This window comes from Tursiops truncatus, chromosome 15 (genome assembly GCF_011762595.2).
Source record: "Tursiops truncatus isolate mTurTru1 chromosome 15, mTurTru1.mat.Y, whole genome shotgun sequence".
NCBI lineage: Eukaryota > Metazoa > Chordata > Mammalia > Artiodactyla > Delphinidae > Tursiops > Tursiops truncatus.
Window position 1 is genome coordinate 21187859 of NC_047048.1, and position 57317 is coordinate 21245175.

Below are 57317 nucleotides of genomic sequence, written 5' to 3' on the forward strand. Positions count from 1 at the left end.
GGTTCAAAGGCATTTAAAACCCATATTCTGTGTTGACTCCTGAACAGGATATAAGAAAACAGCATTTGGGCATTCTACCTGTTCTTAATTATTTTCCAGAATTTAAGAAATGCAGGTCTGTAATAAGACATTCCAGTTTCACATGCTCATTTATTTGGGGGTGGAGAAAGGGGATCTTTACTTTTCATTTTACACTTACTGAAAGTAATTTTTAAATGGCTTTGCATCAAAAATACACTAGTATTTAATTCATGTGAATACAGCATATTGACTCTAAAATCCAGAGGGAAATCTTAAGTTCCAGTTATGTAATAATATTCTCCTAATTTTCCAAAAGTATGAAATTTCATAACTAAAAAGAAGTACTTTGGTATCAGTGGACACTGATTCCAATTCATTGATATCAATATAGATAGCAAGCTATAAAGTGCAAGTTACTAGTAAATGAAACCCAATGCTGTACAAATTGTACTGTAAAAACAAATCATCAAGGAAACGCAAAACCACCTCATATCCACTGAATGGCTACTATCAAGACAAATACAAAATTACAAGTGTTAGGGAGGATATGGAGAAATTGGAACCCTTGTGCACCGTTGGTGGGAATGTAAAATGGTGCAGCCACTGTGGAAAACAATATGGCAATTCCTCAAAAAATTAAACATAGAATTACCATCTGATCCAGCAATTCCACTTCTGGGTATATACCCGAAAGAAGTGAAAACAGTGACTCAAACAGATTATTTGTACACCCATGTTCATAGCAGCATTTTGTTATTATTCTCAATAACAAAAAGGTGGAAGTAACCCGGGTGTCCATTGACAGATGAATGGATAAGCAAAATACATACAATGGAATATTACTCAACTTTAAAAAGGGAAGAGGGACTTCCCTGGTGGTCCAGCAGTTAAGACTCCCTGCTTCCACTGCAGGCGCTGTGGGTTCGATCCCTGGTTGGGGAACTAAGATCCCACATGCCGCGCAGCACAGCCAAAAAAAAAAAAGGGAAGAAATGCTGACACATGCTACAATATGGATGAACCTTGAGATCATTGTGCTAAGTGAAATAAGCCAGTCACAAAAGGACAAATATTGTATGATTCTACTTATATGAGTTACCGAGAAGCGCCAAATTCATAGGAAGTAGGACAGTGATTGCCAGGGGCTGGGGGCGAAGAGGGAATGGGGAGTTAGTGTTTAACAGGTACAGAGTTTCAGTTTTGCAAAATGAAAAGAGTAAAAATGGATAGTGGCGATGGTTGCACAATATGAATGTACGGAATACCACTGAACTGAACACCTAAAAATGGTTAAGATGGTAAATTTCATGTGCTTTTTACAATAAAAAAATTGAAAGGAAAAGATAAATAATGGTACTGTGTCAGTAAACACTAACAATTTAAAAAGTAAGCAACTAAATGGGATGTGGTATGCTGAATTGGCTCCTAGAACAGAAAAAAGGTCATTAATGGAAACATGGGCAAAATTGCAATGGTCAGTAGCTTACTTAATAGTAGTGTACTGATGTTAATTTCTTAGTTTAGACAAACATACCGTGGCTTCTATGCAAGATAACGTTAGGGGGTTAAGGGTATACAGGAACTCTCTGTACTATCTTTGCAAGGTTTCTTGAAACCTAACATTATTCCAAAATAAAAGTTCATTTTAAAATAAAATTTTAAAAAGCAAGTGACAACTAAAAAGAAGTTAGAATCAACTCCTACATAGAAGACAGACAATACAAATGTATTAGAATTGATAAAGGTAAGCAGCAAAACATATGAACACCTACATAGCTACGGTAGATATGAAATTGTTTTTCTTGTGCTGTTCACTGTTGCCCAGCTATTGTCTCATCATCCACTACTTGCAAAAAGGCAGGCTGTTGAATTTTATATTGCGGTAGTATTTCCTTAATGATCCTGGGTGCATTTTTTCACTTAGATCTTAGATTAGCATGGACACAGTGTGAACTTCCTTCTGCCAATTCATGATTTTCTATCTTTGATAAGTTGTGGCTTAGTGAGCATCCTGGTTGTTTCAAGTCAATTGCGAGCCCAGGGTTGTGCTCAGTGGACTCCTAGGCAGCACAACTCAGCCTGGACAACCCTAGCTCAGTCCACCAGCTTCCAGCTGCAACATGGGTGCATTGGAAAAAAGTTTATTTGGGGGGTACTTAGGCATCTGCACAAACATAGTAGGTCACTTTAGCCACTAGAAGCCCCTGTTGAAGGTGCTGTAGCTTTTAGAGAAAAAAGATCATGAAATACTTTTATCAGTAACCAAGCAGCGGGAAGCAATTGATGAAAGCACCTTGCTTCATTATAAGTCTATTTAAATACTATACTCGGAACTAAGTGAAAACAAAGCTTTACTCAGAAAGATGACTTGAAACAGCTAAGTTTTACTTTATTTCCCAGCCCAGCTTCTTTTCTGTTAAAGGTCAACTGTGTAAAAACTGATGCGACATTGAGAAGGGTAGAAAATACACTGTCTCTCTTAACAACTCTGCACAAGGGAGAAATGACTAAGGCCATTGTGTCTTCTTCCCTTCCCTTCCCTGAAATCAGTAGTCTCAACACTCAAGGGGCTTACAACTGCAGATGCAAAGAGCTTTGACTCACAGGTGCAGCTTGCATTTCCTTTCTCTGTGACCTTTAAGGTCAACTGGTTAGCTTGCTTTGACCACAAATAGAGCTCTTCTTAATTCCTCTAGTACAACCTTAACTTGATATGAAGCACTTACACAGGAATGGTGTAGACAAGAAGGCAGTTTATTGTATTTGGGGGAGAAAAAAGAAAAAACATGACTCCATTTAGGGAAAAAAACAGCCATCGACACTCAGTAAGCAACACTGCCATCTAGTGGAATGGTGACACACCATCAAGACTTTCAAGACCAGGCACAAAATGTGAGCGGATTTGCTGGTTTAAATTTTCACCAAAAAAAAAAAAAAAAACGCACTTTTGAGAAGCTGGCTTTCAGAGAACCTCAGATTTTGAGAAAGTATTTTTACCTTTGAAATAAATTAATGTCTGTGCTTTCTCTGATTTGGGGGCTAAAGAATGAGGTGTGTGTTTTTCAAATAGACTCTCAAATTAATTCTGGATTTCAAGGCTATGAAACACTTTGGAGCAGCCTGCCTCTTTGAACATCCGTCACTCTTGCACTCTTGTTCGGCAGTCTAAATAGTAACCCCTGATGATGACAGTTTATAAAGAAGCAAAACTCAACTGTACACGAACTACATTAAGTTTACTCATTTCCTCTATTTTTACAATCTAAGGTGCTAAGTATTTGCACTTCACTTATTTGAATTCCTGGAAAAAAGCATTAGAACACACCAATAACACTTTTGCATAAATCACATAACCCAACTCTTATGACTACACAATAACATTGGAAGATATTGGTGTGAGGACATGGGAATGCTGTTCTCAATGAATAATAAAGTCATTCTTCTCAAGGATTTAATTCTCCTTTACACCCAGGTGTTGCAGTAAATGTGCTGATCTGATAACTTCTATGAGCATATGAATGAGAATATTTAATGAAACACCTGGCTGACAAAAGAAATAAAGTTGTGAGAATAACATATTAATAGCCACGATCTCAAATTGGCATCTGTTATTACTGAGATTTTAGATTCTGGGTTAAGTGCTCTGCTCTTTGTAACATCCATAATGGCTATTGATCTTGCTAATGAGTTCCTCATTGCAACACTTCTGGATATATAGTTGGAGGTACTTGCTGATTCTAGAATGCATGAGTCTGACATGGTTTCCTCAAACCACACTCTTGGCAAACTCTAAACTCAGTCAAGGATTTCGATAAACTCAGTTAAGGATTTCGAAAGAGCCGAGTTCTGGGAAAGATGTATACAAGTACAGAGTAAGAAGCTGAATTAAAACATTTTTAGGTTGCATTTTTGTCAGAAGACAAAACTGAATGTTTCAATGCTGAGAACCTGAGACTGTCCGGAAAAAACAAAATTCTGAATGTAGGACAGAAGCTACCACAAAGTCAGAATCCAGTGTTCCGCACTTCCGAAAACAACATGAGTTAGGGAGTGAGAGTGGTCCTCGAAGTACTGTATCTGAATGAGGTTGTTCTGAGGGTTCGTCTGGGTTGCCTATGTTCACCACACCTTGCAGTAAGCACCCCACCCCCGTCTCAAGCCTTCCTTCACCGCACATTCAAGTCAACTGCATCCTTCACATACTGCTACTATTCGGGTACCCCTGAAGCCAAAGCAATGACAGATGCTAGGGAAGCCTTATATTAACTCAAACATGATGCCAAAGTCATCTCCAAAAAAGTTTATTAGCATGATTAAAAACATTTTCTTGAATAATGATAGAATTTCTAAACATGAAAGAGTATCAGTGGCTATACCCTATAACCAATATTTGCAACTGGATGGACAGTTTTATTGCCAGTCTTCATTTTATTAAAAACAATCCATATTTATTGGTTCCATGTGAAGTCATGACTATTGCTTTGCCTGGGAATGAGTCCCTACTGCAATTAAGTATAAAAAATATCTTCCATAATCGGAGTGTGACCTGCATTACTGAGTAAAGAGTTAATAAAAGTCCTCAAAGAGTTGGGTTTTTGTTTTTTAAAAACATTCCTTTTACACACTACAAAGAAATAATTAGTATTTTGGCTTTTAAAATTCCTACATGATATTTAGAATGGCAGTCCCCAAAGGTCCTCCCTTCGCATAATTGAGAACGCAGACCCTCTTCCGGAGCATACATTCTTGGGGTGGACTGTGAAAATTTCAAGCTCCACGTGTTTATACGGGTTTGAGAACAAAGACAGCGTCATCCAGAACGTAGTAGTCATTATACATGTCACCTTCACACAGGTATGGCAGTCTAGTGAAAGCTTCGATAACAAAACCAGCTTTTCTGAAAACTTCAGGCAGACTATTCACTTGTTCTTCCCAATTCTGTCCCTTGATTTCCAAAATTTCTGATGGTTTATCCCACTTGCCACCTACTAAAACAAATAAAAACATTAAGTTAAATTCTTGAACAAACAAGTTATTTAAAGAGGGAAGAGGGGAAGAACAATATTTGCTAAGGACTTGGTATGTGCCAAGCACTGGGTGCTTTGAGGAATCATCTCCCAGGTGACCCAGCAGTAGGACAAAGAGAGGAAGTACAGACTTAGGAGAACTGAAGCACATGCCCCAGCCTACAAGGTTCATGAACACTGGGGCAGAAACATAATCCCTGGTTTAACTGGACCCAAAGCCCACACTACTATTTTCTCTGACAGTTTTGGACATCACCCTCCCTCAGACTGACTGGTGTGTAATGGTTAATAGGTTTGGAAAACTGCTGATTAAACACTGGAATATTGAAGCAGAGAGTAACACGTAAAACTTGAAAGACGGTTTTGGATAAATGCTAGAAAATGCCACTAGTGTAGTAAAATTATGCAACATATTAACTAGAGAGGTTTATCAGGCTGAAAATAAAAATAGGCTAATGAAGGTTTTAATTTATAAAAACAGATCATTCAGTATCTTTTTCAAGGGAGGTCAATCCACTCTCTAACTTTCCAGAACAATTTCATAAAAGTTAAGCTCCAGAACCAGAGAGTGGTTAACACACTAGAATGGATGAATCAATCCAGCACTTCTTGGAATAGTGACTGAAGTCTATGTTATGTTAGTCATTCCCAAACCCATGAGCATCAGATGCCCAGATACTGGGGGGCTAGAAAAGGTCTTCAAGTTCACACACATACCAAGCACTGACTACAGACACACACACACACACACACAATAGTATATATAAATTTGGGGGTGCTTTTAGATGCTATGATGATGGAAAAAACACAATAATACTAAAAGCGTTACTAAATTCAGACTGAGAATAACTTTCCGTAAATGACAAAATATAATCAACAGGTGCCAAGAGTACAAACAGTACAGTGGGAAGATTTTTCGCTCTTTTCAGTGGCCCAGCACCCTCTTCCTGGTGGAAGACAAAGCCTGGGGAAGCAGCTTTCCCTGCCTTTCTTGCAGCTAAGGCACTGGCACACGACCTAAGCTCAGAAACACTCACCTGAGACCTGGAAGGAGGAGCTAGTGACCCAGAGAAGTGGGGACATGAGGCTCGTTCTCTGGGGAGGCGGAGCGGTGGCGTGAGACCAAGCAGCTGGGCAGCGTTGGGCGGTACTACCGACAGGCTTTGGTCCAGCTGCAGCATCTAGTGCTCGGCGGCGGCAGTGTGCTCTTTGGATCAGTTTTATAGTATGTTTTGGGACATGTGTCTTGTGTGTAGACCCCCACACACGACTCTCCAGTCCTTCCAGTGACTCGCTGAGCTACCCCAAATCCTTTCAGTAAATTACCCTTTGCTTAAGTCAGCCCAAGTCATTTTCTGTTGCTTACAAAGAACCTGACTGCTGAAGCCCCCAAGGGGCTGGGGATGACAGAGATTCCACACAGTTGTTTCACAGCACAATAAAAGGGGTCACACAAACTGGGGCACAGCTAGTTAATGGTACACAACTTATTTCTTCATTGTACTCTGATGTACCGTTCACTAATTTTTCTCTTGCCTCTACGTGAAGACACTTCCTTCTGCTTCTCCTCCATTTCCAGAAGTTACTGGCCCAGCACTAAGCACAAATTAGATGCCCCAAGACCAGCGACTGAACTGCTCTAGAAATTTAAAGTACGAATTATCCGTCAAACAATACATCCTGAGAATATGCACCACGTGTAAATCAAAATCTCACTCAAAACATCTAACACTTTCGAGGGTTTGTAAAATCCAAGAAAAATGTGAACATATGAACATTTAGAAGTGTGCTCTAGGCTAAAATCTCAACTTGCAATGGTGAAACTGGATTACAAACAATCTTTACACAATTTCAAAAAGTTCCTGATTATGGTTCCTTAATAAGAGTTCCTCTCTTTGGTTCTTCCTTTCTTTAAAAAAAAAAAAGCCAACTCTCTTCAAATACACAATCCCGCCAACCACGTCACACATACACACAGAAATGAAGACTGTGAACAGAGGCAAAATCATTCTCGGTCTGGAACTCAATCTGATTCTATTTCATGTCGGTAAGGTTCTTTTATTTTTCCCTCCATTTTATTTAAATCAATTGCTACTTTTTGCCTAATTCATTTATATTTTAAGCCCCTACAGATTAATTTTTAAATGTATAACATTATGGAAATTGTCTAAGGTGATAAATTTTTTTTCTCAAACAGGTAATAAAAAAAAATCGCTGAGAAAAAATTTCATATTAACACTGAAAATGTCCTTTGCTCTTATGCAGCTGTAGAGAAGGGCACCTCACCAAAGGGTTGAAAATATTCGTAAAATCACATGTTAGTAATCAACAATTCAGTTCCCATACAGGTGAACTCACTCTGCACTAAACAATACTTGAATATTTTTAAAGAACAGTGCTTCAGAAAAGCTGAATTTCTATAAATTAAAGTACTTGTCATTTAAAAAAACAACTGCAATGGCTCCTTCCTTGAAGAATCATCTCATAATATATGGATGCCTATACCTGTTTTTTTCTCTATGAAAGAGTTTCCTACATCACAGTTCTAATAATCTCACCATAGTTCTAATAAATCTAATAATCTCAGATTTGCCCACAAAGTTTGGGTCATAGGGCAGGAAAGGGAGCAAAAGCCCTTAAAATGATTTTTTTCTCATCTGTCAAGAAATATATTAAAATGTTAACAGTGATTTTGGTGGGGGTGATGAAAGGACTATGGGTGATTTTTTTGCTTCTACTTTCAGTTATAGTCTTTTTTTCCCTAATATGTATATATTACTTTTAATATATTTTAATTAGTATTATTTTAAAGAATTCTTATCTTTTAAAGATATATTTTGAAAGATGTGCAGATAAAATATCTGGAATTTGCCCTAAAATAACACAGGACTGAAGGAGCAAGTAGGGAGAAGAGGTGAAACAACATTGGGTTGAAGTCAGGTGACGGCACAGAAGTTACTGTGCTGGTCGACTACTTCTGCGTATGTTCGAAATTTTCCAAAGAGGCTTTTTTTAGAAAGTGTCAAAAAATTAATTTTCTATGTATTTTCTAGCTTGGTCTTCAAAAATAGTAATCTTTTTTTATTCCCTCCACTAAGAAGATAAACTTTCAACCTTTTCAGATTTTTTTTTAAAAAAAATCCTACAGAATGTGGGAGTTCTTAAAGAGAAATCTTTCAAGGAGTGGGCTGCAGTGTGACATATCGTCCAAACTTCCCTTTTTTCACTAAGATGTTGCTTCACAGCATGGGGGAAGGGGCAGCAGTGTCCTCACAGTCTGCGCTCTCACAGGAAACCACTGCAACTGGTTTTCTCCCTTCTCAGGCAATAGTCAGAAATGAGCAGATATATGAAACTCCAAAGTTGCAAATATTTATTTTACCCTGGAGCACTAGCTCTCCAAAAAAAATGTTAAAAGGCAGCTTCCCTGTTAAAAACTCTATGTGACAGAGGACCTGACACTGGGACACTGCTGGTTAACTTTGTGGCTTGGTAGGCCCACTTCCATTTCAAGTTTCCATACATAATGATCACTATACCTTGTAAAGCGTTTCTTTACTTCTAAGGTGACTGAGTCTGGGTAGGAGACCTGTGCTTACAGTTATCAGACTTAGGAGTGAAGCTAAGTCCCTCAGCTGAAGAAGTAGGAAGCCTGGTCTTCTCCAAGTGACTTTACCCTCTCATCTGGTTTACATTTATCAGGTTGCTAAAAAGCTCCCAGCTCGTCTTCAATTGTACAAATGCTAAAATTAAAACATGGTGAGAACAGACCTGCATCACAGATACCATGATTCTAGTTTTAATTCTTCTGTTCTGGGTCAGGACCTATAACAAAAACGTTAGGTGACAAAAAGCTCGTCTGAAACTTACATCAGACCACTTGGATTACCTTTCAATTTCGTTTACAGTAGCCAAGGACAAAGTCAGACAAATAAGACCACATGGAAACATATAACCAGGCAAAGTCAGACTAAAAACATGCAAAAATTCCAATTTGTCTCAACCAATACTATTTCACATAGAGCCCCTCCCTTGATCCCAAAAGGGTTGAGGGGAGGTCTTCCCATTTATAAACACCTGAGCAGCTTTCCAGCTTCACATGCCTGGGATTAGACAGAAGGCCAAAGTAGGGACCCAACAGGTCCCCACCTTGGCCTGACCCAGCAGGACATGGTGGAGAGAGCACTCGACTGGATATCTAACCCCGGCCCTGCTAACACATTGCTGAGATGTCCACAATTATCTCTAAAATGGGCATATGACACTGCCCATTAATGGAATAATGGTGGCAGCAGAAATAGCTACCTTTTATTAAATACTTACTAAGACTTAGGTAAGTAAATACTCCTTATGCATACATGGCCTCACTTAAACTTCCCGCTAAACTCATGAGGTGCACAATACTATCCCCATTTTGCTAATGAGGAAACAGACCAGAGAACTAGGAACTGGCAGAGCTAGGATCCCAACTAAAGTGTGTGCTCCAGGAGCTACACTCTCATCAAATAGATGAAAGCTACAAGAGACTACAAAGCAACGTACAAGTGCCAGGAAGAAATCCAACTTGCTGGGCTGCGGCCCGGCCAGCTCATCAGGCCTCTGCTCAGTAATCAAAGACCCTGTAGGCTGAGCCCGGGCTACATTTTCCCAGATGTACATCTTGCCTTTTATAATGTTTCCCACTGGGACAACTAGACTCATAAAAGAACAACTGTAAATTGTCATGAATTCCTAGCAATCACAACTGCCACAAGGCCCCCCCCAAATCCCTACTGCCCATGTGCTCAATCAGTGGGCGTGACATTTGCATGAAGGGCTTTGATACCTATTACCACATTGAATACAACACTCCTGTGAGGCCAGGGGGTACGGATGAGGAAACGGGTCCTGAGAGAGTAAGTGATCTGCATAGGGAGGTCAGAGGAAAGCTTGTACGTACACCACAAGTGTACATGTGGACCCCGAACTTCTGACTCTGGATCTGCTGTCACCTCCGCTCATGATAATGCAGATTCCCGGGACCTCTCTGGGGCTGCCCTCAAGTACCAGACATCACTGCACAACAGCAGGCTGAGGTTAGGAAACTCGGAGAGTTAGGAAAAGTGAGGAATACCAGTGTCTACTTTTTTTTTTTAGTCTCAAATTTTTTTAATTGAAGTAAAGTTGATGTACAATGTTATGTAAGTTACAGGTGTACAACCTCACAATTTTTAAAGGTTATACCCCATTTATAGTTATTATAAAATACTGTCACCAGTGTCTACTTTTACAGTCTTGTCTGTGCTGGGAGTGAGGGAAGAAAAAGAAAGCAATGGCTTTCAACGATTCTTCACCCCAAAATGTCAATAAAACGGAAGCACAAAGGGAGGTGAGAGGCCCACTAAACAGGCTCACCTGCTTCCTCCTGCAGGTGCCGCGAGCAACTGTACCGTCTCGGTGGTTCAACCACCTTCCCTTGAAGTGGACTACACTCAAAAGGCTGTGACCATGCAGTGCTCTTTCTCCACCGCGGGGTGCCCTGCAGAGCGACCAACAAGCCTGTGGTTTCGCTATGGCGCTCTCCAGCCCGAGAACCTGTGCTTGGATGGATGCAGAGATGAGACAGACAAATTCACACTTGTGAATCTGGCACAAAACCAAGTTGCCCTCACTGTAAACAGGCTGGCTTTCAATGACAGCGCAATCTACATCTGTGGAATAGCCTTTCCCAGTTCAAAGGAACCGAGAGCTAAGCGGACGGGAGGAGGGACTGTGCTGGTGGTAAGAGGTTAGTCAAGACTTTAAGAGGTTAGTCAAGAACACTGCGTTCTGCTCTGCCCCCGAAATGCATCACAATACTTATATGCAGAGATTATGAGGTAAATTTGATAACTTAGTACCCGAGCCAGTGAAGAGTGTGACCTGCACACAAGCTAACATGAAGTCTGGATTCAAGAACTCCTCTGACACCATCTCCCAGCCTCCACAGACGCAGAGTCAGGGTTATGTGGGTGCTATATTCTCTTTCCATGTCCAGACTTTACTGGCAAAGGCTGACCAACTATATCCTCCTTTTGTATGTTACACTGATTGAAATGTGATGATTAACTGACAGCCTTGTCAGTATCTAGTCTGGTATTGCACCATCTAGAACAAAACACTGGAGAAGCGAAAGCGATCAATAAATTGGACCCAGAAAAAAAAAATGCATTATGGAGAATAAACACAAATTTTAGGTGAAGCCACTGGGGGATCCCTGACCCTACCCCTTCTGCATAGATAAGGAACAGAAAAAAGGTCGGTGTGGCCCTGGCTTCTTGAGATTTACTAAAATCCATGACAATTTCCTCATGCAAGTGAGGACACGGAGCCTAGCTAAGTTCTATAAATTAAGAAATTAAGAAATTTCAGAGGAAAAGCTTCACGTGATTCTGGGGGAAGGAAAAGAAGGGCAGCAACTTCGTGCTTTTTTTCAGACCTCTCGTCTTTAAAGAAACTCTGGTATGGGCTTCCCTGGTGGCGCCGTGGTTGAGAATCTGCCTGCTAACGCAGGGGACACGGGTTCGAGCCCTGGTCTGGGAAGATCCCACATGCCGCGGAGCAACTAGGCCCGTGAGCCACAACTACTGAGCCTGCGCGTCTGGAGCCTGTGCTCTGCAACAAGAGAGGCCGCAATAAGTGAGAGGCCCACGCACCGCGTTGAAGAGTGGCCCCCGCTTGCCAAAACTAGAGAAAACCCTTGCACAGAAACGAAGACCCAACACAGCAAAAATAAATAATAAAATTAATTAACAAACTCCTACCCCCAACATCTTCTTTAAAAAAAAAAAAAAAAAAAAAACTCTGGTAAGATGAGCACTGAGATCATTAAAACGTAAACTCAAATTAGCCAGCCTTTTGGTTTTAAAACAGGACTTTGAGGAGCCCAGATGGTCCTGTATTTTAACCCCTGCTTTGGTGCTCTAATGGCCTTTTGATATTCCACTGTCATTTAACCTTAGTTTATTCTCACCTGTAAGGTAAATTATAAATGCATTAATACACATAAAGCACTTTTAATGGTGCCTGGTTCATAGCAAGTGCTCAATAAACATTAGCTATAGGTATTAAAACAAACACAACCGCTTTGGAGATCTGTATATCTCACTGCATGCATTCGTCTTCTATAAAAAATACTAGACAGAAGAAAAATGGTTTGTAAAGAGATGAAGGTTTCAAACCTGCAAGCTTACGTGAAGAAACATTCTTCTTGAGGAACAGGAATGAAAGTACCACTAAGATAGACATGGCAACTTCCTTTTCTACAGAGCTCCTAATTTCACACTTGAAACTTTTTAAGTTTTACAGATATGGTTGATTTGTTAGTTTCACAAGAAAAATGTATGTTGTATAAACTGAGTTCACACGATAAGCATCTATGGGATATTTAGTTGAAAAGTACAAGTTATTCAGATAACAATTATAAATCTAAATGGATTTTGTATTTCAAATACTCAGGTACTTGAAGACGTGGTGTGTTACTTCTTCACTACCTAGGGCACAGGACACTTCCTGCAAGGAGGGAGAAATTCAGAATGTGCAAACGGATTCAATAAATCCACTTCCAGAACTTTATTAGAAATAAGGGGCACATATAACAATGCCTGTCTTTTAAGCATGCAGTGAGCACTAAAGTCTCAATGTACGGCCTTCTCAGGTTCTTAGAGAACTGCACTGTTCAGCTATGTGTACTAAACAGTTCAAGGTTATAAATACACATGGGAAAGTATCTTAACTCCATAAACAGACTCTTGGTGACACTTGTACATCATATCTACTAAAAGAAACTTTAAACACCCTTGAACAAACTCTTAATGTTTATCTAACTTTCAGCAAAACTTTATATAAAAAGTGATACTTAGCATTATGACAAGTAATTAATTGAATTTTTTTAAATTTTAAGTTTTAAAAATGAATAACATGTTGGGCATAATACATTTAAAGAACTAATGAACTGGCTTTAACTATATCATATACTTGAGTACTTTCTGAATCAAGAGACCCTGAATAAATTTTTATATGAATAGCCAAATAGAATAAGTTAATGTTTCACCTCTAACATGTAGTTTTGATTATACTTTATACATATATTTGCAATAATATGCTTCAATAGTGACTGTGGTTCTTTCTGTATCTGTAATTAACAAAGACAGGAAGGCTCTCAGCAAGGAATTGCAGAGTCTCCTGACGGCCCTCTTATCACTGCTGTCTATCTACGTCACTGGTGTATTCGTGTACTTCATCGTCCTCACCAAAGTAAGTCAAATTTCTTGCATTAGATGTCCCTATGGCCTTGAATATTATCATAAGGAAATAATTTCCATCTCTCCACATGTCGGGAGCCTCAGAAATAGCTCATCTAATTAATATCTTCCTTTGCATTTGCAGGAAATACCACCTGCAGAAGAGGTCTGTAGAAGAAAGCAAAAATTTTCATCACTGAAATTATTAACCAGAGTACACAATTTACAGGGTTTTCTTTTTAAAACCCAGTAATATGGGAATAAGAGACCCTTCTTTATAACCATCATACACATGCTACTTTCCGCTGGTGGGGGAGGTATGAAAGGGCTAAGAACAATCTTTAAGAGCAAAAAAAAGTTAAAAGAGATTAGAAACTGCCTTTAAATATCTTTAAAAGGCCTAAAGATTTTGAGAAAGACTATCTTCTGGCTATTCACATGCTACAAGAGGGGGGATGTGTATGTTATATTAGGATTACTATAAATCCTACAATCAGTTTGAGCTATTTTATTAATAAAGCATCTCAGAAATGACATGAAAATTATTAACTCTTACTGCATTACCATTTAAATATTAAGTTAGTTTAACCTTATTATGGTATGAGATCTCTGCCACAACTGTTTTGAGTACATAAAGTGTCTTATAAGATTCTCCTTTTCTTCTTGACAGTCAAAATCTAACACTCTAAGAAAGAAAGAAACAGAAGATTCACAAAAGGTACAGACCAATGCTTGTAAAATATCTTTCGAATTGTGGTTGTAACTACTTCAAATCCAAAATAATTTAAGAAACTCAGAACATCATCAAAGAACAACTTGCAACCACAGATACTGTTTCCTATTGTTGAGAAAAATGATAATGGTAACATATGTGGTAAATTGATAGTTCTCAATCATAAATTCTACTTACTATACTCAAAATACAAGAGTTAACTAGGTATAGATGTGTTGGGCGGGGTAGTTTCTGAGACTGGTGGCAATAAAGAAAGAAAAGGCTGAGATGATGTGCAATAATCACTGCTTTTATTCCTGAGACAGATACATTTTTTTCTTATTTGTATTTATAGAAAAAGAGTGCTCGGCGTATTTTTCAGGAAATTGCTCAAGAACTATATACGAAGAGACACATGGAAACAAACCAACAACCTGTAAGTGTAAAATATCAAAAAAGATATAAAGCATATGTTTAACTAAAAACAACTAAGCTGCCAACAACCTATCGATAACCAAGTCTTCCTTTACAAACGTCTGAAAGAGGATTTTCACAAAATGCATTTTTATATAGAACTTGCTTTGATAAATACATAACAAAGGTCATCTGATGCAATATTCAATAGACACCAGGCTGGCATCTTAGTGACATGAAATCTTTCAGAAACACATTGGATACAGGCAATGTTTTCAGTACAGACGAGGATGCTTTTGTGGGTTGAAAGCTACTTTGTATTGTATCTTGCATGCAGTAGTAAGCATTAAGTAGATGTTGCAAACATCTGTGGATCAAATTATATAGAAAACTTACTTGTTCACATTAAAAAAGATACAGCTAATAAAAATAAGAAAGGAGGTTTTTTTCAGTCTTTGGGGTTGTAGTCATAGAAAGAATACATCTATATTGATTACAATACATTCTGATAGTGTTTCTTTAAAGTCCTATATAAACAGGTTTTTCAAACAAGACATTGTTTTAGAGCCAGCAGAGCAGATGGTTTCCATGATGCATGATCAAACTGCTCAGATTTAAATTAAAATGTATACAAAATAATGAACTTATATACTAGGAAAGATATTTTCTTCTTAAACAGCAGCCATGAGGCCACATGAAACAGAATTCTGATATGAGGTGTGGGGAGGGTTTTGCTTTGTTTTGTTTTTAATTTATTTATTTTTGGCTGCATGGGGTCTTTGATGCTGCGCGCGGGCTTTCTCTAGCTGCGGCAAGCGGGGGCTACTCTTCGTGGCGATGCACGGGCTTCTCATTGAGTGGCTTCTCTTGTTGCGGAGCATGGGCTCTAGGCACACAGGCTTCAGTAGTTGCGGCACGCAGGCTCAGTATTTGTGGTTCATGGGCTCTAGAGTGCAGGCTCAGTAGTTATGGCGCACGGGCTTAGTTGCTCCGCGACATGTGGGATCTCCCCAGACCAAGGCTCGAACCCGTGTCCCCTGCATTGGCAGGCGGATTCTTGACCACTGCGCCACCAGGGAAGCCCCCTGAAGTGTGTTTTTTAAAGTCCGATTTCTGAAAAGGATTTTCATCCAGGAAAGAATATCATCTACGTGGTCACTTCATCCTTCAATGTATATATAAACACATGAAGAAGTGGCCTAATTACCTAAGATGTCACTCCGAATAACTATAAATGCCTGTTCACACTCTTTTCTTATTGATGCTGGGGCACCTTTTTCAGCAAAGAGACCAAGGTAAATGGCCTGAAGACAGGCCTGGAAGTAGGAATTTTAAAGCTCTAAGCCAGGGCTTTGACAATGGCATCTGAACAAGAAAATTATTCTTCAGTTCCCACATCTTACTCCAAATAAAGGGAAAATGGTAACTGGACCTTTAAGGTTACTGGAAGGGTATTTAGGACCCAGAATGCAAGATGGCACTGTAGTTTATATGTTGCTTGTAGCGTGGCGTTATTGGTTACATAACTTAAAATATGGCTTATTATTTACTATTGCAGCAGGAGAAAGACAACACTTATGAAAATGGAAGAGCACCTTCTAACTATGAAAGACCATAGAAATCTTCTGATTTTCAATTAAGTCACTGAAAATCCAACTCCAGAAGTTATGCAAGTGTCAATGGACATACACTGATCAGGGTTTTTTTAAAAACAATTTAAAGTAAACGGAAAAGTCAACTGGCTACAAGAAGAATGTCAGAGTATAAGGAAACTATTACTAAGAGTAATTATCACAATACTAAAGCCCAACAAAATGCAACTGAAAAATACTTTCCTAATTTGCTAGGAGAATTCTAAGCAGTCAAACCTCTTCAAAAACTTTCAATTACAGCATATATCCTTTATTTGTTTCACTCAACATATGAGGTGCACCACACGATGACTGTTGCCCTGAAGAAGATTTGAAGCCACACCACGTGCCTCAGTCTTGCATGGAAGAACTGTCTTTACGGTGTGTAGAAGTGATGGGCCAGTTAGACTAAGTTGGCAGGGAAGGAGGATGGAGGGAGGAAGGAGAGTGGCAAAATTTGAGTTAGAAAAAATCACCTTGAGAAGTATTTTGTAGCAAAAATTATTTCCTCTGGTACTGCAATGGGGCAATGGTATAGTGCACATTTTCCTACCAGGGTATGCAAAATAACTTACATCATGCTACCAACAAAAAGTGAGACCAGAATAGAATATAGAGTAAGAATACAATAACTTATATACAGAAAATCCAAAGCAGAAAAGTTCAACCAGAAAAAACCTCAGAACAAATAAGCCACATCCGACTCTAGATGTCAGTCTCGTGCCAAACAGCAGCACCAGGGAAGGATTCGGCAATGCACTGTTCCTGACAATGCCCTTGCAATACTGATTTTTTTTTCTCTTTTAATTAGTCATTGTATTACACACACACACACACAAATATACATATGTGCACATACATACACACTTACACAAACCTACACTTTATACATAGCTGGGATCATACTAAGTATATAGTTTTGTATTGTCCGTTGCAATGTTGATTTTTAACCAACTTAGGAGGGAAATGTTAGGTAAGGGACTGGGTATACAGCAAGGATGTTTATGGCACTCATTACCATCTCACTAAGAAAACATGTTATGAATTGTTCTCTGAAAGTTACTTCTGTGTAAAAAAAAATCTATTTAAAGTACCTACAAGTATATGTTCATTACTAAACATGAATTACAACCTATTATGTTTATTTCATTAAAGTGCTTCTCTTAAGCTGGTATAAAATGAGATGTATTCTTATTTTTAAAACCCAGATCAAAGTTTAGAATATTTTAAGATCCCTTGAAAGCGTTTTGTACTAATGGTTTAAATCAGTAATCTCTAACCTTTCTAATCACATGTGCCAGGAAAAATGGAAAGGGGAGAGAGGGGAGCACATAACCTCATTTTATTTGTGTGTAGGATGTATATACGTGTGAGTGCGTGTGTGTGATTTATATAGTGTGTGCATATACACTTATGTGTGTATATGTGTATACACAAAAATAGAAATTAAACAATGGGCATTAAAAGTAATATAAATAAAAATGTTAATATTTTCTTCTTATATCCCAAAATAAATTGTCTTGTGTACTCCCTCCACTTTGAGACCACTGGCCTGGCTGAAATAAATGAACTTCCAAACCACTAACCACAAACACCATCTAGGTGAATAGAAGAAGTGTTGGATTCGATCATTTCCTTTTCGTTTCTGAGAATCATTACTTGGTACTTTCAGGGCTGAAAATATACTGTTCTTTGTGTAACTAACAAGGAAACAAAATCCCTAAGACAAATTCATATTTGATTCAGATTAAATCTTTGCCAATACAACCAAAGACTGTGTTTCAAAGATTGATTTTTAAGCTAAAATTTGGAATACACTTTTCCAAGTAGTTATATTCCCTGAGGTCATATATGAGCGCCTGATGTATATAGAATATTCATTCTTTTATCCATCCATGTAGCCAACAATATTTATTGAGTGCTATACTATTATGCAACCAAAGGCCTCTTTTGCATGCTATCCTTGGGTCTCACTGAACTTGTCCTCGCCTGTGAACCCCACCTTGTTCACATCTTCATGCTTTTTTGCACATGCCATTCCCTCTGCCTGGTAAAATGCTCCACAGATACAAACAGGTCGAATGTCACCTACATGAAAACTTCCCTAGCAGTTAATGGATCTTTCCTTCTCTAAACCGATAGTACTCTGTCATGTTTCTTATCAGACTATCCTGCCATTGTCTGTTTACACCTTCTGAACTATTCTGTAAGTATTTTAAAACTAGAAGCACATGTCTCATTTCTTTTTATTTCTACTGCCTAGCACTGCCTGGTACATAGTAGGCTCTTAAATGCCTTTATATGAATGCAATTGAACGATGTTTCTATAGAAAAATATTTTTTCAGCATTTCAACTAAGATATGAAGCACACTTCACTCTCTAGCCATTGATCCTCACCCCTCTTCATAAGGACTGTTCACTGGATCCCTAACATTAATTTTCCTGCTATGTGAGCATCCAGAATTTTCACTGGAAAGGATTAAGCTATAGCCTTCTGTTTAGATTTATATTTCCCAAGACAATGAAAAGAAAATAATATTAAAACAACTTGAAGACGAAAATGGACAGACATGGTTCTAGTGTCTATACACCCTACCCTCTAGACAAGAGCACTTAAACCCACATACCAAAAGGTGTAAACGAGATTTTCAGAATAAGTCATTTCTTTCTCTCTACTATATAAGACCTGAGAGAGTCTGAAGCCCTGGGCTAATAGGCATATAGTTAAGTGTCTGTGGAGTCAAGTCACATAAACCGATGGAAAAGGTACAGATTCTGAGACCAAGTTAAAATGCAAAAACATTGACAAATACTTCAAAGTGAAGAACTGTGAACAAATCTGATCAATGAAGCTACAAATAAAAGCAAAGTAACGGAATAGGATGGAATGAAAAAATCTAATGTGTATCAAATACCAATACTGAGATAGACAAGGTTGGGCACTATCCTTTAAATTACGTTATTTAATCTTCACAACAAACCTCAAGGTAGGTATTAGCCCCATTTTTACAGATGAAACACTAAGCTTAATGAGAGGCTCAGGTAATAAGGGATGACCCCTGTTTCAAAACAGGTCAGCCCTCAAAGCCCATGCTCTTTCAACAAAGCAGTCTGGCCAGAGTCTAGCTTATTTCTATTTAGACTGATGGGAACTTTAAGACTTAACATGTCTAATTTAATCTGAACAATGACCCTGAAAGAAAGTGAGAAAGTTGCCAGTGGCTACCTCTCAAAACCCACAGGCTTAGCTGGTTTCACAGGAGAATTCTACCAAATTTCCAAAAGCGGATAACCATAATGCTATTTAAACTGTTCCAGAGCATTAGAAAGAACTCAGAAATTATTTTTTACAAAACCAGCAGAACATTGATACCAAAACATGACAAAGATAACATCCTCCAAATAAAAGATCAGATCAGACCGACTATCATTTTTCAATAATATTAATGCTAATATTTTTATTTAGAGTTTTTGTAAATACAATCTAGTGGTACATACAAGACTATTCTGCCTAAGCCCAGAGATGCAAGAGTGGATATGTATTAGAAAAGTACTATTAATTTAATAAGCCAATGGAGAAAAACCCTATCTCTATAGATGTTGAAAACACAGGTGGCAAATTCAACATTGATTCCTGATTTTTTTAAGCTCTTAATAAAATAGGATTTTTAAAAAATATGTATCTCAAGCCAAACAGCAATCTCAAGCCAAAAGACAGAATCATATTTAAAGTATTTTTTCATTAAGGTAAAAAACAAAGCAAAAATTTCCACCATTTTTTTCTTTAACATTTTCTGGAAATAACTACAAATTCACTTGTACCAAAAAAAAAAAAAGTCTAAAAATGAGAAGGAAGTATTAAAACCATCTGCAGATGCTATAACTGTATTTTAAAAAACCCAAGAGAATCAATGCTGAAGACTACTGGACACACTAAAATAATCCAATAAGGTAAATGGTTACAAAACTGGTACACACACACACACACACACAAAAAACAACTGCTTGTCTGTGTATGCATAATATCCACTCTAAAATATGATGGGAGAGCCAGTTGAGACAACATGGATGAACTTGTAGGACATTATGCTAACTGAAATAAACTAGACACAGAAGAACAAATACTGTATGATCACACTTATATGTGGAATTGAAACAAGTCACACTTGCAGAACCAGAGAAGAGAATGTTGGTTGCCAGGAGCTGGTGGGTGGGGGAAATAAGAAGATGTTGGTCAGAGGATACAAACTTTCAGTTATAAGATGAAAAAGTTCTGTGGATCTAATGTACCACCTGGTGACTACAGTTAATAATACTGAACTGTATACTTTAAATTTGCTAAAAGAATAGATCTTAAGTGTTCTCATCTCACACACACACACACACACACACACACACACAAAAGGTAACTATGTGAGGTAATGGATGTGCTAATTAACTTGATTGCAGCAATCATTTCACAATGTATACTGTATACTAAATCATCATGTTGAACACATTAAATACAAAAAATGTTTGCCAATTATATAAAGCTGGGAAAATTTTTTATTTTTTTAACCATGAAGGAAGAAAAATTCCTATTTATAATATCTCACACACACACCATTAGAATAAATCTAACAAAACTTGTGCAGGACATTTATGAAGAAAATTTTGTTACTAATGAACATAACTGAATAAATTGAAAGACATCCTATTATTAGCTAAGAACACTCAATACTCCCTAAATTAACCGATAAATATAGGGGAACTAGGCAAGTTAGTGCTAAAGTTGATCTGTTAAATAAATAAGCCAAGAAAAATCTAAGAGAAACTGATTAAGAAAGACTAGTGCTATGATACTAACAAGCATGATAAAGCTACAGTAATTAAAGTATTTTGGTATTGGTACACATATAGAAGGATAAATCTTCAGAGAACAGAACCAAACACATTATAGGACTTTAGTCTATGATTTAGGTGGCATTTCAAAGCATTGGGGAAAAGATGATTACTCAATAAATGGTGTTAGGATCACAGTGTAGCTATTTGGAAAACTCACTCTTTTTTTTTTTTTTTTTGCATTACGCGGGCCTCTCACTGTTGTGGCCTCTCCCGTTGCGGAGCACAGGCTCCGGACGCGCAGGCTCAGCGGCCATGGCTCACGGGCCCAGCCGCTCCGCGGCATGTGGGATCTTTCCGGACCGGGGCACGAACCCGTGTCCCCTGCATCAGCAGGCGGACTCTCAACCACTGCGCCACCAGGGAAGCCCTGGAAAACTCACTCTTTAACAAGCAGTTCCACTCCTAGAAATGTATCATCCAGATAACCATAAACCTTACTTCCTTCAGCCTTTTCCCTACATCACCCTCTAAGAGAGGCCCTTCCCTGAGCCCCCCTCTTTAAAATTATAGCGCCCAAAGCCAACCCCCAATTCCAAGAAGCCCCTGTTTTGCTTTTATTGTTTATTTTTCTCCATAACATTTATCACCAACAACATGCCATTTGTTTACAGTCTGTCTTCCTCATTAGAACATAAGCTCCATGAGGACAAGGATATTTGTATGTTTTTCGCTCATTTATCTCCAGCATCACTCAGTAAACACTTTTTAAATGATAAAGATATTCTGTGCCATAAGAGTATCCCTCCCACCTTCACCGCAAGCTCAGTCTCACAGTGTAAATATGCTCAGGGCAGACTCCCTCCCCAGACCTGCAGCACAATTGTCCTAACCTGCCTGCCAGTTGTTGGCTGGGCAGGGCATGTGCCCCCATCCTTACCGATGGGAAAAAGTGCGATGTGCCAGGGAGCTTTCTGGAAAAGGTTTCCATCACTTTAGGAAAAAAAAAAGGATGGGAGAAAATGCCTCTTTCTTTCCAAGACTCTGTCACGCCTACACATGATGCTTGGCGCTGCATCAGCCATTTTGTAATTGCGAGGGGAATGTCAACGCACTGAAGATGAAGAAATGAAAGCAAGTTCTGAGCTTCAGTGGACACTTTCATCACTGAATTAACCAACCTCGAAATCACTTTTCTAAAATAAACTCTTAATTTTTAAAAGCTATTTTTAGTTGCTCCTTCTGTTTCTTGAAGCAGAAAACATCCTGATACCTACTTACACGTGTGCAAAAGACTTGCCTAAGAATGTTCATTTCACTTGTAAATATTTATAAAGCAAACTGCTGGTGTCTAAAAGTAATAAGTCAACAGAGGCCTCCTCTAGTAAAGTTACCAAATGCCCAGCAGTGTGCTGGTAAAGGTTTACCAATCAGCTAGGAGAAGGGAGAGACTATTTGTGGAGTGTGCCAATTTCCATGGTGTAAGTACTCCCATTGAGGTCAATTTCAATAATGGCCAAGTTTAACAACCAGTTCACTAAATTCCTGCCAAGATAACAATCAGCTCTCCTGAGCCAGTAAAACCAGCTCCAGCACACCACTGCTTACACGTAGACAAGGATGTAGATACTTACGCACTAGTAAGGAATAATTTCCTAGACATGCTTGAGAGGAAAAGGGCAATGAAACTATTTATAATGGGCTTTAATTATAGAATCAATTTTTTCATGTTCACACATATTTGCATAGACTATCTTTAGAAAACTATTCAAGAAACCTGAACAAGATTGTGTAACGAGTGGATAAGAAACCTCCTTTTATACTCTCTTGCAAGCTGCTTGAACTCTTTCTGACCATGAATTACCTTTTCATAAAAATTACAATTTTGAAAAATTAAACATCACTAAATGTTCATTTTTGCAAAATAAGTCTCCTTTTCTTGATTACATACTTTGCCCCTTTTTGATGCTTAAAACAATTCTCACTAGGTTTAATAACCCCCAACCAGAATTGGGTCAGCAAACCAAACAAACTGAAATTACAAAGATACATTTTGCATTTTTTTTCCCTAAATTAACCTAAGCAACAAAATTGCTGTGGTTCAACTTCAAGACAAATCAAAAAAAATTACACAAGTAATCATTTCATCTACAACTGCTTTTGTTAAAAAATAAATTGAGCCAAGTGTGTAAAGTACACTCACATATCCTTAAACCAGCCCCATATACATGAACTCACAGCAAGATCACTTTGCACCTCCTGGGTCTTCACACAGTGTCACATGGAAATCATCAGGATCTAATTAGTGACTTAGAGAAAGGAAGCAATAATAGAGTGCCACAAGCGGTCTACAAAACTTATAGGTCACTAAAGGTCACCCACAGCAAACAAGGCTCCGCTGCTCAGTTTGCTGTGTATCACACACCAGACTCCTTGGATTCAACAGGCAACTGTGCAACCACAATCAAGGAGCTCGTTTTCAGGCCTTACTAGAGACTGCCCTCTTGTCCAGTTTAACTTCTTTTCAATTTTTAGTGTCAGAAACACAAGGAGGGCTTCTGTGGTGGTGCAGTGGTTGAGAGTCCACCTGCCGATGCAGGGGACACGGGTTCATGCCCCGGTCCGGAAAGATCCCACGTGGTGCCGCGGAGCGGCTGGGCCCGTGAGCCATGGCCGCTGAGCCTGCGCGTCCGGAGCCTGTGCTCCGCAACGGGAGAGGCCACAACGGTGAGAGGCCCGCGTAGCACAAAAAACAAACAAACAAAAAAAAAAACCACAAGGAAATAAAATTCATGGTTAGATTGATGTTTTTTCCCCTGCTCTTCCACCTCCTGCTATGTCAGGAAGTAGCATTAAAGTTCCATCGTGTGGTTGCCCAACAGGACACAGGAAGACTGGACCTTACAACCTGATGACTAGTGACTACAATGCAGTGAGATGGAGCCGAGGTTTAGTTACACAGGGAACAGCACTGAAACAAGGTCAGGCTGCTAAATTATCAAGGACAACATTTACCAGGTTTTCCCCTATACAACACATATATGCACTATATGGGCACTCACACATTATAGCAGTTTTTTTCTTTACCATGACAAAAGGATTCAACACAGGAATGGAGAAGTTAGATGGGGGAGGGGACATCTATTCTATCTATTCTCCTTCCCACCCTCCTATGTCTAAAGAATTCTCCATTTTCCCCACCATCAACACAAACCTAAAACCATTCGGCAAACGTTAAGACAAGCACGAAATCAGAAGGGGCTAAGACCTGAGGGAGAAAAAATAAGAAGAAAAGAAGGAGCAAGTGAATGGCAACACAAATCCACAGTTATAAGCAAACTTCAGTGTTATCCCTTAAGACACAGACTCTCACAGGTATTTGATAACTACAATGCTTACAAAATACTAATGGATTTCTTAAAAATGTCTACAAGCTCTTAGAGTTTTTGAACCCAAAGCTGAACAAGGCAGTAAAAAAGAAAAAGTAGGGCTTCCCTGGTGGCGCAGTGATTGAGAGTCCACCTGCCAATGCAGGGGACACCGGTTCGTGCCCCGGTCCGGGAGGATCCCACATGCCGCGGAACGGCTGGGCCCGTGAGCCATGGCCACTGAGCCTGTGTGTCCAGAGCCTTGCTCCGCAACGGGAGAGGCCACAACAGCGAGAGGCCCCCGTACCGCAAAAAAAAAAAAAAAAAAAAAAAGAAAAAGTAAAGATTTAAAAATATTAACATGCATTACTCATATAATAATTTTTACATGACTGTACAATAACTTATGAAAATTCAAAAGAGGTTTAAAGTCATAACTTTCAACATGATCTAAAATGCAAACCACATAAGCGAAAACCAAGTATGAATGAATGTCTCTGGCCAAAAGTAAATGTGAAGCAATATGAAATCAAACCATTTCTTCTGAGATATTCTTCGTTCAGTGTTGCTGAAGAGCAAGACCATGCAATCAAAACACCAAACGTCAAAGAAATGATACATGCTGGGACACAAATAGTCTTCAAAAGGAAAAAATGGATAACAACAGCATTTATCATTACTAGAGTCTGGGACGAGAGACGTAAAATATGAAACAGCTGTAACATTTGGCAGGTATATTCAGGTAGATTAAAAGGCATCATTTATTGCTTGACTCAGCTCATAAGCTAATAAATTAGTGGTTAAGGCTCCATTTAAAAGCATTTTAGGCTTTCAATCTTGAGCAGGCAGATCCATCTGAGTATTAATTCTTACCACTGCAAAGGGAGTACCAGAGTTCTATAAAATCCACATTAAGACGAACATTAACCAAGGTGGTATTTTACATGGGTTAACTGTACTCTGTTAAATTCCAGGCTATTCTGAGAAATACCAGTCCATGTCTAATTGTGCACAGCACAGAATCACAAATACCAATAAGCACCAATTCTGGATAACAGGCTGGTAAGTGGGTGGCCACACTTACCGTTTTCCACATAGGGATGAAAAGGTAAGACGAGAGCAAGGATGACCCTGCCTCTAGTTGGCTCCAAGACACTTCTGATATCTTTTAACAAAGTCAGGGGCTGATCACAGCGGTCCAGCAAATTCAAGCAGCTGATGACATCATACTGGAACCCTGTATTCTGCCATTCATTTATACCAAGTACTCTGGAAAAATCAGAAAGATACAAACCCTCTTAAAGACATCTTTAAAAATACTTAGATGCCAGTAAAGACTTTAATTTTGTCTTCTAAATCAAAGTAAGTTCAAAAATCTTCATTTATAATTTATATTTGCAATAATAAAATGGCCATACGAAAGTAAACAACCATATTTCTTTAAATTTAGCAATTCTCCTATTTCCAAATCTCAAAACATGCAAAATTTCCTTTATAAGAACTAGTATGTTTAATAAATATGAAGATATAAGATGATAAAAATGGTTACGAGGGGCTTCCCTGGTGGCGCAGTGGTTGAGAGTCCGCCTGCCGATGCAGGGGACGCGGGTTCGTGCCCCGGTGCGAGAGGATCCCACATGCCGCGGAGCGGCTGGGCCCGTGAGCCATGGCCGCTGATCCTGCACGTCCGGAGTCTATGCTCCGCGACGGGAGAGGCCACAACAGTGAGAGGCCCGCGTACCGCAAAAAAAAAAAAAAAAAAAAAAAAAAAAAATGGTTACGAAACTGGGGCATCCAATTCTTGAACATCAGTTAATGAACAAAGAATCCTACTTTTACATTCACTGGAATGTAATCGTAGAAGACATCATATATTCATGTTTTCTATTCCTAGGGTCCCTCCTATTTTTAAGAATGGCTAGGAGTGGTATAAGATAATTTCCATTTATGTCTTTTGAGCACATCTCTATTCCCAGGAGAGAGATACTATTTCATATTCTAGAATCTTCATCTCTAAATAACTATATAGAAAAAGATAAAGCACAGGACATCCTATTAAAACAGTAAGCGAAGAACATAGTTAACACAGCACTCTCAGCCCTCAGTATCTCATGAACACAATCAGTCTCTCCCTCCCTCTCTCTCCTCCCTGTCTTCTCTCGCCCTAAGAACATTTCTAGTCCTTTACAATGTTTTACTCACAGAGAGGAGGAGACCCTATATCAAGAGGCTTTGTTAGCCACACCATTAAGGCAATTCTATAAATTACTCACTCCTGCTTGGTTATACCAATCAGAATGTGGTAGGTGAGGCATGTTATGATAGAGACAGGAGGAAAAGGAAACAGGAAAAAGGACCTTTGGTAAACAAGTCTTTGATCACGCTCAGCAGATAGAGATATCTTAGAAAATTCTAGAAGCATAATGAGGACTGTTTAGGAAAACTCAGTATAATGACATTTTAGAGCATTTTTGTATAGCAGAATAAAAAGAAACACTAACTGCTCAGGTGCATCTTCTTTTCAATCTAGATTTTTAAATTTTATTTATTTATTTTTTTTGTGCTACGCGGGCCTCTCACTGTTGTGGCCTCTCCCGTTGCGGAGCACAGGCTCTGGACGCGCAGGCTCAGCGGCCATGGCTCATGCGCCCAGCCACTCCGCGGCATGTGGGATCTTCCTTCCGGACCAGAGCACGAACCCGTGTCCCCTGCGTCGGCAGGCGGACTCTCAACCACTGCGCCACCAGGGAATCCCTCAATCTAGATGTTTTTAAAAACTAAAGCCTCCTCCAAAGCAAAACTGACAAACTTCAAGGAGCTAGTCAGATTTCTTTGTTGCTTGAAATTAGGGCATTAGAGCTCCAAAATCACTTTGTTGTATCGAAACTGTGACTGCAATGATGATTTTAGGAGCTGTATTTAGCTCATTTAAACTAGAGAGAAGACTCTACTTTCAGGATAAAAATGTCATCAATTCCCATTTTAAAAGCAGAAATGAACAATTAAAAAGAAAGACTATTTATATATTAATACCTTAGCCAAACAGCCAATTTAAATTCATAAACTTGCAAAAGACAAATTATATATTTGATTTAAAAAACCAAAAAAAAAAAAAATTAGGCCTGATCTAAAACGAAGCAGAACCCAACATCATCAGCATGTTTTAATCTAGAATAATACAGGCTTCCCTTGTGGTGCAGTGGTTAAGAATCCGCCTGCCAATGCAGGGGACATGGGTTCGAGCCCTGGTCCAGGAAGATCCCACATGCCGCAGAGCAGCTGGGCCCGTGCGTCACGGCTGCTGGGCCTGCGCTCTGGAGCCGGCGAGGCACAACTACTGAAGCCCAAGCATCTCGAGCCCGTGCTCCGCAACGGGAGAAACCACTGCAATGAGAGGCCAGCGCACCACAACGAGGAGGGGCCCCCGCTCACCACAACTGGAGAGGGGCTGCGCGCATCAGCGAAGACCCAATAAATAATAAATAAATGTATTTTAAAAAATATCTAGAATAATCTAACTAAATCCATCTCAGAATTATTTGAGGATAGGTAGTTTCCATGTTGGTAATTTTGAAAGACAGAAACACATGCTCATAACAGAAAATTATAGCCTTAATATCGGGACAGTTAAAACTATACCTATAGAGGTCCAACTTCATCTTTACTTCTGTTTTGTGATTTCTACTTATAAACTCAGTTCCACTGATGAAGACGTATTTATCAGCCCCACTCAAACTGCATATTAGCCCAGGAATCCTAACAAGTTGTTAGAATCTTCCTCTTCTTATGAGAAAAATGAAAGAAGTGACTTGTCCAAGGTCACACTGTAAATCTCTAGCAGAGTAGAAATTACAACTTGGAAACTCTCCTAGTATGTTATTCAGGTCAATGAACCTGCTCTCTCCATATAAGGTGAGAAAGAACCTAACAATCAGTCCTTGAATAAATGCTTCCAGGGTGGTGGGTTGAGAGTGAATGGCCATCCCTTCAGTCTCCAGTATCTTTTTGTTAAAAAAGAAAAGAGGATATGAACACGAGAAATAGAATTAACCACAATATTTTCTTTTCCTTTCAAGAAAGATCCCTATAGATCAAGATAACCTATAGATAATGGATTAAAGTCAAGTATCTTTCAAATTTACATTAAAGATCTTTGTTCTCTGGTGTCAAAAATGTATACGCAACTCCTTCTGAACTACCCACACGTGAACTGCCCGTGCGGACTTAATTCCAAACCCGTCCACGTTGCCAGTCCGCATCTTGCCACACACTTGTTTCCTCCACTATCTACAAACCACCATTCAGATCATGTCAACAAATTTTCACGTTAACTTTTGGTAAAGCAGACTAAGGAAGGTAACCATGCTGCCAAAATTTTCTTCCTGCCAAACAACAGTTTTTATTTATTGTCATTTGAATTGTGGAACTGTTCATTAGTACACACAATCAAAAAGTAATTGTATAATTCCTTCCTAAATGTCTATGGCTCTTCCAAAACAGCATTTCTAACCCTAGAAGAAAGGCGTCCGTTCAGGGCGTTATTATTTTCAAGAAAGTGAGTTAAGTAATAGTTTACCTTCAGGGGGATTTAAAATACATTTTCCTTAGAGAAGTAACAAAGCAATCAGTATTTTGATAAATCCTAAATAAAAAAAAAATACCAGCAATGTAGAGAAAATTTATTGTTTTGTTTTAAAAATCAAAGCCACATCCTTAAATTTTACAATCAGGTTTTCTGGCATAAACAATAATATCCTGGCAAAACAGAGGGAAAGCCTGGCCATTTTCTGTTTTATGGGTTTATTTCAAAAATGACATCCAGAACCTTTACTAAAAAGCCAGTTTTTCATGAGCCCAGATATTGAAGAGAAACAAAAAACAGCTACCTCCCAAAAAGAAGCCAAAAAAAAAAAACATGGAAGCTAAAAGTCTGCCCTGCCATCATGGATTAGGCGAACCCTAAACTTAGTAAGATACTGCTTGCCCATTAAAATGTCAAACTGTACCAAAAGTTGCCACTTTTGTGAATACGTTTCTATTTCATACTAATAATATTATGAAGAGAGTGTCAACCAGTATAACTTCCCTATCGAACTGCAAACAGATTTTGGCATATGAAATATTTATTAGGGAAAGAAAAATAAGTTGTTTTGTTTTGTTTTGGCCGCTCCACGCAGCTTGCAGAATCTTAGTTCCCCGACCAGGGACTGAACCTGGGCCACAGCAGTGAAAGTGCCGAGTCCTAAGCACTGGACTGCCAGGGAATTCCCAATAACTAAGTATTTTTTATGTGGTGTACAAGTTTATCAGGTAACATAACATGTAAACTCTACATATACTGAATCACTAATTCAAACATCTGAAGTCTCACTGAAAATTCCTTTTGGGCACTTAGTCTCAGAAGGGTTTGAATGTCAGGCAAACAAGCACGGCCATGGCCCGGGGTAGGTGGGCCTCCTTCCATATAAATCCCTTTAAATACTCATTTACAGTAATCTTCCCTTCCCCTCCTTCCTACTTGGTCTTCTCTTCCCCAGGCTAAACATGTCCATGTTTTGCCCAAATTTAAATCTAATCCTGCTCCAAGAGCTATGCTAATGCTCTGTCTCTAGGGTTAGTCTGTTCCTAAGATAGTCTCCTACTTAGGAACTTAGCTGGGTAAGAAAGTGAGGGAGTACATAATTCTCTCCTTTCTTTCTAAGCCTAAGCCCAGCTTCAAATATATCAGAGAAGGAAGCAGGCTCTACCTCCACCTCCCCCATTCCATACTCAGCACCGTCTTCCCCCATTCAATAGAATCCATACTGAATTAAGAATAACCTTCCTCCTAAGTCTCTCAAGCAGCAGATGGTCTAAAAACCAAGATTTGACACTTCACATCCATTTGGATGGATATTATCAAAAAAACAGAAAACAACAAGTATTGGTGAAGTTGTAGAGAAAATGGAACACTTGTGCATTGCAATGGGACGTAAAATGGTGCAGCTGCTGTGGAAAAGGTATGGCAATGCATCAAAAAATTAAACACAGACTTACCATTTGATCCAGCAATTCCACTTCCGGGTATATACCCAAAAGAAGGGAAAGCCGTGACTCAAACAGATATCTGTACACCCATGTTCACAGCAGCATTATTCACAATAGCTAAAAGGTAGAAGCAACCCAAGTGTCCATCGACAAATGAATGGATAAACAAAATGTGGCATATACATACAATGGAATATTATTCAGCCTTAAAAAGAAAGGAGATTTTGACATATGCTACCACATGGATGAACCTTAAAGACATTATGCTAAATGAAATAAGCCCATCACAAAAGGACAAATATTGTACAATTCCTCTTATTCGAGGTTCCTAGAATAGTCAAATTCACAAAGACAGCAAGTGGAATGGTGGCTGCCAGGAGCCAGGGGGACAGAGGACTGGGGAATCAGTGTTTAATGGGTACCAAAGTTTTAGTTGGGAAAGATAAAAAGGTTCTGGAGATGAATGGTGATGGTGGTTACACCACAGTGCAAATATACTTAATACTACTGAACTGTACACTTAAAAACGGTTAAAGTGGTAAATTTTATGTTACATATTTTTACCACAATTTTTAAAAAGCTTTTTTTAATTAAAAAAATAAACAAAAAACAAGATTTGAGAATGCCAGATTCAAATTAGGGAACAAGTCCCTACGTATGATCTCTCTTCTCCAAGCTGTCTCTCACCCACCCTTTTCCTTCCTACAGCGCCAAAACCTCTAGTTCAGAAGAACACTGCCAAGGAAAGATGATTTCTCTCTCAATTTCCACTTACTTGTACAGTTGACCCTTGAACAATGCAGGTTTGAACTGCCTGGGTCCACTTATACACTGCCCATATTTTTCAAAGGTAAACACTACAATACTACACAGTCCATGGTTGGTTAAATCTGCAGATGTGCAGGAACTGCAGATACGGAGGGCTGACTATAATTATACGTGAATTAACCCCTGCATTGTTCAAGAGTCAACTGTAATATGGAAAGATTTTTTTTTTAATTCCTCATCATGGAAATTGTTTCTGATTTATATTCTTTAAATAATATAATCTCAAGAAGCAATACATCTAAAACCAAGAAATATACTCTAAACCACGTCTAAAAATTGTACCTGTATTTCTTCTTCTGAAGCTGCCATATCATAGTTTCAGACAGCTCAGTGGCGTAAATTTCTTCAAAATGAGGGCTCATGATTTTTGTGACTTCTCCATCTCCAGCACCTAAATCAAGAAGTCTGTGCGTTTTCCAGTCTGGATTAATTTTAAGCAGTCTCTGAAACTGATCTGGTGAAAAGACAAACATTGAGCCTCTTCCTAGCAACCTGGAAAAGAAAAGAGGACAAAAATGGATGACTCTATACAAGCTAAGCACTTCCACCCAACATCCACACAAAGTAGTGACTCAACACCAACAGCCTTCTGAACTTACACAATGTTTATTTTATACGATTATACGATGAAAATATATATCTTCTATATGATTTATGATTAAAAAGCAAAGTTAATAAAATAAGAAAACACCTCTAGATATCATCGTCTGCCTTTGAGGCTGCAAACAATACACCAAAAAGAGTGGGGAAAGGAGAGGAATAAAAGGTGGGAAGGGAAGAAAAAATATATAAGAAATTAAAAGATGAATGTGGGGCTTCCCTGGTGGCGCAGTGGTTGAGAGTCCGCCTGACGATGCAGCGGACACGGGTTCGTGCCCCGGTCCGGGAAGATCCCACATGCCGCGGAGCGGCTGGGCCCGTGAGCCATGGCCGCTGAGCCTGCACGTCCAGAGCCTGTGCTCCGCGACCGGAGAGGCCACAACTGTGAGAGGCCCGTGTACCGCAAAGAAAAAAAAAAAAAAGATGAATGTGAAGAATTTAAGTCAAAATAGGAAGGAAAGATGGAAGGAGTAATAGAAAACATGTATATCGGTTTAAAAAAATGACAGGCCAACAGGATCAGACCACAACACTAGCCAATAACACTAAGCAGAAAAAGAAAATAGGGGAAAAAAGCCATTTAGAATATGAAACTGAACAATGAGTATAAAAAGTAGCTCTAGGTATTAGATTTTTAAGAGACACTAGAGAAAAGAGGAAGAGTGGTCCTTGTGATATCAGTTAATCTGCATTTAAAAAGTAGATTCATACTTGTGTCAGTTTGTATGTTATACAATTGGCTGGGTCCTATTATTTCGAAAAATCCTAAAAAACATCTAAAGCATAGTAATGCCTTTGAAAAAAGAGGAGTTAAAATGGAGATCAGAGAGAGCTCTCCTAAAAGCAGCTACAGATCAAACCAAGTCCTGAGGAAGCATCATCTTGAGAAATAAAATGCACTCCCTATTTAGAACTTGCTTTCTAGCTCTCAAATCCCAGTCTGTCTAGGGCAGGGATTCTCAAACTTCCTTTAAGCAGCAGAACCGTTTCTTTAAATGAAGCAGACGTTACTCATCGACAATGTAAAATGTAACAGGAGAACTGCTGCTGAAATGAGGTTGAGAGCCTCAGCGCTGCTGCCAGCCCACTCCTGGGCCTTTCTCTGCAGCCTGAAGCAGCTCCTGAGGCGCTTCCTCTTCAGACCCTGGAAAAGCCTGAAAACCACTGGTCTAGGAAATGGCAGGGAAATCTGTGCCATGCTGCTGCTTTCTGGAAATAATCCTAAGGTGCAATATGTTTGTTACACAGTGACTGGAAGGACGTGTGCACCTGGGTGTTCCTGGTAAGACCAGTTTCAGGAAAAAATTAAAATATGGAGCTCATATAACAAGCTCCTCCTCCCCTTTCCCTTAGAAGAGGTCAACCAAATCTAACAATATATTTGCAGGAAATCTTCTGCCCTACAGAAATGCTAAAAAATGCGGTGGGGGGGACCCTCAGAGACTTTCACCCAATACAACTAGCTCCCAGAGAAAACATCTCCTAAAAGACAAGTTGTTTTTAATCCTCAATTGTTCCTATCTTCTAGTGGGAAAACAGGCTGGAAAAGAAAACTGAGAAAAGGAGCTGAACTTCCTGAAAGAGCTACACAAAATTTCACATGGGAGCCAGAGTCAGAACAAGAGCTAAGAGAGGTCACAGGCGTGGGGGTACATGTTTCAAATGCTGGTGCTAACTTGCCATAGGACCAAAGGTAAGTTGCAAAACAGTTCCATGGCTTAAACGTTCCCAATTGTAAACTAACATGCTTCCCTAGCCATCTCTTTGGAGTCTAAGGACCCTTGACCTGATAATCATAAAATTCTAGAGCTAGAGGTCATCTGAGGTCAGAGCTCAGGTTGAAAGGCACCAGAGAGAGAAGCATTGTCCTATTTCCAAAGATCATGAGTAACAGAGGCTACACAAAAAGATTTAAACTGCCAAAAGAAAAAAAAATTCTAAATTCATCAAGCCCAGATGAATTTTGGTCTCTAGGGGCCCTGGGAGTAGGTGGGAAGAGTTTTGGGTGGTCACAATTACTTGAGGGTGCTACTGTCACTTAGAAGGCAAGGTCAGAAAAGTCAGACTTCCTGCAATGTGTGGGACAGTCCCACACAATGAAGAATTATCCCACTTAAAATACCAAGACACTGACTTTTGCTCAGTACAAGGTTTCCAGCAAACACATACCACGGAGAGGTATGGCTCTCTAATTTGTCTTTAACTCCCAAAGTTAGTGATGTCGATGTATTTTTTTGGTGTGTGTGTGTGTGTGTAAAAAAACATCCTACGTTCTCTAAGTTCTCTCTAGATTTAGAGTCTACAGAGGAGATAAACCTCCTTACAAATATCTTCCTTATAAAATAAACTCTGAAAACAGCTATCAAGTCTCTCCTTACTTGGTCTTCCCCTTCCCAGTAAAGGACTTCGATAAGTACCTTATCTTTTTAATTCAAGAAGGTTACCATAGGGACTTCCCCGGTGGTCCAGTGGTAAAGAATCTGCCTTCCAATGCAGGGGACACGGCTCGATCCCTGGTCGGGGAACTAAGATCCCACATGCCGCGGGGCAACTAAGCCCACGAGCCACAACTACTGAGCTCGCACACCTTAATGCGAGAGCCTGGGTGCCACAAACTACAGTGCCCACGGCCTCTGGAGCCCACGTGCCACGACCAGAGAGAGAAAACCCGCACGCCACAACTAGAGAGAAGCCCGCAAGCCTCAACAAAGAGCCCACGCACCGCATGGAAAAGATCTCGCATTCCGCAACAAAGATCCCGCACGCCGCAACTAAGACCCAACGCAGCCCAAAAAACCCACAAAATAAATAAAATAAATAAATATTCTTTCAAAAAAGGTTACCATAGTAATTATTTCTATAAGAGACAGCCACTTGTGGTAATAAGCTTCCATTGCCATAGACGGAAATTCCCAATGGGCTCAAAGTTAAGCTTCCAGCTGAGAATAGGACACAGGGCAAGAGATGTTTTTGTTTTGTTGGGGGAGAGGGGTGCCAAGGGGGGATGAAGGGGTGGGGATGAGGGTTATTTAAAAAAGAAAAGCAGAAGAGCTGTGGATAAGATAAGCCAAAACGGATTTATTAATCTTATTGCCCCTTTGACCGAACTGTGAAATCCCAGAGCAGAGAATTTTAACCAGGGGCGAACAGGGTAGAGGTAGGGGGAAGCGGTTTAGAGTTTGAAATCTCCCTAAATTATATGCAAAATGCTGAATGTAAGGACTATTTGAAGAGAGAATTTCTACTTTATATCACTTTCAAAGAGGTACAGGGCCCCCAAAAGGTTAAAAATCACTGCTGCGGTGACTTGTCTGCTTTCCCAGCGAAAAAATAAATGGTACAGAACAGAAATTCAATGCCGTGAATTTTAGAAACAAAATGTCAGACCAAGTTGTTTAAACTCAACTACCAATACAAAAATAACAACTGTTTGCTAAAGCAAATTTAAGGCAATTTCATATAAACAATGAAGAAATCTTGAGAAACGGCTCATGGTTCCTGAAAACATATGTAAGGACCAGATGATAGACTGGGGATCCAGACATTCAGTAGAAGCTGGCTCCAAACCTCAAGGGAAGAAAAAGTGGGCCCAGCCAGTGGCTTCAAGTGGTCCAACAGGCTTTTCAAGCACTGAGCCCTGCTGCTTTTCTCTTTGGAGTTCTGGATTCTTAGGCTTTGCGGTGTCTGAAAATTTGGCCAAGAAAGGATAAAAATATTCCTAAAGCTTCTTCCATAGACTTATATGAGAGACCCACTCTAGGGATAGAGAATTCCACAATGTTTACAAAATTCTGGTGAGTCTAAACATTATGTAAGAATAGATGGAGGGACTTCCCTGGTGGCACAATGGTTAAGACTCCACACTCCCAATGCAGGGGGCCTGGGTTTGATCCCTGGTCAGGGAACTAGATCCCACATGCATGCCGCAACTAGGAGCCCACATGCTACAACTAAGAAGCCCACGTGCCACAACTAAGGAGCCCGCCTGCTGCAACTAAGACCCAGCACAACGAAATAAATAAATAAATATTTTTAAAAAGAAAGAAAGAAAGAACAGATGGAGAACCCTTCACTCGAACAAGCCACCATCCACTGCTGGGCTGAATTAGATCCTTCCCAAAAAAACTTGCTCCTGGGAAGTGTGCTTAAGGCAAAGATCTTACTTTTCAGCCTATGTTAAGATGGTTCCAACCATCTTGCTCCTCTCTAATAGATCAGCATAGGCATCACCTGGAACACGTTAAAAATGCAAAATCTCTGGTCCCACCCCAGACCTACTGACTCAGAATCTGCCTTTTAACCAGATACCCAGGTGATTCCTGTGCACATCAAAGTGGGAAGCACTGTGACTCCCATCACAGAAATACAGACCAATGAGGCTGTTTATCAAGATCAAGTTATAGTGAATTTTAAAAGCATAATTGCAGAGGCTGAGACACTGGGCCAAGGATTCTGACTAGAAGTGTTGTAGCTGTAGAGGTGGTCAACATCTCAACAAGGTAACTTTTCGTTTTCCTTTTCTTTTTTTAGACCTAAGGATAAAGAAAAAAGTATCCAAGATTCACTTACCCATTGATAGATGTTCTAGACATAAACAGGCTAAAAACAGATGACACAAAAGAGTGATATAATTGGATAAACAGCCAGCCCGATTTCTCAATGCTGTTGTTTAAGAAGATCTGTGTTCCTTGGTCAAGGTAACTCTGAACAAAGACAGCCTGGAGTGATTCACATAATTTCTCTCTGTTGCACGCATACCACTAAAAAGAAAGAAGAAAAAAAATGAAAACATACAACTGAAGCGTCATCTAAGAAGTCCAAAAACAAAAAATAGAAGACGAAATTAAATCTAAGATTTCCAAATGTTATAATCTCATGGCACTTTAAGAATAATCATCATCTCTTATATGACCTATAAGGTATAAAGTATTTCCTCATACATAATTCCTGGTTTAATTCTCATTACCTTCAGGGTACGCAGAGAAGAGTGGGGGAAGGGTGAAGAGGCTTCCGAGTCATGCAGCTCAGTAAGTGACAGAGCCAGGCCACCGTCCAAGTGCTCTGACTCCTGGCCCAAAACTCTGTCACCATATCCCCCTGAACCCCAAGATTAGGAAAACTGTTGGCCTCTCCTTCACTGGGGTTCAACATAAGGCAATAACTACCAACATTAACCTTGTTTTTAGATAAGAAAACAGTCACTCAATGCAATGATTTAACTCGAAACCACCAGACAAATCAAGTAAGCGGAGGAGGAACAGCAGAATTTAATATTCCAGTGACCAGATTAAGCTGCGCTTCTTCTTGTGGGCTAAATAGGGACCTTTAGGAACACTGAGGTGCGCTTTACCAGGTCATATAACATTCTACTAGACAGGAGCCAAGTATGTTTGAGAAAGATTAAGAAGTTACTTAAGGTCACATGCAACCAATGAGAAGACAAAGTAATAACATGCTAAGAACCAGATTTCTAGGAATAGGCTCTAACCAGAACACACTTTTAGAACAAAATTCAAGAACCTCAACTGTGGATGAAATGTAATCTTCCGTGATAAATGTGTCCCGTTTTCATCTAGCGTTAGTATACCAGAGAAGGGGGTAAGCAGCCTGCAGGGCGCCGCAGCTCTAGAGTGAGCTCATCATCAAGTCCTGGCTCAGCCATTCCCGTGTATGAGCTCACACAAGTCACTTAATCTCTGAGCCTCTGTAAATTCATCTGTAGACTAGAGATGTCACTGGTTTCTATCTATCCTGGTAGGTTACTTAGAGGATTAAGCAAGTTAATGCAGGCCAATCCTCAATATAGGACCAGACACATGAGACTACTGTAATAATAATAGCCGTGAGATAAAGTCCTCTGACATGGCCTGATAAATAAACGTAAGTCCATTAAGTACCATGATGAAACTGCAGAGTAGACCAGTTACTATTAATCTGTTATCCACTAAGAAACAATCAATTTCTCCCAATGAGTAGGCAAAAGTAACCTGCTTCCCCCTGACAAACACGACCATTCATCAGCAGTAGGTGTCCTGTAACTGCTTGCACAATTGATGGACCAATTTTACAGTCATTCTAAGCTTGCTAAATATTGAATGAAATTTTGGGTAATATTCCCGACACTAACATTGAAAGGAACCAGTTATAAACCAATACAAAGAAGCAGACAGGCACATTAAGATTTCAAAGATTAACTAATCTTTTTACGAACTCTGTGCCCTGACTTGATAAACCAAATCTTTCCAATTGTTGACTGATTTGTGTTAATTTACCATTCAACACTTTTACCAAAACTGCTTCAGCTTGATACTATTTTTATTTTTCCCACTCTACATGATAAGCTTTGAAGCTTCTTACATTCACTGCCTACACTTTTTTCCTTGGTCTGAAAACGTTCATGCTTAATCATTAACTAATTCTTAACACTCATTGTGCCTGAAGTTATGCCCCAGTGCAGGTCATAAACCATTTTTTATTATATGCCTGACCTCCTGGTTCACATTCTGAACTCTGTAATACTGAGGCCATTCTAACTTTTATTTTCTCTTAATTCTCTGAAATGACTAATCAAGATGAAAGCCATCACCTTGGTAATAGGCAATCAGGTACATTCTATTAACGTGGACAAGAAGTCATTCAAGTGGAACAGAGGAGCTAAGAATTCTTTGGCATCCACTTGTAAATGGACAACCAGAACAATAACAGACTCTGACTTCCAGAACTAAGCAAGAATTGGCACCATTAACTGCAAATAATGCTTTCAAGTGCTCCCCAAAACTCAAGTTTTTAACAGCATTTCTCTCAATTCATCAACATTAACACATGTGGTTGAACCTTTACTGCCATACAAATCTTTCAGAAAAGAAAATGCTTACTGAAAAGACTGTACTACAGAATAAAAAGGAGTAATGCCCTTCTCTTTAAAGATGAAGGTTGAATTCCATGTTCCTCCTGACCACCTGTATGATACTAATGTCAATTCCATAGCAGCATTATTCATAACTACCAAAAAGTGGAAACAACCCCAATGTCCATCAACTGACGAATGGATAACCAACATGTGATTGATCCATACAACGGAATATTATTTCAGCCATAAAAAGGAATGAGGTACTGATTCACGAGACAACATGAACTATGAATATTATGCTAAGTGAAATAAGTCAGTCACAAAAGGCCACAAATTACATGATTTCCTTTACATGATTTGTCCAGAATAGGCAGGTCCAGAGACAGAAAGTAGAAAGTAGATCACGGTTACCAAAGGTCTGGGGAGAGGAGGCAATGGGGAGTGTCTGCTAATGAATATGGGGTTTCTGTATCAAGTGATGAAAATGTTCTAAAATTAGAAAGTGAGGATGGTTGTACACCTTTGTGACTATACTAATAAGCACTGAATTGTACACTTAGAAAACTTAAGTGGTCAAGCATATCTCTTTAAAAATGCAAATTTCAAATGCAAATCTAATCATGTCAATACCCTGCTTCAGAGAAGTCTTAATATCCAAAATACTTAATATGGCTTACAAGCCCCTACAGGATTGTCCATTCTGTGTCCACAGCCTCACCTCACGACACTCCCTACCAATCCATAACACCCAGCCACTCACTATGTCACAACACTGTACCCTTCTTTCTTTTCCTGGAAGGCTCCTTTCCCAAGGCTGTTTCGCATGGTATTCGCTGTCTCCTACATTTCCCACCACCCCAACTGACCTAAGCCTAAATATTTCTTCAAGGAAGTTTCCCTTGAACTTCCAGACTAGGATGGATCCCCTGTTCTAATACTCTCTCACATCTCCCAAGTCTCCTCAGTAACATTTATAACCACTGAACTGAACACCTGTACATAATTGCATGTCCGGTGTCTATCTTCCCAGTAGACAGAAAGCGCCATAAAAGGTCAGGGACAATGACTGACTTCAGTGACTGGCACAGATACGGATGAACAATAAATGTTCATCTGTTTAACAATTATTGTTAAAAATCACAGGCAGTCTAACAGATAAAATTTAGAGTTTCTAGTAAAATCCTGGAGAGAACACAAGGATAACCATGGAGACAGGTGTCACTGGGTTTCATCAATTTCTAAAACTTCAAGGTTTTTGCAAGGCCTTGCTTAAACCCAATTCTGTAAATAGTAGTTAAGCTACCCACCCACCACAAAACTGCATTAGCAGAGCAAGCAATGAAGGAACACACCGAGTGCCTACCTTGTACCAGGCACCTGGCAGAGCACATTTCATTTCCCACCTTATAGCTCCTGAATGAATAGGAAGCCTGGGGTTTCTGAGCACTCCCAGCTGATTCAAGCTCCTGTTCTAGGTGCATGTGGTTTTTTTATGAGTTTCTTTCAAAGAAGCTTCTCTTTGCTTCAGGCTACCCAGTGTATCTGTCTGAGAAAGCAGAACTATTCTGGCCAGTTAGACTGACTAAATGTGTCTAAAGATAATCCGATCTAGATAGCAACTAAATTACACTAGGCCAGGGTTTCTCAACCTCAGCACTATTGACATTTGGAGCTGGACAATCCTTGTTATGGGGGCTGTCCTGTGCACTGCAGGATGTTTAGCAGCATCCTTAGCCAGTACCCAGCAGATGCCAGTAGCACCCTCCAGTTATGACAACCCAAAATGTCCCAGACATTGCCAAGTGTCCCTGAAGGTACAAAATCACCACTGCTTAAGAACCCCTAAATGGGCTTACCCAGAAAATTTCATTAGCATTTCCTAACCATCCCAGCTCAAAAGTGGTCTAGGGAAAATTAAAGATGGACTCACTGGCCTCCAGGAACTTACATTCCAGAGGAGGGAAAAAAATCAGAAACCCAGAGAAACAAGTAATGTCATCGTGATCTTGGCCAGGACCTTCAGGCCTTAAATACGTAGTCACCTTGCCCTTAAGATGTTGACAGAAAGTCAGTGCAGGAGCCCATGCAACCATGTGGCAGTCCCCCTGGAGTTACCTCTCTCCAGACAACCCAGCTTAAATGAAAAGCTTTAATGAGCTCTCACTAAGTGGCCTGTCTGTAGGCTTCTGCACATGTTCAAGCAGGTGAGTTCTTTGAACGTGTGCTCCTCAAAGACTACAGAGACAAATGTGCACAGGCAAGAACAAAGTATCATGCCTGTTAAAGGTTCACACTGGAAGGACCGTGTGCCAGCCCTACTGTAGGGCTGTACTCCTCAGCTGGAGACCACAGGGTCTGAAAAAGCATCTTGTGAGCTAGCATCTCCCTTTAAAGTTTGCTTGAGTTTTGTTCAATGGAAATAAGTAAGGAAATCTTTGAAATAACAAAGTCTAATCAAGCCAGAGTTATGCCATGCAGTCATCTGCTGATGCCAAGTGTGAAATAGGATGTGATAACTAAACATAACATCTTCTAAAAGAGGTTACAGTAAATAGCAATGTTCTCCCTACTAGCAACAAGACTGTAGAGATACTAATAATTAGCCAAACAATAAATGGCCAAATCAGGTAGACATGACAGGGTACCAGCTAGTCAACATAATGAAGTGTTAAGTCATGTCTTAAAGATTTCATTAAGGCCATGGAAATCTCCTCATCTTTATATAACCTTGTTTGATGAATCGTTCCTTTAAAGTAGAAATGCAATTTCCCTATAAAATTATATCTGCTTATCAGACTGAGGGATACAGTTAAAAGTTTTTCTGAAATTATTTTTTTGAGTTCCTCAACTAGTCAAACACGTGGCATATGATATAACAGTCTTTTCTTCCAAAATACAAAGGACTTGCGCACATTAGTAAAATTAGAATTAGAAAGTTATTTTAAAAAACCAACTTCCTGATTTTAATAAAAAATAAATATTTGGTATTTATCCCCAGTTCCCAGCACAGAGCTCCTAAAAACCTTCGAGAAACTCAGGAGTGATAAAACACCTTTTGTATGCTCACGAGATGACCGGGAGGGCAGGGTGGAACTTTCAGCCCCACCACTAACATCCAGGGAGGGGAGAGAAGCTAGAGATGGAGTTCAATCACCAAAGGCCGAAGACTTCATCAGTCATGCCTTGGTAATGAAACCTCCATAAAACTCCTAAAAGACAGGGTTCTGGGTGCTTCCAGGTGGCTGGGTGCTTCCAGGTGGCTGAACACATCGATATGCTGGGAGGGTGGCTTACCTGGACAGGGCACGTAGGCTCTGTGCCACCCTCTCCAACCCTCAACCCCTTGCCCTAGGCATCTGTTCCACTTGGCTGTTCCTGAGTTGTATCCTCTATAATAAACCATAAGCAGAAGTCAAGTGTTTTCCTAAGCTCTGTGAGTCATTTCAGCAAGTTATTTAACCTGATGGGGGTTGTGGAAACCACAGAGTTTATAAACAAGTCCGACAGAAGCATGGGTAGACTGTGGACCCTCAACTTGTAGCTGACATGTGAAGTGAGGGCAGTCTTGCAGGAAGGAGCCCTTAAGTCTCTGGGCTGTTAACTCCGGGTAGTGTCAAACAGAAGTGAATTGTAGAACACCTAGTTAGTGTCAGAGAATTGGCTGGTGTCACAAGAAAGACACCACAGGCAAGATTTTTTTTTTCAATGTTAAACTTGACCTAAGCATGCACAAACTGGATGAAAGCCAGAACTTCAAGCACTTGTCCCATCTTTATCTAACTCACAAACTGCAAGAACAACTTGGTTTTTGTACTCAGCTACATAATTTCAATGTCTACACAGACGTCCACTAGAATGGGGACAGTCTGCCATTAAGAAGGCAGTCTACTTTCACAGCCCCTCAGACAACAAGGATTCCTAGGAGAGACACCATGAAACAGTGGGGAAAGCCTGGGCCTTGAAACCAGACAGAGCAGGGTTTCAAAATCCAACTCTGCCATCTATTAACTGTGCTCTTGGGCAAGTTTCATTGCTCAGCCTCAATCTTCTGTCTGTAAAATGGGGATATACCACATCCAAGAGTTGTTTTGAGGATTAGAGAGGATAATATATTTAAAGTACCTGACACTTAATAGAAGCAAAATAACTTGATTTTCTTTCCCTTCCTGTCCAAGGTCCACAAAAGCCAGTCAGAGAACTGAAGTTCAAGGGAATGCCCAAAAACCACACTGTAGGTCTGGGCACCCAGCCATTCTCAAAAGAAATGAGTAAGCAAAGACCTGAGATATTCAGTACCACTAAAAACAACCAGAAAGGCTCCACTGACAGGGTCCAGCAGAATCTTTTCTACTACAGCAGGTGGTAAGACCAAGCCTGACGACATTGACCTTGACAGCTAAGGATTCAAAAATCACATTCTCAGTTCTACAATGCAATCATGTCAGTCCAGACGTTTAATCATTGACACCTTGTGTATAAGTACAGCTTAGGAGGAGATATTCAAATCATTCATTCTTTTTCTACAAATGACACAAACCTAAACCAACAACCTCTTTATGTGAGATTTCAAAGTGCAGAGTAACAAGACACCTTCACGTCCATGGAGGGAAACAACTTATACAGATTAGATTAAATTGCTTCAGCTCTGATGTAATGAATAAATTACTGGCAATCTTCATTTCAAATACTCACTCACTGTTTGTATTTTACAATCCTAAGATTTTTAACCACGCTTCAGAGGGTCTAAAAACCTCTTTTACTGGAAGTACCTGGGTCCCCTAGGGCACCTTCAGAGGGGAACATAAAGGCCTCTGGTATATCCAGAACAGAGCATCCCCGTGTTCTGTAAAACTGAAGCAAACACTTGTTTAGGGTTTCAACACAGGTTATAAGGAAGGAAGAAACCCTTTTCAAAATCTCTTTGGTATTCGGCTGCAAAGGCCTCCAGACTTTCAAAGGCAGCTCAGAGGAGGACACGAACCTATCCATCAGTGTCTGTCTGGCTAGCTGACTGGCCCCACTGAGCACTGATAACTCATGCCTGACTTGGGTCCACCTCCATAAGGTAACTGGGGAGTGAGGGGCAGCAGACAGAATCTGTCCTTTAGCATAACCTTTGATCTTTCGCTGTGATGTCCAAGTGTTTTTTCATTTGGAAAAAAATCCAAATCATTTCAATTCTATCTTAAACCCACCACTGCTTATGGCAAAGCACAGTTCAAGTTTATATAAGAAGGTGAAAAAATAAAATGTCAGATATACACATATTTGCAATTTTATGTCACACCTTATTAACTCCCGATAATGTTATCTGTGCTTTTAAAAAAAACCTTGCAGTATGTCACCTGCAGAAATAGTCCTGGCCTGGCTCCAAGGAGTTCGATAAAAATCCTTTTTTCACTCCATCAATTGAGAAGCTGCTGAATAACTGTTATTATCAAGAACCTAGTTAGTGGGGCCTAAGAGTCCTTTAAGAGTTTCAATAGCTCTTTAATAGTTGCATTAACTTTAAGTACTAGGTGCAATGCCTCAAAAAGACTAGATCCAAAGTTTTTGTTGCTGTTATCTTCTTTGTAAGTTCCGGGTCAGCCAATATTGAAAAGTCACATATCTAGTTTCTCACTGTCTGCCTCAATTTCTTCCCAGTAAGTCAAACTACCCACCTTGCAATCTGTGATTAAGAATGTGCTGCTTAAAAAAAAAGAATGTGCTGCTGATTAAGGAAGCTGGAAATTTTCTCTGGAGGAAACTTTTTTTTCTGTAAAGGGCCAGACAGTAAATATTCTAGGCTTGTAGGTCATAAAGTAGCAACCATGCAACTGTGCCATTGTATCTGGAAGCTCTCACAGATGATAGGTAAACAAAGTTGGTGGCTCTGTTCTAACACAACTTTATTTGTGGATACTGAAATTTGAATTTCATGTAAAAAGATTTTCACATATTACAAAAGATTGTATATTTTTTGCAACCATTTAAAAGTATAAAACTACTCTTACTTCACAGTCTGTACAAAAAAGTCAGTGAGCCCAATTTGGCATGCAAGCCATATCCATCCCTACTCTGAGAGAAGCCCTCCCTTGCTTCTCGATTTCCCAAAGTGAAACATAAATCCCAGTTTGGAAGCTAGCACACCAAACCGAGTTATTAAAATGGTGCTGCGACTATAGTTTTAGAGCTGCTTTAGCTCAAAGGAGCCTTGCCTCTCAAGGCTATAGTAACTAAATAGCTATTTTTAAAGAACAAACATTGCCCAAGGTCTGTCTTAAACACAGAATCTACCACCATAACTTCTTAATCAAAATAACCATAAGGAGGGCTTCCCTGGTAGTGCAGTGGTTGAGAGTCCGCCTGCCGATGCAGGGGACACGGGTTCGTGCCCCGGTCCGGGAAGATCCCGTGAGTCATGGCCACTGAGCCTGCGCGTCCGAAGCCTGTGCTCCGCAACCGGAGAGGCCAAAACAGTGAGAGGCCCGCGTACCACAAAAAAATAAATAAAATTAAAAAAAAAATAAAACTTAAAAAAATAATAATAATAACCATAAGGAAAACTTGTGCTAAGTATGGTTCAATCAAATCCATAACCCCACTTTCATGCAACTGCAAAAGAACCAGATGTGGCTGGCTATGGAAGCCACATACCCAAATGAACACCAGAAGACCCAGTATGAACTATTAATTTGAAGGGAGGAAAAGCGTTTAGGGTTAAGTTACTTCACAAGCAACTAAGTTTATAAGGCAAACCCAGGATCCTGAAATATAAAGCAGGTAACAAATCATCAACTCAGCCACGTTGCAGAGAGAACAGTCTCCTATTTCACTGTGGTTTCTATACATGTTTCTTTTGTTCATTTTAATCTTTATTCATGGACAATATTTTCATAATGTGCACGTATCAACTCAAAATAATGTCTGGATTGACTGTTCTAAGGAAAAGAGCCAATCTCCCCCTGCCCACCTAATATTCAGAAACCACCAGATTAGCCTTCAGAGAAATTAGCTGCCAAGCTGTCAGGTGCAACTGGTTAGAACACACACATGTACACACGTACACACATACTTTAGTATCTCAGAAGCCTAATGAAGTAAATGAGGTATTACATTTCCTTAGAACCTGGCAGATTCAACTTGATAAAGGTACACAATTAGAAGACATTCAGAGATATCTTGCTAGGACATATTCTGAGGCTATGTCTACAGCTATAGTTCTACCTACGCCCCATAAAAATCAAGTTACTTCAACAGTTTTTCAGTTTTATAATATGTCTATTTCTTTTTTGAGCACTGAAAACATCAAGTGTACTGCAGTAGAGGTAATCACAAGCGTTGTAATAAACACCTACAGCCAAGAGACTCTACCGTAATTCCATGTCAATGGAAATAAGCCTCCTTTTTATCCTACCCAGAAACTTATTTCTACCAACTGTTAAAAAGGACATTTCTATTCATTGTTTTACACCATTATCCATGTTCCTTACAGATATATGACATTTTGGTAACTACATTATCACTACAGTACAACTCTAAAACTGACTGATCAATCTGTAGCAAACAATGTGGTTTACAAGTTAAGATCACCGACTAACTTTATGTGCACTCCTAACAATATCATAGGAGTGATTACCTAACAAAGTGCAATAGCTGTGGGATTATAAATTTTAAAAAATTTTATGGAAATTTATGATTTCCTTTAAAAATAGAAAAAGGCCACTATAAATATTTTTTAAAGAAAAACTAAATACTACTTCTCTGAACGAATAGCCTTATCTCCTTAGATAATTCTTTAGTTTCATTAGAACACATGAAATCAACTTCGGTGTAAACTCTGAACACCTGGCATAACAAGAAAAATGACATAGGAAAATGAGAAAACTATGAAAATTATGAGACACAAGATGGGAAGTAATTAGCTACTGCTCTCTGGGCAGGCAAAATGTACTACAAATGCTAGCTATTATAAACGAACACTCTGGCAGAGTTCAAAAGCCTCCTTGCAATAGTCATGTTAACCGCCAACTACATTACGGTCAAATATGAAATATCTCACTCTTAATACTACAAATGCACATATTTAAGCGGCACAAAACTAAGCTAATGAAAAGACTACCCAACGAGCCACACCGCCATCGTTCACAGTGCACAACTACAACTTTTTAAAGAATTCACTCCTGCCCAGTTCTAATAACCCTTCCAGTAGAAGCTTACATCATCTTTCTTATTATCACATCTCTGCAGTCAGATACCAAAATCAAAGTTTAAAGGCGATCTCTCTTTAGTAGCAGGGGAAGGTTCGATAGGATGGGAGTGACGACCTGTCAAACACATTTTTAAGTGCTTAGGGAAAATGTCACCGGAACGAGCCCAGAGAGTTAAATGGCTCACGAAGCACGGTTAAATTTCTTTATGACCTTTTGTACGTTCAGAAATTCAACCAGGCAAAAAGAGGCACCGGCTTTTCGGTGTGATTCTCGGAGCTGATGAAGGTTGTCCGGGATAATGGGTTTGGTCCGATCATCTAGCTCTCAGGCCCTGATGTCAGATGGGTCCCAGTCGCCACGCGCCGACCCCAAAGTTCCTCCGTCCCGCCGCCGGGAGCGGACGCCGAGGTGGCGGAGCGCCTGCAATCACCGCCGGGGACCCAGGAACAATGCGGGGCTCCGGGCCGCGCACGCCGGGGCCGGGGAGGGATAGGGGAGGCCGTCCTCCGCCCGCGCCGCGGAACAAAAGGAGTCGCCGGGCCGGGACCGAGCGCCCGGCCGGGAAGACGGGGGGAAACTTTGTGAGAGGCCGGGGCGGCGGGGCGAGGCCCGGGGGGGCCTCTCGCCATGACGCCCCGCACAATAGCCAGGCTGAGCGCGGGAAGGTCGGCCGCCACGGCCCCGCCCCGCCGGGCCCGGGTTCGGCCCAGTACCTGGTGGTTCTCCTTCCTGCCGCCCGCGGCGGCCGCCGCCGGCCCGCCGGGGCCGCTCGTCATGTTCACGTACAGGGAGCGGGTGAGCGGGCTCCGCAGGGTCCACATCCTCTGCGCCAGCCACACGGACGCCAGGCTCAGACACAGCCAGCCCGCGAGCAGTCTCATCGGGGGCCGCGGCCACTCGCTCGGATCACCGCCGGCGCCGGGGCAAGGAGGAGGACGCGCCACCGCCTCCAGCCGCCGCCGCCGCCGCCGCCGCCGCCGCCGCCCAGGATCGAGCCATCGCGCCCAACTCGCCCATCCAGCCCCTTCAGGGCCGAGGCGGGGGGTGGGGAGGAGCGGGCGGCGCGCAGCCTTCCCGCCTCCCCCGTCCTCTCCGCCCCCGGAACGCCGCCGCCGCCGGCTCCAGTTTCCACCCGGACCACATACGCACGGCTGCGGCGCGTTCTCTCCGAAGCGCGCTCCCTCCTCCCAATGAGCGGGCCGGCCAGGAGGTGGGACAAAGGGAGCGCGCATCCGCGTGGCGCGCGTCCCCGCCTCCCGTTTGGTCGCGGCTCCTTATCATGGCGGAAACGATTTTAAGACTTTTGGGCCAGGGGAGATAATTTCCAAGGCGGTACCTGAAGCCTCCCCGTCCCTCCAAGGTAGTGTCCGCGGTTCTTCTGGTCTTTCCTCGCCTTAGTCTTTGCCTCTGGGCCCCTCATTCACGCCCCCACCACGGAGGGACTTTCACCAGGTTGTGCAGATTGACCCGGGGGTGACCCTCATCCCTTTCGTACCTTCGGACACTTGGACCAAGTCCTTGCCAGAGATGGAGACTGCCATTTCTTAACTGTTACTTGCTGAGCTGCGTGGCTTCCTATTTACATTTAGAGCCGACCAGCCAGACCCCCACCCCAAGGACCTCCACCCTGCTTCACAGGAGCTGCAAAGCGGACAGGAATCTAGGGGGGAAAAGTTACCACCAATCCCTCCCCACCTCCCCGCCCAGTTCCCCAAGCCTGGCAGGTTGCTGGCTCCCTGTTTCTAAGAGGCATCGGGGAAAGCTCTGCCTTTGTTGGAAGTTGCTGCGGCTGGGGCACCTGCAAGTAATGTTTTGGTGTGTTGATGACCCTGTCCAAGAATGAAGACCCCAAATTAGAGTCCCTGGCTGCTTGTTTCCTTGAACTAACAAACGGAAGTTGGACCCAGCACTCTTAAAGCCAAGTAAGGTTTGGGAGCAGTATTTACCCAAATGTTTCTTTGATCATTTATAGAACGGGAAGACCTAGCAGCGTTTCAAAACTGAAAGGTTACACTGTGTTCCTGTGTCTGAAGTTCTTCCTGCTGCCACCAAAGCTACAACTAAGGAGTAACATATTTCATGGGTCCTCTAGCTTCACACCTTCCTAGGCTTGTTTAGAAACTGCTTTTAACTTCACTAGAAATAATGTAATACACTGTATTTTAGTTCAAAACAAAAGAAACCTTTCTGTTAACTCCATTAGTGCACTTCAGAGACTGTTATTTAATAGCGTCGTGGTGATCCACTGCTGAGGAACAAAACTGTTGCTTATCCACAAACATTTTTATTAGCTTCTAAGACTCTCAGCTTGGCACCTTTCGCTGACAGGGGCATCTTGTTGCCTAATGTAACACAGGCTATAACAAACAAACAAACAAACAAGCAAAAAGGCAGGGAGGGGAAAGGGGAAGGGTACTTTGTGTTCTGTTTCCAGTATATTCCCTGACTTCTCCCTGCCAAACCCCAAAGAGCCTGCACCTTACTAAATCTAGTTCAACCTCTAGTGGTCCTGACCCAAATCATCAAAAAGGAACTATAGTAACAAGCTCAGATAATTCAGTTTGTTTGCCATGTCACCTCTCTCCACTGTCTCTTGGGATCAGTGTCACAGATAAAGCAGCTCTGTGCCAAAGAAAGCCTTCATCTTTTTCGAGGGGGTGAGTGGGGTGGGGGAGTGTAAAAGCAGCATGAACATATAAAATTACATATTTCATTTCTGCAAACAGAGGAGACCAAAAGATAAGCCCGGCAACTATAGAGTAAGCCTGATGAGCTGAGAAGAAGCAACTAGGTGGCTGCTGTCGTCTAAAGGATTTGGGGTCAGTTGACCACCACGAAGCCTAGCATCTCAAAGGAGCAGACTTTCACTTTAGACCTGAGCAGGCGGCCTGGAAAAATAAATCACTCACGCATTTAAAATACTCCATAATCATCACAAAATATTCAAGTACATGTTATTTACTCTTAGCAAGCACAGGAAGAAACCAAAGCACAGCGTGAACAAATGATGTGCCTAAAGGTAGCAGAACAAATTCAATAGCAGACCTTTTCATAGAACCCGGTATCCCAGCTTGTCGTCCTTTGATCCATCTAAGAAGCCTTGCTGTCTCTCTCTTCTCAGAGAGCCTCTTGAATTACAAATGAGGAGGAAGGAAAACAGCAAGAGTAAATATACTAAGCAGAAGTTCAGATTGCCCTTGGGGACTGCCCCCTTCCTTCATCTACTAGTATGTCACTACTGTATATTAAAACCTCAGTTATCCATCACAGAGAGGGGAAGAGGCACAGATAACACAAAAAGCCAAATAGCAGCCAGTATTCTTTCTAATGTGGCTTTGAAATGCAGTGATATTCAAAAGCTGGGCTCTGCTCAGTGCCCTCCTGACCAGGGCTCAGGTGTGTAGCTTGGGTCACATCTCTGTGCACAGGCCCAAAATCTTGACTGGATGGATCACTTTCCTATCTAGAACTCTAGGCAGGGCACTTTTTGTTGTAACTGTTCTTATCAGCTACAAATTACGACACCCTCATGTTCTCTTTTCAATTACAAAGAGAACCTATAGAGAGAGAGAGCTGGATCTGTAGAGGACACAGAATGTGCCATCACTGTTGTTCATTGTCATCTCTTTGAAGAGGTAATGGACTAAAAAGAACTCATGTAATCACGTATTTTCACGGACTTAGATTCTTTTTATACTTCTTAATATTTTGTAGAGTGTCAGAGAAAGGTGCAAGTTTTCCCCAGTGTATTCAATAGATGTTCCTTGTGGTTATTAAGCAATGAGCACCTCTAAAACATAAAACTAGTAAATATATTCAACAATTATTTTTAATTAGTAAATATAAGGAAGGGATTTTTATCTGAACTTGGTTGATATAATCTCAGGCATATGCAATGACATCACTATGGTTACTGATAAAGTCTAAGCTAAGGTGAAACTGCAAATAGGTTTAAAAAATAAATAAATAAATGGCAGGGGCTTCCCTGGTGGCGCAGTGGTTGAGAGTCCGCCTGCCGATGCAGGGGACGCGGGTTCGTGCCCCGGTCCGGGAAGATCCCACATGCCGCTGAGCGGCCGGGCCCGTGAGCCATGGCCGCTGAGCCTGCGCGTCCGGAGCCTGTGCTCCGCAACGGGAGAGGCCACAACAGTGAGAGGCCCACGTACAGCAAAAAATAAAAAATGGCAGCATAAAGTAGCAGAATTGAACCAAGAGTCTGAAAACCTGGTTAGCAAATACAAATAATACAATATACTCTACTGGAAATCTCCTAATGCTACTCATTAGCATAGTGGTTTATCCTCTGAGCTCTGAAAGAGACCACCTGGGTTTGAAGCCTGGCTCTACATTTCTTGATTTTGCGATTTGAGGCAAACAACTTGACCTCTCTAGGTCTTGGTCTCCTCATCTGTAAAACGGAGGTAATAATATATAATATTATTATATATTATTATATAATATATAATGTATCACATCATGGGGATGTGGTGAGGATTAAATTGTATATTCTAAATATAGAGGGCTTAACATAGTGCCTCAACACATAGTAAGTTCTCAAAAAATGTTAATTTGCTCTTGCTTTCACTGTAACTTGGATAACTCAACCTCTTCCGAACCTCCCTCTTCTCATCTATAAACTGTGGGCCACGATTCTGAGTCGCTTAGTTCACAATATGTCTGTGAGAATCAGATGATCTGAAAGCTTCATAAACTATAAAAACTCAACCGAGATTATCATAACGATGCTCATTCCTAATGCGACTGGTCTCTGCAAAGCTAACCTCCATAAAACATTCCCTTAGAGCCCACGATTATAGCTCCTCCTCATAATGTGTCTGTCTATTCCCACACCCCTTCCTGAGACTTTGAACTAGGAAGTGAGAATGAAAGTGGCTAAAAGGAACATGAAACACAAAACTATTTACATAACATTCAAACCTAGAATCACAAAATCAGGCAGCAAATTCAAGTTTATGTACTTGTCAGAGATGCCTGTCTTCTTAGTAGGAAAACCTTTCCATCTCTGATGTATGAAACTCTTCCTGGCTGGCTCATTTGCATACCTCTGGGCCAGCCACAGCATTTCACCTGCTTAGAACCTTCTGAACCCCACAGCTTCCCTCCCATGGCAATCTCATACCTGTTTCAATTTATGTCAGGAATAATATTGGAAAGACAAAGAACTACCACTTTCACGTAGGCAATAAAGATTTATTGAGTACATGCAAGACATCAGGCACTGGACTAAATGGAGAGGAAAGCATGATGACTTACACAATGACTTACCCTCATAGAGCTTACTGTTTAGTAGGGAGGCAGACCTGTCCAAGTAATCACAAAATGAATAGTTAATTACAGTTTGCTGAGTGCTAGAAAAGAAGTGTACATTGTTAGGAGAACTTACAGCAGAGACCTGACCTCAGTGGGGGGCGGGGGCAGGGGGGCGGTTCAGGAAAAATCTGTCCTGAGGAAGTGTTGCTTTGTGGGCCTCATTTTGATATCTCCTTGCTAAGCTTGAGAGCTTCCAAGTTCCTCTGGACTACAGGTGCACCCAGTAATTATGGGAGAAAATATGGGGTACCCCTGAGAGCCTTCTGGGCTGTGAGGAATCACGGTGGGCCACCTATGTACTTAATGTTGTCCATGTACGCAACTGCTTCTAGGATCTCTAAAAGAAATTTGCACATATAATAGTTTGATCCACTTAAAGTAATATATGGTTTTTTGATATATATTTCTATACATATATTCTGTATTTCAAGGTCTTCCTAGTAGTAGGTCTGAGTCAGAGCTCTGATAAAAGAGAAGGCTGTTGTTTTCATTCACTTTCTAGGGCATTTTCAAAGGTCCAAGATCTTTCATCTTGTTTTAAGTATATTTTCAAAACATCCCTATCCTTGGCCTCTTAATTGCTGTCTCCTGCATGTATGTGGGTTTGGTCCTGTGAATGGCTGCTTCCTCTCCACCCCAGCTCACCATGTAACTTCATGGCACTGTGTTTTCATATACTTATTTTGAAACTATAAAGCCTTCTTATTTTGTGACTCTACAACTTTCCAACGTATGGTTTATATGAAGTACATGAAAAAATATTGCATGGTATGATGAGAAAGCCTTTAACACTTAAAATCTAAATATTTTATGGTAGACAAAGCATGTATGTGTGTACATAAACATAAGTATCTTAAATAGTTTGTACAACATACCACAGAACCACATCTCTGCTGGCATGAGAGAAGACCACAATTTTATCTTTGCACAACCACAAACTGGTCTGAAAATGAGGAAGAGTACTTTTATGAAAGAGAATACTTGAGCAATCAATCAACCTGAAAATCAGACAGAATTAACTCCCTTCTCTGCTGAAAACTGTGATCGATTTTTTAATAGCTACAACTAATGTGAGTTTGTTTTGCAACTTAGCCTGGGATCTTCCTTAAACTTACTGTGTGCACGAATCATTAAATCCAGGGGAAATGCATTTGGTTATTAGATAACCAAAACCTTAGATTGTGAGAACTCTGCAGTTGTTCCATACAGTTTCCTAAAATTGACAAAGTAAGTACTGAAACCAGCTATGAAGCCGTTTTACAATAGAAGCTTTATTTCCAAGTTCATTAGATTTCTATGCTCAAGTCTTTCCAAAAAAGTTTTAGATATGACGGGGCAGGCATCAGAGGCCAGAAGCCTTTCCTCCACCACAGAGACTTTTGTTCTTAGCCAACAGAACTCAGATCCCACCTTCCCCTCATGCCTCCCACTCCAGCCCTGGGGACGTGGGTCAGGGAAGCCAGCTTTGCTCAGGAACCTCACTAAAGTGAAGTTTGGTATTTGTGAATGTAGAACAGGCTGTTCTCCCTCCAGGAATGGTCCATTTTATAACCAGAACTGTAAATGATATTGGAGCCAAATTTGATGCTTTTCAGATATCTTACAATTTAAACAAATTGTCTTAGGTTAGTTATATGCACTTTTTTTGCTTTCATAAGGAGACATATTTACAGATCATTTTTACCACATCTACAGTGCTCATCATGATTATTCAATAGAATAAGTCTCAGGAAAATAAATATAAGTTACTCCTGTAGGGTTTGATAGTACAATGGATTCATTTTTAGAACCTTCAACCCCCTGTTTGATTCATGGACTGGAATTTCTCCACTATTGTCTATAAATAGCAGCCCATGTCTATAAATACATGGGCGTATTTTCATCCTGACACATGGTAACACATCATATTTGAGGACATCTAACATTTGTTAGCTATTTTATCCAGTTTGGAACTTATGTCTGTTTGGACACAAGCATCAGGAATAAATTATATTTTTGACATATATGTTTAAGGATGTTTCAAGAAAAAAACTTTGTCAGGTTTTTTTGACATGGTAGGTGGTACATGGAGTCAATCATAAAATTGCCTTCAAAAAAATTCTGGAACTAAGGAAATAAAATTGCTGAGAATCACACTTTTTGAAGCATGTACATAATGGATTAGAGCAAAGAGATGAAAAGTCATCTTTAAAATAAGGCAGGTCCCCAAGACAAGACTTGACTAAAAATTGACTGAAGGAAGGTAATAACATATTTTAGAATTAACAGCTCGTGTGAGTGGAGGGCGGGGAGGATTGGGTCAGCCTTAGGAAATGGAAAGGCAGACTGATTTCACAGTGGATCTCCACCACAAGCCCAGGAGACCAAAGCCTGGTCCATTTTGCTCAATGCAGCAGGTGCCTCTCTGTGTGGATGGAGATGGGTGCATCCATTTTATCAAGTGCCATGACATCATCCCTAACGTTATCCTGAATCGCCATGTCCTTCATTCTATGCCCACCATATCCCTTATATAGGATAAGGGATAGTGGGGGAACACAACCATTTGTCCCATGGGTAGTTTAGTGTCTCAGTATAGATTAAGATAGGTTTTTTTTTTTTTTTTTGCATTGGTCTGTGAGTTTGATCCATGCTACTCTACTGTGCCTGTGAGAGATGATTCCATTCTCAATGTACCAACATATTGTTTCTATACCAAAAAACCCTCAGACTGTAATTAATTGACCTACATTATACTCCTTATGGGAATGGTGATGACCAGCCAGCCTTCCCTCATCCAACAGGTATCAGGCCTCACTTGCCTGAAACATGCAATGTATAGGAATGAGGCTTTCTCATATGCCTGTGGTTCTTATTCAAGGTCTCTTCTGTCCCACCACACTCTCCCAGTCCCTGTCCCCATATCAGTTAATCCAGCCCTCTTTATCATCAAAAACAGGTTGAACATTTACGCCAGGAGGCAGGAAACTCAAATTCTAGTTACAATCCTGATATTTTCCATGTGACCTTGGAAAATCACATAACCTTAATCATTTTGTCTGCAAAAATGGAAATTAATAAAGACCACCTGTACATAAAGTCATGGACCTGGATCAGAGACTCTTAAAGTCTCTTCCAGTTACAGGGTCTGTTCCTTTACCTGCTTACTTTCTTTTGTGAATTATAAATTCTGTGGATTTTCCCCAAAGGCTAATATAAACATATCTGTACTTACATAGTACACAAGAGAAGTGGTATAATTTTCCCACACACTTTAAAAACAAATCTCATAAATTCAGAGTTCATAACACTCCATAAGGTAAATGGGAAACGATTTACTGCAAAATAGTACATACCTGCAACAAAGTGTATAAGTGGAGACATTGTTTTGAGAGTTATGTGCTTGACAAATTGTCAGCTCCTTATGATCTGAAACCAAAATCCTTGCATTTCTTACTCCCCCAGCCCATATTCATCACCCTCTCCTTTACCTTCCCCTGCTATTTCATTGTGTGAGGCTTGCCTAGTCCCCTGAGAAATACCTGGAGGAAAAGTACTCTAAAAATGAAAATAGATGTATTTCTACCACACGAAGTGCTCAATCTGGACCACAGCTTCACTCTTCAAGAAAAAGAACCTTCCATGAGGGAAGAATTATCAGTATGTCAACCAAATGAAGATATTTCTGAAACGTGATAATAAAGTTCAAAGGATAAAACCAAAAAAGAAAGAAAAAGAGCTTCCTACAACAGCACTGCAAGACTATCACACATGCAACTAACAACAAGGACAGCATGTACTAGGTGCCAGACATTGTGCTAACACTGTTAATCCTCACTACGATCTAACAAGGTTGATAATACTGTTATCAATTTTTTTTTTTTAACAGAGAAAGAGTCTAAGGCACAGAAAGCTTCCACTGCACAGCAGATGAGTGGTTGAAGCATGACTTTAGACCAGGCAGTCTGATTTCAGAACCCACATTCTTCACACAAAGCTCTACTGCCTCCTGGTGTTTATTAACAGTCCTTGGACCACAAGCATTAGAATCCCCAGTGATGTTGGTTAAATGCAGTTCCTTGGGCCATCCCATGTGGGCTGATTCAGAATCCTGCTGTAAATAGGCAGTTTGCAACATGGCTCACCAGGGAGAAGACAGAGACAAGGTCCTCAGCAAAGCAATATGTACTTTAATTAAAAGCATTCAAAAGTCATGAAATTATTTTTTAATGAAGCAATTAATTTTTAAGTGTGCAGATAACCTAAAAAAAGAAAATGACATTTCAAAATAGCAAGTCAAATGGCATTTGTATAATCACTTCAGAACAGCCTTCCAAAAATAAAATGAAAGCAAATTCTGTGGTCTGTAAATTTTTTCAAGTCAGGTAATTCACCCTATGTAGTGTACAATTTATGAGTTTTGACAAATGCATAAAACTGTGTAACCACCGCGACAATTAAAATACAGAGTATTACCATTACCTAAAAAAAATCCCTGTGTCCCCATACAGACTGAAAGTGAGGGGATGGAAAAAGATATTCCATGCAAATGGAAATCAAAAGAAAGCTGGAGTAGCAATACTCATATCAGATAAAATAGACTTTAAAATAAAGAATGTTGGGGCTTCCCTGGTGGCACAGTGGCTGAGAGTCCGCCTGCCAATGCAGGGGACATGGGTTCTTGCCCCGGTCCAGGAAGATCCCACATGCTGCAGAGCGGCTGGGCCCCTGAGCCATGGCTGCTGAGCCTGCGCGTCCGGAGCCTGTGCTCCGGAACGGGAGAGGCCACAACAGTGAGAGGCCTGCATACCGCAAAAAAAAATAAAGAAAGAAAGAAAGTTACAAGAGACAAGGAAGGACACTACATAGTGATCAAGGGATCAATCCAAGAAGAAGATATAACAATTATAAATATATATGCACCCAACATAGGAGCACCTCAATACATAAGGCAAATGCTAACAGCTATAAAAAAGGAAATTGACAGTAATGCAATAATAGTGGGGAACTTTAACACCTCTTTTACACCAATGGACAGACCATCCAGACAGAAAATTAATAAGGAAGCACAAGCTTTAAATGACACAACAGACCAGATACATTTAATTGATATTTATAGGACATTCCATCCAAAAACAGCAGATTACACTTTCTTCTCAAGTGCACACGGAACATTCTCCAGGATAGATCACATCTTGGGTCACAAATCCAGCCTCAATAAATTTACAAAAATTGAAATCATATCAAGCAT

At 40.4% G+C, this 57317-nt stretch overlaps 2 protein-coding genes across 3 annotated transcripts; one reads left to right on the forward strand and one right to left on the reverse strand.

The window, feature by feature from the left end:
• Nucleotides 1–2754: 2754 nt before the first annotated feature.
• On the reverse strand, nucleotides 2755–47921 carry METTL9 (methyltransferase 9, His-X-His N1(pi)-histidine). The gene is made up of 5 exons (XM_019922010.3): nucleotides 47470–47921; nucleotides 36281–36471; nucleotides 31394–31603; nucleotides 25341–25525; nucleotides 2755–5006 (listed from the first exon to the last, which is right to left on the reverse strand). The coding sequence occupies exons 1-5, from the start codon at nucleotides 47635–47637 to the stop codon at nucleotides 4804–4806; spliced, it is 957 nt and encodes a 318-aa protein (XP_019777569.1). The 5' UTR covers nucleotides 47638–47921; the 3' UTR covers nucleotides 2755–4803.
• IGSF6 (immunoglobulin superfamily member 6) lies at nucleotides 7012–17602 on the forward strand. Of its 2 annotated transcripts, XM_019922012.3 has the most exons (7): nucleotides 7012–7095; nucleotides 10459–10815; nucleotides 13216–13322; nucleotides 13455–13475; nucleotides 13980–14027; nucleotides 14377–14457; nucleotides 15994–17602. In XM_019922012.3, the coding sequence occupies exons 1-7, from the start codon at nucleotides 7029–7031 to the stop codon at nucleotides 16051–16053; spliced, it is 741 nt and encodes a 246-aa protein (XP_019777571.2). In that variant the 5' UTR covers nucleotides 7012–7028; the 3' UTR covers nucleotides 16054–17602. The 2 variants fall into 2 exon arrangements, with proteins under 2 accessions (XP_019777571.2, XP_019777572.2); XM_019922013.3 differs by lacking the exon at nucleotides 13455–13475.
• Nucleotides 47922–57317: the final 9396 nt, after the last annotated feature.

What these genes read in the sequence shown, in the direction of transcription:
- IGSF6 (XM_019922012.3), top strand. Translation starts at nt 7,029, where the DNA reads ATGAAGACTGTGAACAGAGGCAAAATCATTCTCGGTCTGGAACTCAAT. An exon ending in GACTGTGCTGGTGGTAAGAG is followed by an intron (nt 10,816 to 13,215) that starts GTTAGTCAAGAC and finishes TAATTAACAAAG; the next exon opens with ACAGGAAGGCTCTCAGCAAG. An exon ending in TGGAAACAAACCAACAACCT is followed by an intron (nt 14,458 to 15,993) that starts GTAAGTGTAAAA and finishes TTACTATTGCAG; the next exon opens with CAGGAGAAAGACAACACTTA.
- METTL9 (XM_019922010.3), bottom strand. Translation starts at nt 47,637, where the DNA reads ATGAGACTGCTCGCGGGCTGGCTGTGTCTGAGCCTGGCGTCCGTGTGG. An exon ending in GCAGGAAGGAGAACCACCAG is followed by an intron (nt 36,472 to 47,469) that starts GTACTGGGCCGA and finishes CTTTCTTTTTAG; the next exon opens with TGGTATGCGTGCAACAGAGA. An exon ending in TCATCCCTATGTGGAAAACG is followed by an intron (nt 5,007 to 25,340) that starts GTAAGTGTGGCC and finishes TTGTTTTAGTAG; the next exon opens with GTGGCAAGTGGGATAAACCA.